This window comes from Salvia miltiorrhiza, chromosome 6, assembly GCF_028751815.1.
Source record: "Salvia miltiorrhiza cultivar Shanhuang (shh) chromosome 6, IMPLAD_Smil_shh, whole genome shotgun sequence".
NCBI classification, from domain to species: Eukaryota; Viridiplantae; Streptophyta; class Magnoliopsida; order Lamiales; family Lamiaceae; genus Salvia; species Salvia miltiorrhiza.
This window is the reverse complement of record NC_080392.1, coordinates 17,125,114-17,195,962: the sequence shown is the minus strand read 5'-3', so window position 1 is coordinate 17,195,962 and position 70,849 is coordinate 17,125,114. Positions and strand designations below refer to the sequence as shown.

General features: G+C 38.5%; 7 protein-coding genes across 7 annotated transcripts; 5 read left to right on the top strand and 2 right to left on the bottom strand.

Annotated features, from left to right (window-relative positions):
• The first annotated feature begins 13,819 nt into the window (after positions 1–13,819).
• On the top strand, positions 13,820–19,398 carry LOC130990246 (uncharacterized). Its single transcript, XM_057914476.1, has 5 exons — positions 13,820–14,593; positions 16,380–16,492; positions 16,901–17,248; positions 17,347–18,043; positions 18,796–19,398. The coding sequence occupies exons 1-5, from the start codon at positions 14,356–14,358 to the stop codon at positions 18,864–18,866; spliced, it is 1,467 nt and encodes a 488-aa protein (XP_057770459.1). The 5' UTR covers positions 13,820–14,355; the 3' UTR covers positions 18,867–19,398.
• Positions 19,399–24,728: 5,330 nt separating this feature from the next.
• On the top strand, positions 24,729–31,597 carry LOC130990245 (4-alpha-glucanotransferase DPE2). Its single transcript, XM_057914475.1, has 23 exons — positions 24,729–24,968; positions 25,507–25,879; positions 26,341–26,458; positions 26,535–26,590; positions 26,696–26,827; positions 26,995–27,117; positions 27,188–27,384; positions 27,508–27,586; positions 27,710–27,748; positions 27,943–28,062; positions 28,165–28,266; positions 28,335–28,418; positions 28,510–28,752; positions 28,843–28,968; positions 29,057–29,131; positions 29,220–29,291; positions 29,457–29,576; positions 29,695–29,792; positions 29,907–30,066; positions 30,173–30,271; positions 30,401–30,598; positions 30,837–30,930; positions 31,156–31,597. The coding sequence occupies exons 2-23, from the start codon at positions 25,526–25,528 to the stop codon at positions 31,371–31,373; spliced, it is 2,907 nt and encodes a 968-aa protein (XP_057770458.1). The 5' UTR covers positions 24,729–24,968; positions 25,507–25,525; the 3' UTR covers positions 31,374–31,597.
• Positions 31,598–31,968: 371 nt separating this feature from the next.
• On the top strand, positions 31,969–35,714 carry LOC130990244 (phosphatidylinositol 4-kinase gamma 8-like). Its single transcript, XM_057914474.1, has 5 exons — positions 31,969–32,318; positions 32,747–32,798; positions 33,518–33,582; positions 33,696–35,043; positions 35,118–35,714. Exons 4-5 carry the CDS (start codon positions 33,807–33,809, stop codon positions 35,309–35,311), a joined length of 1,431 nt encoding a protein of 476 aa, XP_057770457.1. The 5' UTR covers positions 31,969–32,318; positions 32,747–32,798; positions 33,518–33,582; positions 33,696–33,806; the 3' UTR covers positions 35,312–35,714.
• Positions 35,715–40,739: 5,025 nt separating this feature from the next.
• LOC130990585 (uncharacterized) lies at positions 40,740–41,907 on the bottom strand. The gene is made up of 2 exons (XM_057914807.1): positions 41,083–41,907; positions 40,740–40,826 (listed from the first exon to the last, which is right to left on the bottom strand). Exons 1-2 carry the CDS (start codon positions 41,905–41,907, stop codon positions 40,740–40,742), a joined length of 912 nt encoding a protein of 303 aa, XP_057770790.1.
• A 15,921-nt stretch (positions 41,908–57,828) lies between these two features.
• Positions 57,829–59,288, top strand: LOC130990584 (uncharacterized). The gene is made up of 2 exons (XM_057914806.1): positions 57,829–58,644; positions 58,734–59,288. The coding sequence occupies exons 1-2, from the start codon at positions 57,829–57,831 to the stop codon at positions 59,286–59,288; spliced, it is 1,371 nt and encodes a 456-aa protein (XP_057770789.1).
• A 4,027-nt stretch (positions 59,289–63,315) lies between these two features.
• On the top strand, positions 63,316–64,551 carry LOC130990243 (3'-5' exonuclease-like). Its single transcript, XM_057914473.1, has one exon. The coding sequence runs from the start codon at positions 63,508–63,510 to the stop codon at positions 64,360–64,362; it is 855 nt and encodes a 284-aa protein (XP_057770456.1). The 5' UTR covers positions 63,316–63,507; the 3' UTR covers positions 64,363–64,551.
• Positions 64,552–64,915: 364 nt separating this feature from the next.
• On the bottom strand, positions 64,916–67,726 carry LOC130990242 (cytochrome P450 98A2-like). The gene is made up of 3 exons (XM_057914471.1): positions 67,067–67,726; positions 65,743–66,143; positions 64,916–65,674 (listed from the first exon to the last, which is right to left on the bottom strand). The coding sequence occupies exons 1-3, from the start codon at positions 67,551–67,553 to the stop codon at positions 65,036–65,038; spliced, it is 1,527 nt and encodes a 508-aa protein (XP_057770454.1). The 5' UTR covers positions 67,554–67,726; the 3' UTR covers positions 64,916–65,035.
• Between the last annotated feature and the right edge of the window lie 3,123 nt (positions 67,727–70,849).

Sequence of the window (70,849 nt, the reverse complement as noted above, 5' to 3'; positions counted from 1 at the left end):
TACAAAAAGGATGGGTCTATCTATCTAACGTAGCAAAATTAGATAAGAACACACACAATAAAAGGATGAATGCAGAAACAGATGCAAAACCCAAAACATAGTTATGTACAAGAACTTAGACACCATCCAATAGTTGAATTTGTAACACATAAACACACAATAAAATTGAAAAGAAGCTGATGGCTCGACCTCAATCATTCGATATCGCGGGGTTATAATAAAATTGTGGCCCTCAATGTTGCCTAGTTTGTGAGCTCCAAACGATGTCACCATTTGCTTCCCTGAGAGCTTTGATGTGTCATCGCCAACTCGATGTCCTTGGGTTCAACACCAATCTCGTCTACAACTTCGTCATCTTGAATTACGGTTGCTGGCTCTGCCTTTGGTGCAGCTTGACAGATGTTGGGAGCCTTGAACTGCTCTGAAGTTGAAGGTAAAACAACTGAATCCCAGTTTGAAAGATAGAGGTATCGAATCTTAGATAGCAGAAAAGAACCAACTACGTGTTTATTGACCTTGATCTTACAACATATTCAATACGAATTTTCCAAATCATTAATATGCAAAATCAAGAACCAGAGAGCAGAGATATCCTAAATCTTCAAATAATGTCTACCATCATATATTCAAAGATGATAAGTTTCGATGAAAAGTATGGAAATGGAGATTCGTTTAAGACTCGAGGATGGACACATACCTTCAGCATCATCTTCATCTGCTTCGTCATTGTCATCATCATCCTCTACATCCTCAATTATAGGCCCGTCATTCTGCAACCATAATTGAATAATAAGAAACCAAATAATAGAATGTACTTATATCTACATATCATCATTTACATTTGAACAACCAAATCAATTGTATGTCATTCATATATCTCAAGTATGGAGATAGAGATGGCCATCACATACAAGAATCAGATTAATAGTCTTAATGTAAATATTAGTGGGAACCTTTATAAACTCAAGTATGAAGTGGAAACCCACCAATGTGAAGATAAACAGTCTCATCTATATCTACAAGAAGTCCTTGAAGTAAAGTCCACACTGAAATTTCAATAAACAACATGTTTCTGTTGAATTATCAAATTAAATCATATTCACAAGGGTTGCTATTCCAAAATCAAATATTCCAGCAATTTTTGAAAGCAACTGGATTGGAAGAATTGCATCACATATTCTAGAAACAAGATATCAGTTGTTTTAGAAGACTACGTAAATAAAATGTAATAGATGCTCGTCACTAAACTTTTGATACACTCACATCCTTAATGCCTAAAAATGGCTACAGTTGTGTTAGAAGAAAATGCAATTAATTTTAATTTTCCACACTTCTCATCTTGCTACTTTATTTTTTTAATCAAAAAAATAAGTGAAAATGTAAACTCCATATTCTTCGTTGTTATTTCCAATATCCTTAACTCATCTTAGAGCATCCGCAGCGCCGGACCTTCGCCCGATCTGACGCACGTTGATGGCGACACGTCCATGCTGGCGACTTGGGCGAGGTCGACGCCGGGTCTCCGCGGCGCACTGGGTCGATAGAGGAGGGTGTTTGGCGCCCTTTTTAAAAAAATGACTGTTAATTAATTTTTTTTATATAAAAAAATTCGACTGTTTGATTCAAACGGCTATTTTTAGGTTTTAATTTTTTTTCTCTTTCTTTCCCTTCTATAAATATCACACTTCCCCTACATCAAAATTCACTCATCTTCTTCTCTCAACTAAAATTTTCTTGCAATGGATCGCGAGTTCGATGAATATCTTCAACAACACACTGGAGGTTCGAGCATCCCTCTTAATGTTCCGATGATGGGGTTTGCTCTGTTCTCGCAAGCCTCAAATATATTGGCTACGGAAAATCTTTGAACGCCGGCGGCGCTCCCAACCGTCCAAGAAGAGTTGGAGGAGAAGCCGAAGTCCAAGACGACCCGCGCTCAATACTGCGTTGAAGAGACCGAGCTCGTAGCAATATTGTGGGCTGTAACAGCGCTGTCATCGACGAATTTAGGCCAGATCCGTTCTAATCTTTCGGTTTTGAAGGGTTGCATATTTTTAACCTCATCAACTTCTCCCCCTAGTCTGGTTAAAACAAGACAAAACTAGTGTTTTGGGCCTTTTGGCTAGACTATGAAAACTGAAGGTCATAGGGTGGTCGAATTCATTATAGCAGGGCTGTTACTTCTTGGACTTGTGTCTGGACTTGTTCTCAAATATACGGGATTCTCCATGAGGCGTGACTTTCGAAACTGCAGGGTTGAATTCTTCTGAACAACTCCAATAAGATTTTAAATTACTTTGTAGGGTTGCAGCCCTGCTCCTTTAAAGCAGTCTTCATGAAAATAGTCAAACCATGTTCTCCAACTTGTACGGGCCCTACCACGTCTGCGCGCGTTTAAACTGTTCGCTTGCCTCACTTGCCCCGTTCTTGTACTCGCCCTGATCGTACTCGTTGCTTGAGTTTTCTTGACCATTTATTTTGCTGCATTATACCTTAAAAGCAGTTTTTACTTCATTTTGAATTTTCACTTTCGTCCTCTTCGTCTTCGCCACTAACTGGCTAGTAAAAATTCTTTCGCTTAACTATACTCATTTTTCATTATCTTTCCGATCATATTTCGACGTCTCTCCGATTTGCAGTTGACAACACATACCTATTTCATTATGCCCCTTCGATTTCTCTTGCTGCGTATTATAATGGCTCCCAAAGAACCCGATTATAGCATGGATTGTGGAAATCTTCCCCTTTCAACTGTTAACCCAAAAGATCTCAAAGCTTATTAGCAAATTCTTCATTTCCCTATACATAATCTAGAATTACATGCGCATTCTCGTCAATTTGAAAAACCTGACGATGATGAACTTCCTCCTAGTGTAATTCATCTTTAGGAGGCCCAAATAAAGGCAGGGCTGCGTCTTCTTCCCCCCAAATTCCTTGTCGAAGTTAGTAATTATTTTAGGATTTCTTTCTTCCAAATAGTTCATTCTTCCATTCATCGCGCCTTAGCCATTCACACAGTTCTTACTTTTTTCGGCATAGAAAACACTTCTCGTATTTTCTATAAAACACAGATTTTGAAGAAGACAAACATATTCTACAACTTCTCGTCTGAACCCAAATATTGTATAAATTTCCTAAAGTGTTTTAACACTTACGATAGGGATTTCAAGTCTCAGTACTTTATTGTTGAGGTCCATGCCAGTGACTGGAGTCGTGCCTTTGATCTACAATCTAATTCGATAAAACACTCTCATCCTGGTCCTAGTACTGATCCTTCTCCCCGGTTCTGATTCTTTTTCATGAAATAAATAACCTTGACATGACGAAACCTTCTAATTTAAAGAGTCTGCCTCATAATGATTCTGCTCTGGCCACTACAGGGTTGTTCGACCATTTTTCTTCCTGTCTGATTGGTAATCTTTTATTATTATCTCTTATTTTGTTTTTGTAGGCTTGACCTTTTTTGTTTTGACCACTGAGGATTCTCCGTGCTTATCTTTTCCTTGAAAGATATAGGCTGGCAAAAGAGGACAAACTTGAGGCGTCAACAAGCCGGCTCGGCTGAAGAGGTTGCAGAGACGGGCTCAAAATCTACGCATTCAGAGTCCACTCCGCTTCTCCCATTTTAAGAATCAACCTTCAACCTTACCGATTCAAGAACATACGCTGAAGCTCTGCCAAACTCAAGACTCAGCTTATACTTAGCCAAAACACTTGAAATTGAATAAGAGAATTCTCATTGCCAAATATAAGTTCACCTGATATACATACATTCTATTAGAGCCTCTAGGCAAATGTTTAGTCCTATTTTGTGATGTTAATATGGGTGTTTAGGTGTGTTATGAGTTTATACTTTTGGTCTCGTTCACTCAATAATTGATTGATTTGAGCTTATGTGCTTATTTTGTTGTCTCAGGATTGAATGCTCTATTTGATTAATTTGTGGAAAAATATGGAGTTCGAATTTGGCTGGTTAGTCTTCACAAGAATTGTAGTTAGTCTCGATAAGAGTTCGTAGGCGAAAACTGATCCAAATTCCGACTTGTAACGAGGGAGAACGGACCAAAACAAAAACATCGCGCAGTGCAGTCCGCGCGTGAGGGAACCAGCGGGCGATGGGTTGGACCCCGCGGCCGATCGAGGGGCGCGTTTTTACTCGCCCGAGGCCTTCCCAGCTCGCCCGAGGGCCTTCCCACTCACCCGAGGCCTTCCGAGCTCGCCCGAGGGCCTTTCCACTCGCCCGAGGCCTTCCCAGCTCGCCCGAGAGCCTCCATTCCCTCACCCATGCATCATTTTCACTCGCCTGACCACCCCTTGCAACCCATCGCCCGAGTTCTCCATTTCAGCGGCCGAGGGCCGCTCATTTTCAATCGCCCGAGTGCGAATTCCAGCGGCCGAGGGCCGCTGACGAGCCCATTTTTCATTCTCTTTTTGTGTGTCTTTTAGGTCTAGATCGAGTCTTGTTTTCGTGTGTTTTGTGTCTTTTGTGTTTGGAAGGACACATTTTGGGCATAAGGACAGGTAGACAGGATTGTGGGCACAACAGGCTGCATTCCGCAAAAGAGGCACAGATTTGAGATCATTCTTGGGCACATCAGTTGTACCCTTGTGCCCAGACCTAGCACCGTGCGGGATCCAGTTGCGTTCAAAGGCACAGCGGCGAGACAGGAGCAAAATCTGGCATTCCAGGGCATAGCGGAAAAAGTTGGTGTTCACAGGCACAGCCGCAAGTCAGAGGTCGAATGAGAATTAAGCAGAATTGTGATGCTGACTTTGAGGCACAACCTGGCGTACAAGGGCACAACGCGCACTCATCAATATAATAAGAAAATAAAAAGGCGGATATTGACTTTCCATACATAGGAGGATCTGCCATGCTTTACTTACCAAAGTTATGGGATGCATATCTGATGCGGGCAAAGCAAATATGGAAAAAAAATCACAGCAACATGGCTGCGCCTAGAAATCCTAGCCGCCGTGCCCAAAAACCCTAGCTGTTGCACCCAGAAGCCCTAATCTACATGGACCTGGCCCAAGGCCCACTCCACTATCTATATAAGGATGCACACCCCTACGCCCAAAGGAGGAATTTTCAAGAGTCGGTTTTTTGAGTTTTAGAGGCTAGACACACTTATCACCATGTAGTCATAGAGTAGTCTGGGTAGCCATGGTTTAGTTTAGTTTGTAATTTTCTTGTTTTTATTTGCTCTGCCCAAAGTTGGTTTTGGGCAGAGATGCTTTCCCCTGTGACCGTTTTTCATTTATCCAAGTATTTTATTTTCTATCTTTTCCTTTGCCTTTGTTTATTTATTTATGCCTAGTTAATTTTTCCTTCCTGGTTTGGGCATATCGAATTAAGTTATGGGCATATGAAATCGTGAGGTCAAAACGGGCACAGGAGTTGTGTAGTCACATTCCCGAAGCATTTGGCCTATGCCAATACAACTTGGGCAAACCTGGAGCTTCATTAGGCCGATGACGTTTTGGGCACAACCAAGTTACAAGTAACAAGTGGAACCATTAATGGAGAAATCCAGCTCCACATAGTGCGGCAAATGTGGAAAATGTGATCGTATGTCCTCAGACATGCTTATGGGTCATTTGGGTCCGCCAGGCACAGGCCGTGGATGAGGATGGGGTAGGTTGCGCACGTGACAAGTAAAAAAAGAGGCTCAGCCTATTGACTACTGTCCATAACCAAAGATGTGAAAGCACAATGAAAATCCTTGAACCTATGAGCGATAACTGTGCCCAGACTTAATGAGATTGTGCCCAGACCAGATTATCTTTACTTTTGATGTTTTTTCTTTGTTTCGTTTCAGTTTCTCCTTTCCAGGCACAACCTTCTGTCCCCAACGCTCTGACCATAGTGATACCAGTGTGATTGTGACATCGTGACAAGAGAGAAGAATACACCAACTCCTCGTGGGATCGACCCTATACTTACCGCTAGTGGAACCTAGCTGTGGGCATAGGAAAACTATAAATTTATTTGCACGGAGAGTTCCACCGCACAACGACAAGGCAAAAGGAACACGCTCCGTCAGCCGTCTCTTTTCCTCTCGGCCGAGCTCCTCAAAAGCCCGCGGTCAAGCGCCATCCAAGCGGCCGAGCTCACTCTCTCCCATTCGCTTACTCATGATTTTGCTCCAATTAAAAAGCGCCACGTATCCCAGTTCAGTAATTAAAAGTCAAAGACATATTTTACATTCGGGAGTATAAAAAGAGCATACTTCTCATTCCCTAGGGCCAACTCTCATACTTGCACTTTTTCCCAGACGCAGTATTAGCCATCATTCCAGACAACAGTTTCTTAGTTAGGGTTTACTGCTTTCATTCTTAATTCCTACGCCTAGAATAATTCATATAGTTAGAGATTTATTTCCAGTTATCGCCATTGCTGTAAGTCCTTTTATTTGTTGCCTAGATAATTTCTGGATTTATGATTTTACAGTATTTCTTCATTATCATTTACGCTCTAGATAGATTTATTTTGCTTAATATTTTCGTTTGCTGTCTAGATAATTATTATTTTCATTGCGCGATTAGTTTAATGAATTACTACTTTTTCTCTAGAACCCTAGCATAGATTTAAATGCTATTTTATTTCTGCTTAATTGTTTTAGATTCCTATCTAGATAATTTTATATGCTTTATTTTAATTACGTGCTAGATAAAAAAAAAAGAGTCAGACCTAAAATCTTAATTAGAGTGTTTAGGTTTATTTTTTGTTATCTGTGTGCAACACGAGAGAACACCCTGTTTAGCCTTCCTTGAGAGACGACTTGGGTTAGCTTATTCCACTGCAATTGACCTCGTACGATTGCGAGTCAATTCAATAGGTGTTTTGAGTTGAGGCGGCAAATATTCCTTATCTTTAGCCTAGATTTTGATTATTCGAGAGCCTGTTTTCAGTAATCTTAAGTTGGAGATTTGAACCCTTTTCTACCAGAGTGAGAAGAGTGTTGAGATAGAGAGAGTTCGAGACGGTTGTCTAAACTCAGAGAATCTTAACCTCCGCAAGCTAGACGTGTATTATCTTAGCAATTGTGAGTTAAGAAGAAAAAAAGTCCAACCTAGTGTGTTGGCTCTGAAACGAGTGTTTCAGAAGCAAGGTTTGTTGTGCACCCGCAAGCACAAGCCCAGTAATTTGTCAGTGTGATCGACTGACCGTGGACGTAGGAAATTATTTTCCGAACCACGTAAAACTCTTTGTGTTCTTATTGCTTTCAGTATTTACTTTTATATATCTGTGCACAAACTCTTATTCATACTGAAACTGGTAAAAGTAAAAAGAGAAACCCTAAAATCAACAAAGTGATTCACTTAAAGGCTATTTCGTAAAATCGTTTCCGCTCCAAGTGTTATCAGTCTAACTAACAAATCTACAAATAGTTAGTAAGATTTCTAACACTTCTCTGTTTGTTTAAACTGATTAGATTGAAACCCTAAGTGAACTATCAATGTGTCGACAAGTTCTTCACACTGAAGTTAATATACTTAATCACTATCAGTATTAGTCTACGTCCTCTTTTAACTGATCTCATTTTACACTGATTACTTCAGTCAACTCTTTTCAGTATCAGTTTTGATATTAACTTCAGTTTACAAAAAAAGTTTCAAAAATAACCACTAGTGTATTCCCCCCATACACCAGTTCAGTAATCCTACGGGACCCAACATAGATGTAATGTTTCAATAGCATTAAGATAAAGGAAACCAATTTAGACAAATTACCCAAGAAACTGTAACACCCCGTACTTTTCCTTATTATTAATAGTGTCGAGACATTATTAAGAGTACTGCGATATCGACATACTAGATTTTGCTTATACTGGATGAGACAGAGTTTCTTAATAGATGGAGATGTGAGTATTTTAGAAGCGGATGATAGAACTAGTGAATGAATCGCTTTGATGGAATGAGTTGAGATGGAGATGCTGATTGAATTGAGAAGAGATTTTATTTTGTTTCCGATTAAGGAAGCATAGCTATCTTTGAGACTGATTTTCTTATTTAGTTTCTAAGGACACTCGTCTAGAAATAGAGTTGAGGTAAGTGAGTGAGAGTCCCTATAGAGAAGAGTCAAATTCGAGAGACGATTAGATTGACGATGAAATTTGATTATTTTTTATGTGACGTTTGTGTGAGATTATTTGATTGACCGATTATGTGACTTATTTGATACATGTGCATTTATGATTGAGTGATTATGCTTTTTCTTGAGGATAAGAGCAAAACGCATGAGCGAGAAGAGTGCAAGACGAGGACAACCCTCAAGAAAGGATCTAGCTCAGTAGAACTAGGTCAGAACAGCTTGTTCTTGCGAACAACCCGCTCTGATACCAATTATTGGGGTCTCGGAGGGTTGACTGAACAGGTGTATGAGGGGATACACCTGTAGGCTATTTTTCGCAAAACAAAACTAACTAACCAAATTTCAGTTAGAAAATTGGTCCAAGACAAATACTGAATTGACTATAGTAATTTGACATCAGTCGAGCATTGAGCTCAACTGATATCCAAGAAAAGATTCAGTCTAGAGTTTGTAAATAGAGTAGAGTTATTGATCTCACTGACTATCAGTTGAATGATTAGTTAGTCTAATAACTCATCAGCGGAATTCAAACTTAATGCGAGTAGCCTTTAGAAAAGGTTTGTCACTTAGAAAATCCTTAGTTACACTTTTCAGTTAATTCAGTTCAGTTGAAAACAGATTTAATACAGATAAAGGAATAACTGAAAGCAGATAAATAACACAAGGATTTTTACGTGGTTCGGAAACAACATTCCTACTACACAGCCAGATGATTAGTCTGACAAACACTCTGGGCTAATGCATATAGGTGCACAGCAAACCTACCAACACCCTTGGTATACCCGAAATACTCGATATTTTAAATTATTTAATTAAATTAAATATGAAACTTAAAAATTAAAATTAAAACTAAAGTCTAAAATATATAGAGGGTGTGCTTGGTATTGTGCATCGAATTTGTTAGAAAAACTGAATTTTTCTATACTTTTTGTTTTTTTTTTAAAAAAATCGGGTATTAGGGTACCCGAATACCCTATTAAGCCAATTCGGGTACCCTAATACCCGATTTACCCGAATTTACAATTTGACTTTGGAAATTGGCAATTTGATCGGGTAATTTAGGGTACCCGAATACCCGAGTCGGGTATTAGGGTACCCGATTTACAAATCGGGTTCGGGGTCGGGTATCGTTTTCGGACCTTATTCGGGGTCGGGTACCCGATTTTTTCGAGTAGGGTACCCGATGCCGACCCGATTCCCAGCCCTACTCCTCCATGCCTGGAGTATGGTCCTCTGTGAGTTTAGCTCTGACACAACCCTATTATTGGTGTTGGGGATATTTGGGATCTCAGGTCTATTTGGGGGCCGTAACTTCGAGTCCCGAATATCATCCTCATCAAGTGGTAATGTTGTTGTTGTTCTTAACAATTTGGGATTGTCTACTGTTGTGGATTCTCCTTTTCAATATATGTAAATAACATTATTTGTCTTAGTAAATGATACTCCTTCTGTCCCATTTCAAATGTCTTATTTTTCTTTTTGGGCTGTCATATTTTAAATATCTTATTTTCCTTTATGAAAAGTTAGTCACAAAAAGTAAAAATATTTGGGGCCCACGTAATCTTTTCAACTCTACACTACATCACTTAATAATCTAATTAACATTTTTCTTAAATAACCGTGTCGAAAAGAAACAAAACATTTGAAGTGGGATAGAAGGAGTATTATTCTAATACTACATCCGTCCACAAAAAATAATCCTAGTAAGAGACGACACAAGTTTTAATAAAAATAGTTATTGTATTGTGAGTGGAGAATAGGTCATACTTAAAAAGTAGTGTTTATAATGATAATTAATTGTATTGTGAGTGGAGAATAGAGCCCACCATGTGATTGATACCTTCCAAAAAAAGAGATTAATTTTTTTGTGAGCATCCCGAAATGACAAAAAAAGACTATTTTTTGTGGACGGAGAAAGTATATAAATGACATTTTCAATATATATAAATGACACCATTGTCTTAGTAAAATGATAGTATTTTTATGTGTAAATAACACATTCAATATATGTAAACTACACTATTTATCTTAGTAAAATGATACTATTTTTATATGTAAATGACATTTTCAATATATGTAAATGACACTATTTGTCTTAGTAAAATGATAATATTCTTATACGTAAATGACACTTTTACTCACAGTAAATGACATTTTTATTTATGGCAAATGATACTCAATATAATATTGACTTACTCCCTCCGTCCCACGAATCTTGACACGTATTTCTTTTTGGGCCGTCCCATGAATCTTGACACATTTCCAAATAAGGTAATAATTATTACCTCATCTCTCCTACTTTATCACTTTTATTACTCTCTCTCTTCTACTTTATCACTTTTATTATCTTATCGCTCCCACTTTACCACTTTTATACTTTATTAACTACACACTTAAAACACTAATCTACAACTCCTTAATTTCAATGCCGAAACCAAACGTGTCAAGATTCGTGGGACGGAGGGAGTATTTCTTAATTTAATTAACAATGAATACATTTATTTTTTCATATTATAAATGACATATTTAATGGATGTAAATGACACTTTTAATACATTACAAATGACACTTTTAATAATAGAAAATGATATTTTTAATATATGTAAATGATACTTTCTCCATCTCAATTCAATAGGCCACAAGATTTGGACACAGATGTTAAGAAATTATAATAACATATGAGAGAGAAAATAACGTTTTTTAATGATATATTTGTCCAAAAAGTAGGAGAGATGAATAAAGAAGAGATAATTATGTGTGGGATACAAGTGTAAATAATTAATTATGTGGGGATGCTTGTTCTGTATTGACTTTCCATTTAAAGAAATGACCTATTGAAATGAGACGTCCAAATAAGGAAACATGACCTATTGAATTGAAACGGAATGAGTATTTTTTTATAAAATCAAACTATACCTTTTATAAAAATAAATGGTAGTATGTTACAAATGTCCTTTTTAATGAAAGAAAATGATACTTTTAATCCGTGCGAATGATATTGTATATAAAAATAAATGTTATATTACAAATGACACTTTTAATGATAAAGTACAAATGACACTTTTAATGATATAAAATGATACTTTTAATGCATGCAAATGATACTTCGTAAATGATATTTTTTATAAAATCAAATGATACTTTGTACAAAAAAATGATAATATTACAAATGACACTTTTAGTGCATGCAAATGACACTTTAAATATATGCAAATGATACTTTTGAATGCGCCGAGAAGGGTCATGACAAAAGAAATTATAAAAAACTATAATTAAAAAAATTAATACTGAATCGGACGAACTGATTGGACCGAAAATATCGGCAAGAGAAGAATCGAACCTATTGTACATGGAAATGAGATTCGAACTCACGATCCAGCACTTGGACGCAGCGTTTCAATATATATATATATATATATATATATATATATATATATATATATATATATATATAGACACACACACACATACACACACGCATGATGAGCGTATCATATCAGGGAGAACATTCAAATGCGTCTCTTTTCACTAGAATCACATGCTATATATTCTCTCTGTCTCATTTTTAATGACCCAAAAAATTGGATACGAAAATTAGGAAATGTGTGATAAATGTGTAAAGTGATGGTAGGACAATTTAAAAATTAATATTAAATACCTAATTTTATTTTAAAATTTAAGTTAGATTATTTGAAGTGGGATAACCCAAAATATAAATTGAGTCATTTGAAGTGGGACGGCCGGAGTACATGTGATTGAATTTGACGAGGGAACTTTCCCTTCATTCTACATCCCGTGGAGGCTTTCACAGAAAGAAAAGGAAAAGAATTTTTTTAAAAGAAAAGCTATTGTTTTATTTATTTATTTATTTATTTATTTATTTTTTCCGAAAGGGAAAAGGGAAAGCTATTATTAATATTACAGATAAATAATATTGCTTTCGTTGAAATTCCATTCTATCCATTAGCCAGTATAGTACATTAGAGAATAAGAGGCATGTGCAAAATATTCCAAAATAATAAAAAGTAGGTGGTGCCTTTTTAATTACACAACATGAATATTATATTATATTTTTTGGTCGAAAATTGACATTTAGATATATGATGTGTTTGCTTTGGGATATAAGAAAGACATAAATTTTATGTATTATTTTATATTTTATTTGTTTCGATGTAATAAAAAGTTTGGACATATGACATAAATTTTTGGGCAACACTTTTTTCATAAGAAATGAATAATTTTATATGATATAATTTTATATCACCTTACGAGGAGTCGATAAATATATCATCATTTAAATTAAATTAAATATAAAAATTATAATCTTGTCTTTGAGTGATAAATTTATACCTCATTATACTATCTCTTCATATAAAAGGTAGAGACACCCGGAGTAAAAAAGAGATAAACTAGTATACCTTTTTAGAGGGATGAGCTGTAACAATATTACCTATATATATTTATATATTTCATTATACTCTTAAATAAAAACTTTGGGGTAGTTTAATGATTTAAATACGTTGCTCCAGAGAACGAATAGAAGCATTAAATGAGAATTTGTTGGGTTAGATAAACTCATAAAGATAAATTGTACTATATGTTTGTTTCTTTTTCTTTTTGTTATTTTGTGCAGCAAAACGACAAGATGACAAGTTAAGGGCATTGATTTACTACTCTCTAGTAGATATTGAATATGATCAAGGATTCTTAAAGGTAATTAATAAACTTTAGGTGAAAATAGATACTATGATCATCATTTATTGGTTCGGTTGTAAATTTATTATGAATTATTGTACTAAAATAAATATAACTTTATTTTTACATATATTTATATTTTATTACAACGAGATAATAGTTCGATTATAATAAATGAATGTGTTTAAATCATGACATTCTAATTATAAGTTATTTTTTGCGAGTAGATTTTGGGTGAGAACGGTCTCAACCAAAAGACGAGCCTGACCCGATCCGACCCCCAACGTGACAGGAAAGGAGTTGCCGAAGGCACATGCGCAGAATTAAGAGTGTGTCGGCGAGTGACTGACAGAGCAACGACATGAGCACAATGTAGGAGGCGAGCCGGTTGAAATGAGAGGCTTCACGGGACAGGGGTGCAACTATTGGAAGGAGAGGCAGCATGAGCGTGGTGTAAGGGTTTGGGAGTATTATTTTTTATTCACTAAATTGTATTTTTGCTTATTCAGAAACTGCATCTTTACTTAGACATGTCTCATATATGAGATCGGGTGTACAAATTTTTTCGCGGATAAATAAACTTTTCAGTTGCCAGTATTAGGTTGTCTAGTTGGTGAATAATAAATCTCATGTAATATTCGTCAACTCGCAAGCAAGTATTTTTTAATTACGACTAGAAATGTTTTCCTTAATCCATGCTACGTTCAACGAATAATAATATTATGTGTATAATTAGGTGCCAAAAATTACACACAAAGTGACTCGAACTACTATTTAAAGTATAATAAATGCCATTAACACTATATATTTACTTATAGATAGAGATGCATGATAAAGAATCAAATTCTTCACTAAACTAACAATCATGCTCGATTCTCTGTCCAATTAGCCGAAAAAGAAGACTAAGAGAAAAGAAAATGACTTCCACTTCGATGAAAACATTGCCATTAACAAAATCAAGAGGTTAAAAAGAATAAAACAAACTGAAGAAACACACACTATTCTCCACTTTATCACCACAACTAAAACATGGTTTCCAATTGTCCATAGTGGGAATCTTTTCCCAATTAAAAAACTTGTGATAAAATGTTAAAAATTCAAAATTTCGCAATTCTTTTTTTTTTTTTTTTTTTTTAATCCAAGAAAATTACTACTCCATTAACATTTAGTTGAAGCGATTCTAAAAAAAAAAACATTTAGTTGAAGCGAGAAACAAGAAGAGATAAAAGAAGAAAAAAAAAGACAGCACATTGACTTGTCTTTATCCTCACGACTAGGAAAGAAACAGTTGATCTGCTGAAGTTACGCCACAATCTTCCACTTCTTCCACCCCAAAACTTTCAAACCCTAAAGTAAAAATTATTCCTTTTCTCCAACCCATAACCACTCACCAAAATTTCATATCTATCTGTCTAAGCAGGAACAAGAAAAGGGGGGAAAGGGAGATAGAGAAGAGAATTGCAATCAATGGGGTTTTATTCACTAAAAAAGATTTCAGTAATGGAGTGTAGCTGAAGAACCCACAAGGAAAAGACCCACATTGCTGGAAATCTTTTTCTGCAATGGGAAAGGCAGATAATTTGCAGCCTTTGCACGGTACTGCATATGATGCTCAGGGTACAACCCCTGGTGCAGGAAGTACTAATGGGTGCTGCTTGAGCTGCAGTAGGGTTAGAAAGTTGGTGACTTTGAGATGTGTTCTTGCTCTGGTCCTTGGTTTTGGAGTGCTTTTGTCTGCTGTTTTTTGGCTGCCATTCTTCCGTTTTGGAGATCATCAAGATCTGGATCTGGATTATAAAGGTTGGTGGGCATTTTGTATGTTTAAATGTTATAATTTCTTTTAAAGTTGGGTTTTTTTTAGTGGGATAATGATTATTAGCATTATTTTGTAATGCAGATCTTTAATATGTTATAGCTTTTCTAGTTTTGGGATTTAGTTGCTTTTAGGTTTTAGGTGGTTTGAATTCTTGATTTTATCGTTGGAAGGGTGCATCTTGATGTATGGTTGGCTGTGATTTGAATTACTTCTTCTTTTGATTTACAGTTCTCAGTAAATACTAAAGATTTTTCCTTTTCTAGTTGAGGATTCCTTTTAAAGATCAAGGCTTGCTTTATAGTTTGCAAGAATCTCAATTTTTTCTATTGTTGTATCATTTATTGTGGTGGATGATTGTTTCCACTCTCGCACTTCTCATCCATCGGATTGTTCGTTTCTTGTGATTTTGGATCGTCGTCTTGCAACGTTTCGATCATTATTGTTGGGTCTTCTCATGTTGTATGTTGAATTTCGTTGAACGTTGAATTTCATTGTATGTCTCTTCCTGAGTCCAACTTATGATATAGTTTTCGGGTTTTTTGGATGGAGGGATAACCATAGTCAGATCTCGTGCCATAGTTTTAGCTCAATTGATATGCACTATCAAACTTTTTCAATTAACATTGTATCCTTAGAGTGATGCTTTTTGCTCTCCAGGAGTCATACAAACTTATTCCAGTAGTTCTGTTGTCTCAATGTGGTAGTTGTTTTGTCGTTTCCAACTCAGCCTTTGAGTTTTTCATTTTGGTGTTCTATGATGATGCATAGCCATGAGAGCTGTGGAACTCTGTGAGTAGAAGGTTAAGTTTCCTTTTGCAGTTTCCTAAATGGCAATGTAAAAAAAAAATTAGGTAATGCATGATATGCATCATTAGAGGTATGTAATATAATTGGGCTGCACCCTAAGAATGACACCTTTTGAAGAATGTAACGGTGGAAATAGATTTCACGCAGTAGGGCAGGCATGGGAATTGACATTTTGAATTAAAGCATGACTAATAGGCTTGGTCCACTTGGATAGTGTAATGAAATTGATTGCTTTGGTAGATTTTCAGTGTTTGGTTCCTATAGAAATAGACGAATAACTAAACCAGGATTATGTACAATTGAATGACTTTGCCAACTAATAAAAGAGATTTGTGAAGGATGTATCAATCTTGTAAGTTATATTCAGGCATTGTTCTTTTGAAAATTGGGATCAATTGTCGTTTGTAATATATACATTATAAAAATCTCTAGAGCTGCAATACAAAGGATAAGAAAGCCAATTTTACATTTTTCTTCACATCTTTGGCATTAATGATTTACATTAAGGAAAAGATCCTGTGTACTTTGGCCCCTGTAACGGTTGCTTTTCAGATGTTGCATTTTTATCTTCATCTTCATTTTTTACAGCTACTTGACAGACCAAACATTTTGGAACCGTAGAGAGAATAGACGTCTTATTTAAGCGATAGCTACTTTACCGAGGACTAAAAACCATTAGGGACTAGTGAAAGGATTTAGGGTGTAAATGGGGTTATTTTAGTCACTACGGCTAATGATAAAGTGGAAATCAAATACTGGCGGATGGGAGAGGTTTAGCTTAACCTTTAGTATGCTGGATGCAAATTTTAGAGGATGTTTATCTTCTTTTATTATATTATTTCATGAATAGTTTTCTTTATAATTTGTTCATGAAAGTGAAAGTGAGATTGCGTCTTAATTTGTTGTTTGATTTACTTTTCATGAATAGTATTCTTTGTAATTTGTTCGTTTAATATTCTCCAGGTCATGAAATTGTCGCAAGGTTTATGCTGAACAAGTCAGCTTCTTTTCTCTCAGACTGTAAGTTGCAACTTGAGAATGATATTTTTGATGAGATTCCTTTCTCCAGTACTAAGGTACTCCTCAACGCTCTTGGTTCACTTAATTTTGAATTTGCTGCTATGTTTCATTTTTCTAGATGGAACTATAAAATAGGAATCCACAGAGAAACAATCCAATCAACTAAAATAGACAATGATTACCGTATCCGTACATTTACTGCATTAGCTAAGTTGCACATAATCATGGCAGTTCAATGACGAGATCAACACAATACAAACTGCTAAAACGTTTACTTGTATAGTTGTATGTATGGTTTTGGGTTTAGATATGCTATAGTTATACTTGTATCTACAACTAGTCCATGCTGATGTTGTGTTGTGTGATGAGAGATGTATGTGATAAAACAGGCACCCTCATATTCCTATATGTTGTTCATATTCTTATTTTCTCTAAATCTTGATACAGTTTCTTTCTTGTGGCAGGTAGAAATAATAGATTTAAAACCAGCTGGGCCAAACACAACAAAGGTTGTGTTTGCGGTTGAATCCGATGCGATGACACTGAGTTTAATTAGAGAACATTTTGTGTATCTAATAACAAATCAATCAGCTCTTAGTTTGACCGCGCCTTTGTTCGGGGATCCCTTCTCATTCGACGTGCTTAAATTTAAAGGAGGGATTACTGCCAGTCCAGACCAGAAGGCATTCCTTTTGCAAGCTGTTCAAATTCCCTTCAACTTTACCTTGAACTCCTCCATTGACGGACTGCTCAACAATTTCGATGAGCTCACAAGTCAACTCAAAGTGGGCTTGCGCTTAACTCCGTACGAGGTCCATAGCTTTATTAATTTTATCGCTTCAATGAGAATGATGTCTTCATTAAATGTGTTTCAATAATCTCCTCTTTTGCTGTTCCTCTGATTATGCAGAATTTGTTTATTCGGCTCACTAATTTGAAGGGCTCCACAGTAGATCGACCTACAACAGTCCAGTCGCTAGTTGTGTTGGCCGTGGGCATGAATCCCTCAAGAGTAAAACAATTGGCTCAAACTATCTCAGGTTCACACTCTAAAAATCTTGGTCTGAACAACACTGAATTTGGACGGGTTAAGCAAGTTCGTCTTTCGTCAATCTTACAACACTCCCTCAGCAACGATGGAAGTAGTCCTTCGCCATCACCTTCTCCTTCTCAATCTCCTATGTCAAAACCCCACCACCACCATCACCACCACCACCACCATCATCATCATGCTGCTCCGGCTGTCTCACCTTCTCCGTCAACAGCGAGTGGTGGGTCTTTCAGCGGGAAAGGATCACCAGTATCTACACCTGCACCAGCTCCTGCAAAAGCAACGGAGCCTCCGTGTCCTTTTGGTTATAATAATCGGTATCCATGGAAGCACAAGCATCCTCAGATGGCACCTACTGCATCGCCAGTTTACGCACCATACGTTGCTCCATCACGACCAAGGCGAATGGATAAACCAACACCAAAAATTGCTCCAGCTACTGCAGAACGGCCATCTCCAAATGTAGCTCATGCTCATAACTGGGCTCCCTCACCAAGTGAATATCGTTCAAGGCCTCTGGACGTGATGTCAATAACATCACCCTCTCCATCTCCATGTGAGTATACGAATAAGTTACAAAAATCTTGAACTATATCCATTTTCATGATCTTGAATGTGGGTAGTACTGTTGACCAATAAGAGGGTGTTTGGTTGAGCTTATAAGCTGTTTAAGAGCTTATAAGCTCCACTTTGACAAAATAAGCTCCTAAACAAACAGCTTACAGACTGTAAAAATAAGCTCTAAGAGCTTATAAGCTCTCTAAAAAATAAGTCCCTCTACTCCAACTTATTTTCTCATTATCTTATAAGCCACACTCGTTTTACAAAAATAATTTAACTATGATTTTTTATTTTTATCATATATCATTCTAATTTCGTCTTTTTTTTATTTTCTCTTTCTAACAAAGCTTTTCTCTCTTTAACTAAAAATTCTCTCTCTAGCTTATAAGTTCAATTATCCAAACATTTTTAAAGATTCTCTCTCTAGCTTATAAGTTCAATTATCCAAACATTTTGACAACTTATAAGCTCTTAAGAAACTACATCTTATAAGCTCTTTAAAATAAGCTTAACCAAACACCCTCTAAATCTCCTCGAGGAACAGGATTAGTCAAGGATCCTAGACAACGACATTTCTAAAATCTTTTCTTTCAGAATTACGCGTACAATATGATAGTGAGAGTTGTGCTCTTGTGCTATGTTATGTCTTTGATGAAAACCATGTTCATATGCATACCACTCTAAATAAGTTTGACCGGACTATACTTGTCGACATGTTCTAATCCGAGTGTATTTTCTTTTCTGCAGCTTCTGCAAAGATGTTGTCCTCCAAACCATGGGTTCTGCTGCTGTTTACATTGCTTGGAATGGCTCTGTAGCTGCGGAAAACGAGGCAGTGTTTTGGTTAGCGCAGGTACTGCACGGAAACTTCCACAACTGCTTTTATCCAACGGAGCATTCCAAACTGGAGTTTTGCTGGTGAGAGCGATGCCCAAAGGGGCTTACCTCACTGTGAGTGCATATATGTTGTCTGGCACGTGTAAATATTCGAGTAAAAAAAAATCTCGGTGGCTAAACAGCATGAAGGTCAAAGTCTCAGAGGTGACAGGCTTCTCATGGTGTTGCAATGCCACTGATCTATGTATGATATCTCTTCTGCATAAATTTGAGGAGGGAAAACCAACAAATGTAAACAACACCCTTTTCTTTTCTTTTTGGTTTCTAGTCGCTTACAAGTAAGCCGCGATTTTCCACATACAATTTCCACAGTGGTCTGTAATTTATCAGCTGGGAGCTTTAGGAAGGTCTACGTTGAATTCGACGTGCTCTTTCTGTTGTTGCTCGTGTCTCTTGTTGAAGGATCTCACCATTTTAGCAGCTGAGGAAGCAATAAGAAATTGTTTCTTCTTTGTTATTAGTTATTACACCTTTTGTAATTGTGATTGAGGTTAGATGTGCGTTTGGCTGAGCTTATAAGCTCCTCAAAATAGCTTATAAGCTGTTTATAAGCTCCTTCAAAGTGTTTGGCAAAATAAGCTTCTAAACAGCTTATAAGCTCCAAGTGCTTATAAGCTCCCCAAAAAATAAATTCCTCTACCTAATTTATTTTTTTATAAACTCATATACAAAAATCATTTTACAAATATTTTTCAACTATAATTTATTATTTTAATCATATACTATCATTTAAGTTCATTTTTATTCGATTTTCTCTCTCTAAAAAAAATTCTCTTTCTCTAGCAAAAAAATGCTCTCTCTAGCTTATAAGCTCAATTATCCAAACAATTTGACAACTTATAAGCTCTTAAAAATTACTCCCTCCGTCCCGCCCAATATGCTACATATTCATTTTTGGGTCGTCTCAACGAAGATGCTACATTTTTATATTTGGCAAAAATAAGGAATTTTAAACACTTAATTAACACTAATTAAGTATTTCTTTATTACCTTCTCTCTCCTATTTTATCACTTTATTACCTTCTATTTCTTACTTTATCACTTTATTACTTTCTCTCTCTTACTTTATCACTTTATTATTACACACTTAAAACATTAATATACAACTTCTTAAATCCCGTGCCGAAAAGCAAATGTAGCGTCTTGGCCGGGACGGAGGGAGTATATCTTATAAGCTCTCGAAACATCTTATAAGCTCTAAAAACTTATAAACTCTTTAAAATAAGCTTAGTCAAACACACCCTTTTAGGCCCCTTGCATACCAAAACTTTTGCTTCATCAATTTGGTTAGTTGGAAACAACACTGTCCTAATCATATGCCACACGTGAAAACTTATCTCATGATTTATCCATTGCTGAATTTGGAAGGTTTTCACACAAATTCCGAGCTATTTCAGTTTCTTGATTTATAGGTGGGGTGTAGTAATTGCAGAAACTCATGAATTTTTATAGGGTAATCAAAATAGTATTTTGTGTCCATAACTTTAAGCTTTTTTATAAGTGGGGATGTCTCTAAATTTCGTTTTTGGTTCAAAACCTCCAAATTTTTAGCGTAAAAGATCCTCTTTTTATAGAATGCGTTTGTTTTTGTACGACCTTATATTTCTGAAGCTAGTTAGAATATTTTTATAACAATGCCACGTGTCCATAGTCATTTTAACGACTGGAAGGTCTGTTTTGTTGGGTCCCCTCAGTGTTCTGGGATTGGACTAGATGAGTTCCATATCTATGTCTTTTACCCAATTACACGGAGGTGATGAATTATTTCAATAAAGAGCCTTCCACATTGAAGTCACAGACAAATGAGTGTATGTAAAATGAATTTTTTTTAGAAAGATATTTGCTCACTTGTATCATTCAAAACATTTCTTGCTTCATCCGATAACCATTTGCAAGAAACGCCAGATTTTTTGCAATGTGGGGGTGGGGGACCCCAAGAGTTGCAATCATCTTTTTTCCATTTTCTTGCACTGTTGCATTGTTCATGTCCAAATGGTTGCGACAACAATACTTTAGTGTGAGAGCGAGAGAGTGTCATGAACTAGGACCATACAAACTCTTGATTTTTTTCTCTTTTCAATCTCACTTAACTTTAATCAAACCATCAAGTAATTATGCACGAAAAATCTAAAGAAATATGGCATTTTGCTGAAGGGAATCGGCGTATTACGGCAAGATGGTAGCTTTGATTTGAGAAAATTCTTCTGCAAAATCGAGGGACAAGGTCAAAAGGTCCGTGTAGACAATTAAATTTATCGTCGAATTAAATCGTGCCACGTGTAAATTCATGAATTAAATATTCAATTATATTTTCTATTTTTTTAAATGGGATTTTATTCCTAATTAAATAGATATATATGATTAATATTTAATAAAATGAATTAATGGGCTTATTGGCCACTTAAGGCCCTAAGGCCCATGCATGAAGGCCCAAAGCTCATAAAGCCCATGAAGCCCATCTCTAAAATCTATAAATAGAGGTGTTGGGGTGCTCATTATGACAACGTGAAGGAACGGAAGATCGAAGAGTATAAAGAATTCTCTCTAGTATCGCAAGTTGAAAGAGGCGAAGAATTGGAGAGTTCAAGTATTCTTCCAAGTATTCAAGTATCTTGAAGAATTCTATCTAGCGTTCAAGTCTTCTTCGAATCTTCAAGTATTTGAGCATTCAAATCTTCAAGTATCCTTCGAAATCTTCAAGCGTTCAAGTCTTCTTCGAATCTTCAAGTATTTGAGCATTCAAATCTTCAAGTATTCTTCAAGTATCTTCAAGTGATCAAACCTTCAAATCTTCAAGTGATCAAGGCGTTCTTACAAATTCCAAGAACGATCTTCCTCAAATCAAATCAACCAAGTCCCAAAGCTTCAAGGCGTTCTTACAAAATTCTAAGGACGTTCTTCTCAAATCAAATCAAGTTCAACGTTCAATCCAAAATCACGACTTAAGTCCCTTGGATTGGCGTCATCAAATCAAGTATTTCAAGAACCTTCGAGTTTGTTCAAGAATCAAATGGAAGAGAAGAATCAGAGGATTAACTAGAGATTGCAACCCGCATAAATCTATCTTCAAATCTATCAAATTATCTTTGTAACGCATTTTTGTATTTTATCAAATTGAAATACAAAAAATTGTGTTTACAAATTTTGGCACGCCCGGTGCGACTTCTTTACCTCTCATCTCTACTCTTCACCAAAAATCTTGAACAATGTCAATTCAACCAAATACAACTGCTCCAACTTCATCTAAAGATTCTTCGGAAGGCATCGGTATGATCACGCGAAGCAAAGCAAAGCAAAATTGATGCAAGAGGTGTCCAAGTCGACCTCCCGTCTTCCATCTATCCATGAAGAAGATGACAACTTTGAGAGACGTTTCACATTCCCCACTGAAAATTATCAACTCCATGCAAGTGTCATGATGACAAACACTTCCACCATGGAGGAACAACTCTTGAACTTGACAAAGATGGTTGAATCTCTAACCAAGCACATCCAAGAGCAAGATGCCCAGATTGCAAAGCTTAAAGGAGAAAAAGGAGATTCAAGCCACGCCAACAACGATAGGGAAGGCGAAGAAAGCGAAGAAGATGGAGAGAATAACGATGAAGAAATCTCCAAAGACAAATCAAAGAGTGATGGAAAAAGGCCTTCAGGAAAAGACATTCTCTTCTCGTCTGGTGGCCTCATTCCCATTGACCAACTCAAAGAGTTCATCGAAGCAACAATGAAGAATAACTCCGATGGAAGCTCCAAGTCATCGTTAACTTACTCCAAGCCATATACTCGGCGGATTGACAGTATGAGGATGCCTCTTGGCTATCAACCACCAAAATTTCAACAGTTTGATGGCAAAGGAAATCCAAGACAACATGTGGCTCATTTCATTGAAACATGCAACAACGCTGGTACTTATGGAGATCATTTGGTCAAACAGTTTGTTCGCTCATTGAAAGGTAATGCCTTTGATTGGTACACCGACTTAGAATCAAACTCAATTGATAGTTGGGAACAACTGAAGCATGAGTTCCTCAACCGCTTCTATAGCACTAGAAGAACTGTCAGCATGGTGGAGCTCACAAGTTCACGTCAATTCAAAGAAGAGCCAGTCATTGACTACATCAACCGATGGAGAAACCTTTGTCTCAACTGCAAGGATCGATTGTCTGAATCATCTGCCATCGAAATGTGTATTCAAGGGATGCATTGGGGCTTGCAATATATTCTGCGAGGAATCCAGCCAAGAACATTCGAGGAACTAGCCACTAGAGCTCATGATATGGAGTTGAGCATGATGGCAAGAGGGATCGAAGGACCACCAATCCAGGAGTCTAGCAAATTCAAGCCAGAATTCAAGAAAGGAGGAAAACCATATGACAAAGCACCAAAGAAGGAATCTATGGCAGTGAAAGCAACTTCTGTAAAATTTCTAAAGAAAGAAGTTAATCAGGAAGACAACCAGAATGCTCCACGAGACAATCAGAACTCTTCCCGAGACATGGGACAAAGAAGACTTACCTTGAAAGAAATGCAACAAAAGCAATACCCTTTCTTAGACTCTGATGTTTCAGGAATTTTTGATGACCTGCTCAAAGAAAAGCTTATCGAGTTGCCAGAAATGAAGCGACCAAATGAAGCAGGGAGGACAGACGATCCAAATTATTGCAAATACCATCGTCTGGTTGGGCACCCCATACATGATTGCTTCATCTTCAAAGACAGGGTCATGCGGTTAGCTCGAGAAGGGAAAAATTTTGGTAAACACAAATTTTTGTATTTCAATTTGATAAAATACAAAACGCGTTACAAAGATAATTTGATAGATATGAAGATAGATTGATTTATGCGGGTTGCAATCTCTAGTTAATCCTCTGATTCTTCTCTTCCATTTGATTCTTGAACAAGCTCGAAGGTTATTGAAATACTTGATTTGATGACGCCAATCCAAGGGACTTAAGTCGTGATTTTGGATTGAACGTTGAACTTGATTTGATTTGAGAAGAACGTCCTTAGAATTTTGTAAGAACGCCTTGAAGCTTTGGGACTTGGTTGATTTGATTTGAGGAAGATCGTTCTTGGAATTTGTAAGAACGCCTTGATCACTTGAAGATTTGAAGGTTTGATCACTTGAAGATACTTGAAGAATACTTGAAGATTTGAATGCTCAAATACTTGAAGATTCGAAGAAGACTTGAACGCTTGAAGATTTCGAAGGATACTTGAAGATTTGAATGCTCAAATACTTGAAGATTCGAAGAAGACTTGAACGCTAGATAGAATTCTTCAAGATACTTGAATACTTGGAAGAATACTTGAACTCTCCAATTCTTCGCCTCTTTCAACTTGCGATACTAGAGAGAATTCTTTATACTCTTCGATCTTCCGTTCCTTCACGTTGTCATAATGAGCACCCCAACACCTCTATTTATAGATTTTAGAGATGGGCTTCATGGGCTTTATGAGCTTTGGGCCTTCATGCATGGGCCTTAGGGCCTTAAGTGGCCAATAAGCCCATTAATTCATTTTATTAAATATTAATCATATATATCTATTTAATTAGGAATAAAATCCCATTTAAAAAAATAGAAAATATAATTGAATATTTAATTCATGAATTTACACGTGGCACGATTTAATTCGACGATAAATTTAATTGTCTACAGTCCGAGACAAGACGTAGATTTTCGCTGAGAAAAATGGGATGATTAAAATTTAAAAAGAATTAGATCTTGCATGTGCAGTCAGAGTCAGAGAAGTCCCTCACTCTCTCTCTCTCTCATTATCACACCTGTCAGCTTCTAACCTAGCGCAGCAATTTGAGGAGGGGGGTTTTCAATTCTTTTTTGCTTCACATGGCAAAATATCTCATCTTTTTTTATGTTCGTCACAACCCTATAAAAAATCTTCCAAAATAAATTCTTGACAAATAAATATAATGCTCGCTCTTTTCGCTATTGCAAGACCCACCGTCTGATTCTTCCTCCATTCTCTCCTCTCGTCTTCTTCAAGAGTTAGCAAGAAAAGAGGTGCGTTCTTGATTTATGAAAATATTGGAGCAAAAATCACCATGCTTGAATTCATTCTTGATTCATTATACTCTGCACATTTTGTATGTTTTTTCAGAAAACTGTGGTATATTCTGGAATCAATAAATTAATTTAGCATTTTGAGTGCTATGTAATGCCACTCTCACCAACTCTTTTTTCTTCAAGAACACTTTCCCACTTTTCTATTTTCTTGATCTTTTTAATCTAGATGCCAATACTCTGCTGTTGTCTATGGAAAAGTTGTCATTTCTCATAAAATTAGGAGTATTCAATTCGATACGAAAGAATAAATTTATGTGTTTCACAATTGGCCCTTTTCCATCTTACTATGTTACACTGTTCTTCCTCACAGAAGTAGTTTTCATTCTATGCTCTATTTAACATTGTATGATCCATTATACAACTCTTTGGATATTTGAACTGCCATTTCAAAGCTATATTGTGCGCTTTTATGATTGGACTCATAATTAGTTTGTAGGTTTTGCTACCAATTAATCCCATCTGCATCCTGTTTCAGTTGGAATCTTGGCAAGGAAATGTCAAACCTGAGTCTGTTTCTTGGGAGCAAGCCGTCAAATTCGGTGATTGTCAGCTTCAGAATACCATACTTCACCCACTGGGGGCAGCAGATACTGGTGTGTGGCTCTGAACGCGTCCTAGGCTCATGGGATGTGAAGAAAGGTCTTCTGTTGAGGCCTTCCCACCATGGGGACGAGCTGATATGGTGTGGTAGTCTTTCTGTCCCTGCTGGTTTTACTTGTGAGTACAGCTATTACGTAGTGGATGATAACAAGAACGTGATAAGATGGGAGGCGGGGAAGAAGAGAAAAATGTCACTTCCCGATAGTGCTCAACACGGGCAGTTGGTGGAGCTTCATGATCTATGGCAGGTGCCTAATTTGCCCATCTTTTCCTCTCACGACATAAATCTTGGATATCTTTCCTTGTGCTCGTATCTTCTCTACTATTCATGTGTTTTGGTTCTTTGTTTTGTTTGATTTAGCGGTCGATTGATGATATTTCATTTGGATTGTCGTGTAATCGTGGTATTAGCCTGTGACTCGAATTTGTCCCTTTTTTTAAGTGGATTGATTAGTTATACTAAACTCTGATCAGCTTGTCCTAATTAGACTTGTAGTTTGGATTGTCGTGTCATCATGGTATTAACCTGTGACTCAAATTTGTCCCTTTTCTAATTGGATTGTTTAGTATGCTAAACTATGATAAGCTTGTCCTAAATTAGACGTGTCATTCGGAGCAGCTGAAAATTTTGTAAATTATTTTTCATCGGCTGGTCATATTTTCCATGATCGGAAGCTGCTAACTGAAATATTCTGTATTCTAATTGCAGACTGGTTCTGATGATCTAGTTTTAAGAAGTGCATTTAAAAATGTCATATTTCGAACAAGTGCTAGTCTGAAAATCGAGAGGCCCCTTGAATCAGTTCAGAATGTGTTGGATAATGAAGGTAAAGTACTAAAGTGTATCTTTGAGTATAATTTCATCCTAGAGATACTAATTTTACATACAAATGTGATGAGCAGATTCAGTCGTCGTGCAATTCAGAATTTGCTGCCCAAATATTGAAGACGACACATCCGTGAGACTTTATTTTCCAAGTTACATTTAGGACTGAGCAATTTTAACATTGTGGAATTTGTCGGATCTCGAGTTTCGTTCATGTTTTTGGTATGAATGCTGGTAGGTTTATGTGATCGGTAGTACTTTGAAGCTAGGGCAGTGGAAGACTGAGGGTGCCCTTAAACTCAGTTATGCCGGCGAATCAGTTTGGGTGGCTGAATCTGTAATGAAGAAGGATGAGTTTCCTGTAAAATATCCTTCACGTTGCGTCTGCTGTAGGCACGAGGAATCGATCTATTAGATTCTCTTAACTACCTATATATATATGTATATGTGTGTGTGTCTTTATCTGTGAGGATGACCATCTCTGTGTAGAGGAAAACACCTCCGTACATCTCCGTCTCCTTAACAATGCTCACATATAGATATTGCAAATACGGCAAAGCTAAAAAACTTGCTCTGGAAATTGGTGCTAATCGAGAACTCTCTGTCGATTTCTCAGCCAGTCAACCCAAGTACATTATCCTTTCAGATGGCCAAATCCGAGTAAGCTATTCATGTTTTCTCGTTATTAATTTGAATCCTCAATGTCAAAGAAACTCGATGATTTTGTCAGGAGATGCCTTGGAGGGGTGCCGGAGTAGCTATCCCCATGTTCTCGTTGCGATCAGAGGCTGATTTGGGAGTTGGGGAGTTTCTCGATTTGAAGTTACTAGTCGACTGGTCAGTCGACTCGGGCTTCCATTTGGTTCAGCTATTGCCAATTAACGACACCTCTGTACACGGAATGTGGTGGGACTCATATCCCTACAGGTAATAAACAGGCAGTAGAATGTCACATTTCTATGTTATTCTATGTATAGAGAAATATTCTACAACTACATAGATCACGTTTTCAACCATTATAAATTAAGGCTCAACTCTTCTGGCTTGTAGCTCTCTCTCGGTATTTGCACTACATCCATTATACCTAAGAGTGCAGGCCCTTTCGGAAAATATTTCCGAGGATATCAAGGTAAGGTCTTTATTATGCTGTATATATATAATAAACTATTAAGTATCTCTGTGGTGCATGCTTTTCGTGGAGATAATGTAAAACTTCACCTTTGACCATGTTTTTTTTTCTCGCCTGACGCAGCAAGAGATAGAGCGGACGAGAAAAGACCTTGATAAAAAGGTACTACTATTTTTTTTACTCCTAATACTCATTTGCCTTACATGTTAACAAATGTATCTGTTTTTTCGCCATAATACGTGTCCTTCGTTGTTTGAGATGGCTAAGATAGATAAAGCTGGAATGAAATGATCATTGACTGGAGAAACATGAACTTACAACCCACGGTTTCAATTTTTTTATATTTGCTTTTGTAGGATGTGGATTACGATGCTACCATGGCTGCGAAACTTTCGATTGCTAAGAAGATTTATTCCAAGGAGAAGGGAACCGTACTTGGTTCGGCTGAATTCCAGAATTACTTTTCCGAGAATCAGGTTACTGACTATATCTTTGCTTGCACCGATTTATTAAGTCTACAGGTTAATACAATTCTCCGATTCTAATTAATTTTAAATTACAATTTTCTTGGATGATAGGAATGGTTGAAACCCTACGCGGCCTTCTGTTTCCTGAGGGACTTTTTTGAAACGTCAGATCACACTCAGTGGGGCCGTTTTTCGAACTTTTCGAAAGACAAGGTGATCGAATAATGAATTAGTTAACTCCATTTACTCAATTTTGCTAACAGTTTTTCTTTTATGTTCAGCTCGAGAAACTAGTCTCTAAAGAGAGCTTGCACTATGATGTAATTGGCTTTCATTACTACATCCAATTCCATTTACACAAACAAGTAAGTCTTTTATTTTAGCTTCGAAGCAGTTGTCTTCGAACTGAACTGCCAACGAGCAATTATGAATTTATGATTATGTTTGTGATAATAGTTATCCGAAGCTGCTGAATACGCAAGAAAGAAAGGAGTAGTATTAAAAGGAGATCTCCCAATTGGAGTTGACCGCAACAGCGTGGATACTTGGGTATATCCAACTCTCTTTCGCATGAACACCTCGACCGGGGCTCCACCAGACTATTTCGATAAAAATGGACAGAATTGGGGCTTCCCAACTTATAACTGGGAAGAAATGTCCAAGGACAATTATGGTTGGTGGCGTGGTCGTTTATCACAGGTCTCATGCTCAATTTTTTTCTATTCATACTGATCCTTCTTCATTTGTGGTCTGCATTTGTAATAGCACCTTTTGTGTCTTCGTTAGCAGATGGCTAAGTACTTCACAGCATACAGGATCGATCACATACTGGGCTTCTTCAGAATCTGGGAGCTTCCGGATCATTCCGTGACGGGTCTCTGTGGGAAGTTTCGACCTTCTATCCCTCTTAGCCAGGCATATATCTTAGATTTCGACCTTTGTTCTTAAATTCTTTTTGCCTATATGGCTTTACGTTCACACACTTCACCGATTCTTATTGTAGGAAGAACTCGAAAAGGAAGGAATATGGGACTTTAACCGTTTGAGCCGTCCATACATTACACAACCAATGCTACGGGTAGGATTCTCGTTCGGGCTTTGTAGCATACAGTTACTGATGCATTTTCATTTACGTATAATATTGCATTTACACGATTTGATTTCAGGAAAAGTTTGGAGCTTCGTGGACTGTAATCGCTTCCAACTTCTTAAATGAATATCAGAAGGACCATTATGAGGTGTGATTAGTAGTCAGGATCTCATACACATTTCTTGTCTTTTGATTACTCCTAAATAATGTATACTAAATAAATAAATAAACGAGATCAACTAGTGAAATATGAAAGGAAAAGCATAGCTATTTGTCTCAAGCTATTAATTTTTACTCCACATGATCAATGCAGTTCAAGGAGGACTGCAATACCGAAAAGAAAATTGCGGCCAAGCTGAAGTCGTGCTTAGAAAGATCAATCTTTTTGGAGAGTGAAGATAAGCTTCGGCGCAGCCTCTTTGATCTTATTCAGGCAAGTATATGAAACCTCTTTTTTCCCGATCCATGCTGAAAGTGAAGCAAACACTAGTATTAGCTCGAGAAGAAATGCTAATAGTATAATATCTTTGAGCACGCGTTCTCTATTGCAGAACGTCGTCCTTATCAGAGACCCTGAAGATCCCAAGATGTTTTATCCTCGTTTCAACCTTGAAGACACTTTGAACTTTACTGGTTTAGACCAGCACAGGTGGATACTGTATTACATTGTTTGTGCATAATGACTTTGGAAAAAAAATTGATGGTTTATTTTAATTTTCCATTCACTATCGCTAATCTCTGACTAGCTGCTACATTTTCTTAGCCAAAACGTGCTGAAAAGACTATATCACGATTACTATTTCCAGAGGCAAGAGAATCTGTGGCGTCAAAATGCACTGAAGACACTACCTGCTCTGTTGAACTCGTCCGATATGCTGGCTTGTGGCGAAGATCTTGGCTTGATTCCTTCTTGCGTTCACCCTGTATGATTTTGCATTGAATCTCTTTACAAAAATCTACCTTTTACATGTGCCAATGTTTTGCAATATGCTTAAAATCTTAAATTATGGTAGGACTACTTTGATGCAGGTGATGCAAGAATTAGGTTTGATAGGACTGCGCATACAACGCATGCCCAACGAGCCTGGTCTAGAATTCGGTGTCCCCTCACAATACAGTTATATGACGGTAACAACCCTTTCTAAATTGTATTTCCTCGTGCATAAGTTTGATATGAGTCGAACCATGGCAATCTCTGTGCCCTTGGAGACGAGTACTAATAGGATCTGAATGAAATGGTTTTCTGTTGCCATTTAGGTATGTGCTCCATCGTGCCACGACTGTTCGACTCTCCGTGCTTGGTGGGAAGAAGACGAAGAGCGAAGGCGCAAATTTTTCAAGGCCATGTTGGGCTCCGACATGCTCCCACCCGATAGGTGCACTCCGGAGATTGCACAGTTCGTTTTGCGCCAGCACGTTGAAGCTCCGTCGATGTGGGCGATTTTCCCACTTCAGGTATTTCAAAACCGTGTTCTTATTTCGGTGTTCTTGAAAAAGTTCTGGATCATGACATGATAAATTTTCCCATCTTTGATACGAGACATGATATTTGTTTTGGTGGGATTTGAACTCATGATCGTCGTTCATATGTTTTTTAAACGCACGAAATGATATTCATTTTGTTCAGGATTTATTTTCATGATTATCGTTCTTCTGTATTTCAAGCACACGACATGATACTCGTTTTGATCAGGACTTGCTCGCGCTGAAAGAAGAATACACGACACGCCCTGCTGTTGAGGAGACGATAAACGACCCCACGAATCCAAAACACTATTGGCGATTCAGTATGCCTTTCTCTCTCTCTCTCACACAATCTGAAACAATGGATGCTTATGAATTCACCTCTCTGAATACATTAGGTCTTATTTCTGAAATCTGAACAGCAATGAATGCTTATGAACTCATAAATACAATGATCTATAAATCTTCTTCTTCTTGATCAAGATTATCATATTTCTGCGTCAACTTCGCCATCCCTTTTCTTACTATCGGCTGTTTGTCTCGATCAGGAGTACATGTGACAGTAGAGTCCTTGCAGAAGGATAAAGAGCTCGTATCGGCCATCAAGGATCTCATCCGCAGCAGCGGCAGATCGTGCCCTCCTTCTCAGGGCGACGAGCCGCAGGCGGCGAAATTGGGCAAGGAGACGGTCAAGCAACAGCCTGCAAATGCTGCTGCTCAGTTGAAAGGATCAACTCTAAAAGAAGCAGCAGCAGTCAAAGCTTGATTATGCTCTTCATTTTTCTTCTTTTCTAGCAATGGATTCATAAGTAGCCCTTTGAAGCTATTATTCTTTTTTCTCTTTGTTACTATTTCTCAAGAAAAATGTATGCCATATTATACAAGAATGGCAACTATTAATAACTGATCAAAGTTGAGTATGTGTAGAAGCTCTTAATAATGTTGGGTAGAATAAACAGAAAATTATTAATTATTGTCTTATTGGACTTATGCATTATGTTCATTTATTATTTCTGAAATGCTACATATTATTGTATGGCAATAGACATCTTTAATCTTACTAGGTTTCAACAAGAAGTCTGTACAAATTATCTGTTTCTCTAGGTTCCTATTTTTGTAAATAGTTTATCTTCAGACGTTCCTTTTCGAAAAAAAGAAGATATCGCCATAACTGTAAATATTACCGTTGAGAAATGATTTATTAAAATAAAATAAACTTATTAAAATAATAATAACATATCGGATTAAATAAAAAACCTATACTTTTTTTTCGAGATTTTTTTTTATATAAAAAAAACAATTTAAATATTGCCCCCCCTCCTCTTCCTTACAAGTACTAAATAAAGTGAGATTAAAATTACATGACTCACAACTCAAAAAACAATTAAGTTGCATTGCATGACCAAGAATTTCGTGATTAATAATGTCGGAAAAAAAAACATTAAAATTAATGCAACGATGGAAATACGATGTTGTCCAAATAAAAACAGTTGCACCGTTTCTGCAGAAAGATCGGAACGTTGGGGGGGAAGAGAGAGAGAGAAAATAGAGAAACTTGACCCAATTTTAGAGAGAGAGAGTTGAGAGAAATAAAGGAAGGCATCAAGTTTCTATTGTTTTCTCCACGAGGATTTTTCAGTTGACGGAATAATCCGCTCCCGCGCTCTCCCGTTGCCGTTTCATCTTCCTGAACGCTTCGCCAGTGTTCAGAGTATCTCCCTCTCTCTCTCTCTCTCGAGATCTTACCACAATGCTCCTTCAACGTCATAATGTTTTTCATTAATTAGATTTTTGTGGAATTCATCAATTTTGCCTCAATTTTTCTATCATGTTGATGTATTATTTCCATATTTTTTTCCTAATTATTTTCAATTTTCGCACTCTTTCAGAAAAATGCAATAGTTCTTTGCATACATTCATATTCATGGTTTTTGTTGTTTTACAGCTCCTCTCTGATATTTTATATCCAATTAACCAATGAAAAACGTTATAATATGTCAAAATTTATATTAATATCAAATCTAAAAGAAAATTCCTAACATTCAAATGTGGATGATTTTGGTTTACTAGTTAGTAGGAGGAGCATTTTTGTTTTATAAATATTTAAATCTATTGCCTGCATTTATCTTTTCTCTGCAGTCAAATTTGGCGACTTTTAAGCGGAGGAGCAAGCGAGAGCTTTATTTCGACGGTAGGTATTGATGTTGCGAATCAATCTAATGCCTTTGTTTATTGATAATTAGTTCAAAATTTCTGTTGATTCTGAGCCATAGTTATAGATTAGTCGTTTCACGAAAACCTTAGATCACAATGTTTCATGATGTACGTTTCATTGTGTTCGAATGCCTTGTTCATTGATAATCATTTCAAAATTCTGTTGACTCTGAGCCACGGTAATAGATTAGTTGTTTTTAACTTTTACAAAAAAAACCTTAGATCATAATGATTAATGATGTATATTTCATTGTGTTTGAATGCCTTCTTTACTGTTGATTATGAGCCACAGTAATAGATTAGTTGTTTTGCAAAATACCTTAGATCATAATGTTTAATGATGTATGTTTTCATTGTGTTTGATTGCCTTGTTCATTGATAATCAGTTCAAATTTTGTGTTGATTCCGAGCCACGATAGTAGATTAGTCGTTTCACGAAAACCTTAGTTCATAATGTTTAATGATGTACGTTTCATTGTGTTTGAATGCCTTCTTTATTGATAATCAGTTCAAATTTCTTTTGATTCTGAGCCACAGTAATAGATTAGTTGTTTCACGAAAAAACTTAGATCATAATAATGATGTATGTTTCATTGTGTTTGAATGCTTGTTCATTCATAATCAGTTCAAATTTCTGTTGATTCTGAGCCACGGTAGTAGAATCATAATGATTAATGATGTGTGTTTCATTTGTAGGTCTACGGAGATTAGCACACATTTCTTGTTCTTGAATTCTTGCCTCCTTATTTCTGAAACCCTTGGTAAGTTTGATGCTTCCTCAGTTTCATACCGTTGCTGCACTGCACATTGTCTTTATTTTTTGTCCCTTTCTGTGTTGTCTAGACGATGAGACCTCCTCGTATATTTGTTGCAGAAATGTGATGTCTAATCTCCTAAGCAGACTAATCCTCTAGAGATAATTTTACAAAGCAAGAAAGAGTATGCGTAGTAGTGGTTATTCTTGCCTGCACGAGCCCCCTCCGAGATGGCTGCAGCCGTTAATCAAGTTCATGGATTCAAGCCGTTAGCCTGCCCTCTGCGATGCCATCCTCAGTCCGTCTCTCACCTTGATTGCAAAATGCTCGAGTTGAGTCAATCCAAGTTCAACTTCACTTGCATCCACAAAAGCTCCTCCACGCCATGCCTGTCGTATTCTCCCAAAGTAGAAGATGATTTCCCAATGACTCCGAGGATTGAGATCATTGTGGGGCATGCGCTACCCCAAGTGCACGCCCTTGTTGTTGAGGTTGCTGTGGCAATGGCCACCGGTGTTGATCTTGAGCGAGCTCCGAGTGGCCTTGGGGGTGCCTACTTTTTACATGCCCGGAATGGTGACACTATAGCTGTTGCAAAGCCGATTGACGAGGAGCCTCTAGCGTTGAACAATCCCAAAGGCTTTGGTGGTCGGATGTTAGGGCAACCGGGCATGAAAAGTTCCATCAGGATCGGTGAAACAGGTGCTCGTGAATCGGCTGCTTATCTCCTCGACCATGGTGGTTTCTCCGGTGTCCCTCCAACTGCATTAGTTAAACTTTCGCATTTCAACTTCGATCTGCTCAAGTCGGGTTCAGATGCAGGTTCAACTTCAAACCCGAGTTACAAGATTGCATCCCTCCAACGCTTCGTGAATCACGATTCTGACGCGGGAGACTTGGGCCCTTCTAGCTTCTCAGTCACTTGTGTGCACCACATAGGCATACTAGATGTAAGGTTGATGAATCTCGACAGGCACGCAGGGAACCTTCTCGTGAGGCAAGAGAACGAGAGTTATGGCCTTGGAAAAGCTGAGCTTGTCCCCATAGATCATGGCTTTTGCTTGCCAGAGTGCCTTGATAATCCTTATTTCGAGTGGCAGCACTGGCCTCAAGCTTCCTTACCTTTCTCAGAGGCCGAGGCTGATTACATCTCCAGGCTCGACCCCTTTAAAGACGCTGAGCTGATAAGGACCCAAGTCCCATCAATTAGGGAGTCTTCCATTCGGGTTCTTGTCCTCTGCACTATATTCTTGAAGCAAGCAGCGGCCTATGGTTTATGCCTTGTCGACATAGGTGAGATGATGACCCGAGAATTCCTTGGTGGGAAGGAACATTGTAGCTCTTTGGAGAACTTATGTGTAACTGCTAAGGCTAGCTTGAACATGGGACTAAACGACGATGATGATCACATCCAAGAAGCTGATGAAATGCTCGTCCCTCGTCTTTTCAAGAACCGCCACAAAGCAGGTAGCAAACTCATCAAAAATTCCCATTTCCTAATATTTTGAAATGAATATATGTATGTATGTATGTATATATAGGTGGTTTGATGAGGAGTCTGAGCTCCCCTACACCATACAACCCCAACAGCAAAAGCATTTCCTTCGGGGACATGGGCAGCGAGGAGTGGCATTCATTCCTGGAGACGTTCCAACAGCTCCTGCCCGAGGCCTTCAAGGAGAGAACATCCACGGGCTTGGCCAAACACAGGTTAAGAACTTCTTGTGCTTTCTAAGAATGTAAACAACTATAAAAAAGAGAGTGTAAAAACACCGCCGCCCCACCCTGTAAGTAGCATCGGATAACTGTGTATACGGCGTACTAACACCATAGATGACATTGCAATTGCATAAAATGTAGATAAAGCAAAAGTGGTAGTGTTTGTGAGGGAAAAGGGATAGGGCAAGATTGCCATCCTTTCTGTTTAGAGCTTGTCTTAGCTGTTTGTTTTCTTCCTTGTTTCTGCTGTCATTCTCGTACGATTGATCGCTGTGTTTAGTATCCAAGGTTTTTCTCTTACAAAAGCCTTTGTAATAAGTCAGTTAGATCAATCTTCAGACATAGATTGTTGCTTTGCTATTATTGAAGTTTGGTTTTGATGGAGTGTGATATGAATAAAATTAGTTCATGTTTATCAAGAGACTCAAATTTTGCAGATGGTGTTAAGGGAGCTAGGTGTCTGAGACTATTGATCATCCAATTGAACTCTTGCTTCATATCAATGTATTACCTAATTTTGAATTTTTAACATTTTTTCTCATGTTTTATTAGGGTTGACGATCGAAATTATCTCCGTCTTTTCCACTCATATCAATTTGATCATCGAAAATTTATCTCCCACAACTCAATAAATTCTACCATTAATCCTTGTTTATTGGTAGTCTTTTTATCTTGCTTTTTTGGCTACTTTTCCACCTTTTTTTTTACATACTCAGTATAAATTTTCTATATCGGATGCTACACATCTCTTTGAGTCTTATTATATAAAAAAAATAGTTTCGTGATATTTAAGGCGTTCTATTTGGGTTCAACTAGTGACAATTACTGTGGTTTTTGTTTTTGCTTCACCCATAACTTCTGATTGTGAGTGGCAAAAAGAAAAATAGTTTATCTCGTGATGGCTCAAACCTGGGTGGATACTGACGAAATTTTCCCTATCATCTTTTGCTAACTAATTCAAACTAATAAAATTAAGGGAAATTTGCGTCAAAATACACCAACTATGAAAAAAATTCATTTTTAACAGCAACTTAGAAAAGTCCAATAAAATACATGAACTTAGAAGTTTGTCCATTTTTGACACGTCAATTTTTCTTTAATTAGAAACATACCCCTCTTTTAAATAAAATATCACAAATACCCCCTAATGTTTCTTTCTTCAAACAAAGTAATCCTTATGAGCTTCTTAAAATTATAAGGTCAAAATAAAATCAAATTATCAGGCCCAACATGCTTCCGTATCACTTCAAAATTAATCTAAACATAATCCAACTTTATACCTTTAGTCGAATGGTCTTCTTCGTGAGTCAGTTCCTGTTGCGTTTTACGGACTGTTTGCCCCAAGGCTTCGTCCAACCACGCGCTCGCAAGGGATGGTTGCAACCTTCCTCCTTCACTAAGTTCCGACGTATAATATTTTGTTGGAAAATGAAAGAAAACTTTTACTAAATCGGAAAGTTGAGCAAAAGAAAGCGTTTAAAGAGGAATTATAAAATATTTAATTTATTTCATAATATCTTCCTAAGGGAGGAGACAAACTTGTTTAGCTACTCATTAGTAGCTAATACTAGTATACATAAAATAAAAAGAAACTAAAACTAGAACTGAAAACTTTGAAAATAGAAATTTAAGATTACAAAGATAAATTTCTAGAGAGAGAGTGTGTTGTGTGAAAGTGTTGTGAATTTTCGGATGCTCTCTCCCTCTCCAGAGCTTCGTTTATATAGAGGTCTGATACCCTTTATAATGGCTTGGTAGTTGGCATCGGATTCCTTTCCTTGTGGCCAGCTAACTTGGATGGTGACTGCCACCTTCTTTTGTCGGCAATAATTGCCAACACCAGCTGTGCCTTCACATGTATCCGTGGTTCCTCACTCCATTATTCAACTGATAATGCTGTGGAAGGGGCCTGCTGCTTTTTTACCCCACTTTGTCTTCTTTTGGTGAGTGGATCTTCTGTGGAATTACCCATTTTCGTCTACTTGTGGATAATTAGTCTGCATCCAACCACTTTTGTCGTTTTTCATTTAGTGGGTGGTCCTCCTGTCTCGAGCCACATGACTCTATTTTCCTTGTCGAGCATCTTACTTTTTTGGTGCCCAAGGTACTCGTCCTCGTGGAGTCCTGTGCTCCTTATATTCGTCGGACCGAATTTCTTCTTGTTAGGCTTCGGGAGGAAACCTTTTCCGAACTCCGGTTCCTTCTGCGTGGGACACTCTGCGCAGATGTGATCGACCCAATGACCTAGATGAGCCATATTGCGAAACTTGCGATGGGTCTCTTTACTCCCTGCAATCTTGTTGCGCCAGAGTGTTTGCATTTTCTCTTCAAAGGCTTTCTTGGCAAAACTTGTGGTTGTTCCTGTCATGGTATTCAACAAGAACGATCCAAGTCCTGAATTATGAGAGAACTTGAACCTATACTTGACTTCGTCCATCTCCGCGAGACAGACCCATAATCCTCATGCATGCCTTGTGGAGATTTGATCTTCTGGGAAAGTGGCGACAATAGAGACTAGATGATCTGGTATCTTAATCCGATTTAAGGCCTCCGTATCGGGTCTCCGAAGCTTGATGAAATGAAAAGCTTCGTGGTTACCCTTTCCTGCTGGTTCTGGTGCTGCACTAAGAAAATACAGTTCCAAAACGTCTCCCCTATTAAGGGACGGGTTGTTCGACCAAGCATCATAAACGTCTCTTGGATCCACCTTGGTAGACCCTTGATTTCGCTGAAAGCTGGCGATATAGTATAAACTGAAGCTAGCGCCCCAATTTCATACCACTCTTTGACCTCCTGAGGATTGGCTCCGGTGGTCATCCAAACACGAGGATATTTTCCTCCAACATCAACCCGGCTATATCCCGGATTAATGCCCTTTCTGGTATTGAGTTTCTCCCATCTAGACTGGTACAACTGACAAGCAGGAGATATTTCAATAGTGTTAGTATCAATCTTAGATTTGCCCGTCAGTGGCCTAAGATCTATCTCTCACTCTTTTACCCCAGAGGTGGAGGGTTGACATGTTGGTTCGGGCGGTGAAGCCTTAGCAACATCTTTTTCTTGAGGATCCGGTCTTGACACCTTAGCCTCAGAACTTGTGCTAGGGGTACTTGATCCCGCGCAAGAGCGGCTTGTGGATTGCCTCATGAAGATTTATCATCTTCTTAAGACACTCTTGTATGCGATCAGACACTTTGGCTTCATCAGCTGATTGTATCCTTCCAGCTTGTTTGGCATAGAGTACACACTCTTGCCATTCCTGTTGTAGCATCTCCATGTTATCCTGGAGTTGCCTCTGGTTTAAAATGATGGCGTCAACCTTAATTGGCTCCATCTCTTTTTAGGAAATCTGCAAGAACATTATCATCAAATTTCAAAGTGACAATATCAAAATCATAATATTGACATTCAGCCTGCCATCTTAGTAATCTAGCCTTTTCAGGTTCAGATTCAATTTTCTTAGTTAAGAAAGCCTTAACGTTAGTGTTATCGACTTTCAAAATGAATTTCTTTGCAAGTAAAAATAGCGGCCATTTCTTGAACGCCTTTCTGACTGCATAGAACTCCTTCTCGTTGATGTACCATCGCACAACCTCACTGTCAGAAAAGAGACCACTACAGTATCTGCATGGTTCCTCTCCATAAGGGGTGATTTTAGTGAGCACGGTTGCCCACCAAAAATCACTTGCGTCGGTGTATAGGACTAGTTCGTCCTCGTCTTGTGGTATTGAAAGCTTTGGGAGATTTTTGCAAATCTCTTTTAGCTTTTTCATACCCTCGCGATGCTCCTCCTTCCATATGAATGGAACATCTTTCTTCAGTAGTGGACTGAAGATTTTCCTATGCTCTGCAAGGTTTTTGATGAACATCCTTGCAAAGTTAACAACTCCAAGAAAGCTTTGAAGCTGCTTCTTTTCCTTGAGATCCTCTGGAAATTTCTGGACCTTTTCCACAATATGATCTTGTAGAATTATCCTAGACTCATCGATCTCGATTCTCAGAAACTACATCTTCTGGGTTGCCACGACTGCCTTCTTTTCAGACAGCACCAATCCTTGTTGACAAACCTCCGCAAAGTTTTTCAGATGCCTGACATGTTCATGAAGGTCTTTTGATGCAATAAGAATATCATCAATATAAACAAACATGAATGAAGAATAATCCTTAAAAAGATTATCCATCTTCCTTTGGAATATCTGAGGCGCGTTGGCTAGCCCCATTGGCATGGCATTCCAGACATAGTGTCCTTGTGGAGTTGAGAATGCTGTAAACTTCTTACTCCCTTCCTCCATGCGCATCTGGTATAATCCAGATTTGCAGTCAAACTTTGAGAATATCTTTGCACTTCTGATGCAGTTGATAAGGTGTTCTCTACTTGGGATAAAATATCCATCGAACTTAAGAATGTCATTAATTCCTTTGTAATTAATGACCAATCTTGGCTTTCCTCGTTTGATCTCCCCATGATTTCTCACCAGAAATCCAGGACTGCTGTAAGGCGAGTTCCCGGGTTCGATCAACTTCTAATCAAGGTGTTCCTTGATTATGCTCCTCATATCCTACTAATCTTGATTGTTCATCAGGATAGGTATGAACCTTATGAACTCATGCTCTTTTTCAGTTTTAACTTTCAATGTAGCTTTGAGCTGGTTCTTGTTCCACCATGCCAAGGGATCCTCGTGATAACACTTTTGGATTCTCCTCTTGACATCGGCTATGGACACTTGTTCTTCTTTCCTAATATCTTTGTGTGATATCAAGAAAACATTAAGGATTTGTGTTTCTTCCTCGGAGAGATCTGGAAATCCCTCGGCTTTGCATTTGAGCAGAACATCTCTCAATGTCCATTGATCCTTCATTTGTGGTCTCCGGAGTCTGCCATCATCATCACCACGCTTGATGCAGAATTTGACTGGCATTGATCGATTAAAAGCTCATTTGAACCTTTGCACAATGATTTTGTGGTCACAATTGGTTGTGAACACAAGCCTTCTGGCTTCATTGTCCTGTGTATACCTTTTGAAGGTTTGCAGAAAATTATTTTCGAACAAGATATCTGCTCCTGTATCATGGAAATAGATGGGTGGAGTTTGAACCTTGTACCAAGGTGTTTGTCCTGCTCCGCCGATCAATATTTTCGTCTGTTTTACTCCTTTTGATAAGAGCAAAATATTCTTTGAGAAGTCCCTTCCCGCAATTCGAGGCAGTCTTCTTCAACTTCTGTTGGAAAGACTCCTTGTTTTGCTGTACAGATTTCTGCTCCTGAATCAATATAAGCAGCAAAATATTCTGCTTTGAACTTCTCGTATAACATCCCCACAGAGATGTAGATCGAGAATGGATTCGTCATTGGATCAGCAACCTCTTTTCGCCGATTGTGATCTCCACCCTACTTGCTTTCCTTGACCATGGTTGATAATTGTCAAGGAAATTTCGTCCTAAGATCAGGACGCCAACTTCTTGTCCGGCTTTGCCCTCGACTTGGATTTCAAAGCCTCCAATCTCCAGAATTTTGATATATCGATTGCTTTCTGAATTTGCCAAATAGTACAACGTATTGCAAGGAAACTGATTTTTCCTTTCGGTTGTATCAAACTTTGTGGAAACACTTCTCCATCCTTCGGGGCATTTGAGTTTCACTCTTATACCTTGTGCTGGTGTTTCCTGGATCGCCTTTCTCTAGTAGGAATGAGAGAAACTTCTTTCTAAAGGCCTTGAGATCAGCCTATCTCCTTGGAACGATAGCCTTGGTGCTCCCAATCTGAGACTTTGATTATGTTTCAACACCTGCTTATCTCCAACTTGGATGTCAATTTCCCTTATTTTGGGAATTTCAACCCGGTCAGGGTTAATTGCCTTGGCTACTTCTTTGAATACTTCTGGGACTTCAATAAAATTATTCCCCAGAAATAAATCTGTGTGGTGGGAATTTGATAGGGCATATGATACTTGATATGTAATCGAGTATGACCTATTTCCTCCAGTCAATAGATCCTTCCTCTTGTAGTCCCGGTAGAGTGTCAGGGCTCGACTGAAGGCTGAATCTTGAAGATTATAAGCGATCTGTGGGTACAATTCGGTTACAATCTTCTTGGCGTAGAGATTGCCTGAGAAGGCTCCCAACACTGCATCTCTTGGATTTGTAATCCTCTTGTCACAAATTGCAACATCAATTGGTGTATCTGTCCCTGGTGAAAGTGAGGACTTGATCACCAACTGGATTGCTCCAATATGAATCCATTTTATCGTTCTAGCGACTTCTGGCTTCATTTTTAAGAGATCCCTCCGCACATCTTCGGCTGGAATTAATTGGATCTCTACTTGGTTGTTCGTTATTTCTATTAGAAGCGCCAACTCCCGATTCATTGTACCGAAGAAGACATGATGCTTCCTTTTGAATGGACTCAATCTTTGTAGAACTTGATCCAATCTTCCTCTTAAAAACCCTTGGAATGTTTGTATATCCATGGTTTTGTTCTTGAGTTTTGTCACGAGTTTTTCCACCACCTTTTCTTGCGGGATCAGGGAATGGCTTGTATATCCCTCATGATCCTCCTTTTGAAAGTGGATAACCTCGTCCTCCTTAGTCTGACTCGTCTCCGGATGATCCATCAGTCATATTCGAATCTTCAGAACTAAAGACTTCTTCCTGCTCGTATATACTCTCATCGGAGGATATATCTTCGAACTGATATACCGGTATCAGTTCTTGGTTGTAGAGGGCGTCTTCGATATCCAGAGTGGATTCGCATTTCCTTATCCCTCTTTTCTCGTTGTCCGGGCAATTGGTGGAAATATGCCCTTTTGCACCGCACGTCCAGCAGTTGCAATCTTTGAAACTCTCATTTGTTTTGGCTTGGGTACGCCTGAAAGTTTTCCTCGCCGTGATTCGCTTTTGAGATAAAAACCGGCTTCTTGATGGTCCGCTCCGTTGACCTGATTTGTAGGAACGAGCCTTCTGTCTGGTCCACATAGTTCTTTGCTTCCAAGAACTCCGCCTTGTTCTTAGTTTTCTTTTATAGGGTTGATACTTATGTTTCTTCTTTCTCCTCTGTTGATACAGCAACTCAGCCCCAATCTCTGTTGGAAGGTCAAGATTGTTGCACATCAATGGAGATTCTTTATTGAGCCTCCTCAATTTCTTGAGATTTCTCTGGTCCGCCGCCTTCTGGCACTATTCAGACAGCTTCTTGTGAACATATGACATCCTTCTTGATGCACTATCAAGTGGATATTGTCCTAGTGATACGTATTCGTTGATGAGCATTTCCCCTTGTTCTTAGTTTTCTTTCATAGGGTTGATACCTATGTTTCTTCTTTCTCCTCTGTTGATACAGCAACTCAGCCCCAATCTTTGTTGGAAGGTCAAGATTGTTGCACATCAATGGAGATTCTTTATTGAGCCTCCTCAATTTCTTGAGATTTCTCTAGTCCGCCGCCTTCTGGCACTATTTGGACAGCTTCTTGTGAACATATGACATCCTTCTTGATGCACTATCAAGTGGATATTCTCCTGGTGATACGTATTCGTTGATGAGCATTTCCCTCCATGGACTCGAAAACTTTGTGAAAAAGAGGTCCCTGGCTGTCTGATCATCAACTAACCCCATATGGACATATAGGGCATATAGGCGCAAAAATTCATCAAGAGCTTTTGGCTCCAGCACTACCAATCTTAGATTGTAAAGTGTTTGTCGATATTTTTTGCGCTTCTCTTCTCCTGATGCTTCAAAGAAACCCATTCCAAGAAAATGGGTTTTAATCTGGTGGCGACATTTTCAAGGATTTCCAGAGCTGATTCTTTGGTGAACAACTCATTCTTGGCCTCCGTTGATGCCTTATCCCAAAATTGTTTTGTCATTCCAGCAAAACTTGCCTCGAAGATTTTGATAAATTCATTTCTATCATATTCTATCGTGGAAATCACGACCTTTATAGCTGAAGCCCAGTCATCGATGAGAACTTCCCAATCTTTAAAGCTGGCTTAATCGAGGTTGAGAATCAATCCATATGGGTGGATTGGTACAAGTGTGGCCTTCCCTACAGGAGTTTCCTGCATCTTGGGCCGGCTTCTGGTTCGTTGATAATGGCTCGATTCTTCCCCCACCTCTCCTGGATGATTCCTCTTGTGGGTGCTCTGTTTTGGGCACCTCACCCCCATGGTTCATCTTTATATCAACCATATTTAGGTTATCAAATGATTCTGCTAACTCTTATAGATCCTCTAATCCGATTCGATCAGGGTTATTCATGGTTTTTCCCTTTCACGATTCTGATTATGTCCTCCGGCTGCAGTTCCTTGGGCGCTGCATTAAGTGGTAGCAGATAGGTTGGGTCTTTGGACCATGTATTCCGATTTTTTCCGGAACATGGTTTCCGCCGTTCAATATCCTCCACCTTTTTCTGAATATCACACAAGAGTTTTAAGATTTCCTCTTGCTTGAGTGATATTTGGCTCATCTCCATCGGTAGATCATATAACTTGTTGCCATAATATTCCACTGTTCTCTGAATCTCCCGCAAGTTGACATTGTTGGAAGAGTTTGACTCGATCTTTTGATAAGCTGGATAGGCTGTTCCAGCTTTGTCCTTCTGCTCCATTAGTTGTGTGACCGATGGGCGTCATCTTTTGTTCGTTCAATCGCCGTTCTGGTCTCGGCGATTTCTATAAGGTGTTCATGGTAGAACTGAATACTCGTGATGATATCACGAATAATCTCTCCATCTTCTCCTCGACGAATATTTGTTACGAGGGCTCGATTGTTCCAGTTGAGCTCGTCTGGTGGACGTCGCCAACCACCAAAATAATTCCTGCAAAATTACCAAAATAAATTAATACAATGGCAAGCAGGGTCGATCCCACAGAGAGCAGTTAAAAATCATTCAAATCCCTAAATCTATAAAAACGGTGATGCCACCACGCCTTAAATAAAATAATTAAATAATTAAATAAAATATGCTTGAACGCAGAAATAATTAAATAATAAAATAATCAAATCCCTAAATTTATTAAGAGGAGTTAATTAAACTAAGAACGCAGAAATAATTAAATAAAATATGCTTGAAGTAAATCAATAAAAAGGGTAATTCAGCTCAAATAAATCCACTATAATTCAACTCTGATCCTCGACGCAATAATTAATCAATCCCTATCAACCAACCAGTTATAGGATACCGTGAAACGCAACGGACGTACCCCAATTCCTACTTACTGGGTCGATAAACAGCTGGAGACGCCAGACCTGCTTATTTCTCTTATTAAAATATAACCTAGCTGGAGACGCCAGACCTAGATTTAATATTCTAATAGCATTAAGATGAAGGAACCCAATTTATATCAATTATCCTAGAGACGCTAGTAATAATTAATATACCAATTAATTCCCCCTACGAACACGGTAGTTGTATCACTAATTAGTCTAATTCCAACAATTACGGATTGGCAGGAACTAATTGACTGTAATCCAATTAAACTTAAGTTGATCAGGCTTAAATAAAATCAGAATTATCTTGGAACCTAGGAATTAATCAGAATCAATAGGAATCAATTTTAAACCAATTAGGTCTCACAGATTATTAAATTAGAGTTTCATTATTATCGCCGAATTAAAGATTTAGCTACTCATGCTTAAAATAAAAACAATCAAATAAATAAAAATAAACATACTGAAATATGCGAATAAAGCTGAGAAAATAAATTGCAAGAAATAAATCAAACTTGAATTAACCCAATACTCGACTGCTTCCTTTGTTTCCAATCCAGCCGCTATCTAATAATCTTTCGTCCCCACATGCGGCTAGGTCTAATGCTAATAAAATAAGAGTCCTAATCTCATAAGAGCCCTAATCTCATAAAATACTATATGCGGCGCTTATGGAAACAACAGTAGGGAATTAAAATTCCCTTAAGCTACCGCCTACCATATCTAAACGGGCTTCGGCCCTTAACAAAAATCAAACCCAAGAATACTTAATTAAAAATGAGTTTTGGACTTAATTAAATTTGGAACAATTATCTTCAAGCCCAATCTCTAAAATTCCTCCACCTTCCATGCAATTCTTCATAAATTCTTGAATTTCCACCATCTCTTCCATCCACGAACCTCGACTCTCCTCCATGCAAGTCCTACATCAAAAGTGCACACAACGGGTAATATCCGAGCTAAAACAACGTAAAAACAACACGGCAAAAGATAACTAATTCACACCATCAAATCCCCTCACACTTGAATCATACTTGCCCTCAAGTATGAAGTGAAGAAAAGACTCAAAAGTGGAAATAGCTATCTAGACAAGACCTCCCCCCTCGACACGACATTAAAAACTCACAAGAAAAGAACAAAACAACGGAAGCAACAACTAACGGAAAGAAAACAGAAAAGAACAAGGACACTAAACAACGACAAACTTAACTAAAAACAACAACCAAGTAATCATCAAAACACCAGTAACAGAACATACTGCCAAGTCAAACTATGCAACTCACAATCAACTCTCAACTCTCGAATTCAAGAAAAGGAGAATGTCAAACAAGTGTTTTCATTGTCAATTTAGTCCAAATCAAGCAACAACGAACTACTCTCAAGGCTCATTCTTCTCTCAAGAATTCATTTGGAAATTCACACGCAAGAAGAAAAATTCACTTAGTCGTGATATGTCATGGTCACACAGTAACTCAAAAAGGTCTTTTCTCATTGGTTGTAATGGGGCTAAGGACCATTCATGATGTTGGTAAGATCCTAGGGGTCCTAAGCTCATGCAGTGAAACTCAAAGTGCGCACGTCTAATCCAAACCATCATCCACAATTCAAGTTCATGGAGAAAGAAAGAAAGCAACTGAACTCGGGGAAAAAAAACTCCAATAATAACAATGATACTACATGCTCAACTCAAACTGGTGCAACATCTTTTTTTATACTCCATCCGTCCCACGAAGCATGACACAATTTCCTTTTTGGTCTGTCCCACGAAGCATGACACGTTTCTAAAAATGGCAAAAAAATTACTCTTTATTCACATTTTCACTTTTCACCTACCACATTTAACACACAAAATATCAATTTCTTAATTCCCGTGCCGAAAAGAAGTGTGTCATGCTTCATGGGACGGATGGAGTATTTTTTTTTCTTCTTTTTTTTTTTCTTTTTTTTTCTTTTTTTTTCTTTTCTTTTCTTTGTTTTTTTCTTCTTCTTTTTTTCGATTTTTTTTTCTTTTCTTTTCTTTTTTTTCATTTTTTTTTAAAACTGAAACATAACAAAAAAATTAAAATTAAGGAAGTGAAACTAAGAAACTGAAAGGAAAACTTAACGAAACAAAAATAAAGGAAGAGAAAGGCAAAACAGGAAAATAAAAGGGAAAGAAAATCGGGTTGCCTCCCGATAAGCGCCATTATTTAAAGTCTTTGGCTAGACTATTGATGCAATCAGAATCTCGTCTGAGGTGACAATGGAATTTCTTCCACTGTTGTCATGTGAGATGCATCGCAATATGGCTCCAACTTGTGATAGTTGACTACGAACGTCTTTGCCGTAGCCAAACTCTTAATCTCCACTGGTCCGCCTGGTCAAACAGACTGTATCTCAAAAGGACCTATCCATTGCCTTCCAAGCATGAATCGGACCTTTTCACCGACTTCAAATGTTCTCCAGAATCGATGCTTGTGATAAGCTATCGCTGTTAGATCTGCATACCCCATGTTGGTATTATAGGCTTCCAAACGGAGCTCCTCATCACACTTATCTTTTAAGTCGAGTGGTTCCACATTAAAATGCAGAGTTCTATAACGTGGCTTTCGTCTGGGCAAACGAACCGTATGTCCAGAACCTGTGAATTTCGGGTCATCATGAAGAATTTTGTCCTGTTTGGGCAAACAGAACGTATTTCCAGAATCTGCCAATTTCGGGTGGGCATGAAGAGACTTGGTAGATTCTTTGACTTCTTCATTGTTCATCCCACGAGCATCAAGACCAGTTGCTCTTTTGATCAAGGTCGGTTCCAACTTGTCCTGCACAGATTTAGTCTCAAGATGTTCTTGGACAGAAGGGTCAGTAATGTTAGTGGCACAAACAGTTTTAACAACAAGGGGACTTTTCATGGTATCATCAATGTTGAAAGTAAACTTTTCTCCATGATAATCCAAACAAATGGTACCACTATAAACATCAATGACTGCCCTAGTGGTCCTTAAGAAAGGACGACCTAACAGAACACCGGCTGACTCTTTCGACTGCATACCACTCATTTTCACCACATAAAAGTCAGCAGGATAAACAAAATCATGCACCTTTACAAGAACATTCTCTAGAAGACCCTCAGGATGAACACATGACCCATCAGCCAACTGAATCACCACCTTAGTAGCCACCAACTTCACACCAATTAGGTTATTATAAACAGCTAAGGGCATGACATTAATAGAAGCTCCTAGATCACACATAGCATGCTCAATCTTAGTATCACCGATGAAACATGGCAGAGAAAACATACCTGGATCCTTGCATTTGGGCGGCAACTCTTTTCGTATCACTGCTGACACGTTCTCGCCCATCACAATCTTTCCAGATTTCTTAGACTTTCCATCGATGAAGTCCTTCAAAAACTTGCTCAGATGAGGGAGTTTGAGTGCTTGGATGAAAGGAAGATTAATCTCCAACTTTCCAAATATCTTCATGAAGTCATTGATCTCTTCCTCAGGCTTCTTCCTTGCTAACCTTCTTGGGAAAGGTACTGATGGCACAAACTTAGGATCGCGGAGGCTCAGTATTGGTTCCTCCTTGGTCGAATCATCTTCAACACTTTCTCGTTCTGCCTCCCTTCCTTTCTGCACAGCTTCGGTCTCACCGTCCTGTTTGGGCAAACGAGACGTATTTCCAGATTGACCTCCAGTGAGCACTAGTTCTTCAGAATCGTTCTGTTTGGGCAAACAGTTGCTCTCGCCAGATTCGCCTTCTCGAGCTTTTTCCACTTTCTTGATTGGCGGTTCATCCAATTCTTTGCCACTTCTCAAGGTGATCAAGTTCACACTTTCCTGAGGATTCACTTGGACTTGCGATGGCAATTTGCCTTGATGGTCCTTGAGTTGATTCACGGAAGTTGCGAGTTGAGACACTTGACGAGCCAACCCCTCAATCTGCACCTTCTGCTCGGCTTGAGATTGTTGAAGCTGTTGCACATTATTTTGCAGAAATTGTTGGTTGCCGATCAAATCCGCCATCATCTCCTCAAGTGACTTGCCTTGCTTCTCGGGAGGATGTTGCTGAGCTTGATACCCCGTCCTTTGATGTGGAGGACGGTAGTTTTGCTGCTGTGGTTGCTGCATCGCTGGTGGCTGCTTCGGCTCGGGATCTCTCCATCGAAAATTGGGATGGTTTCGCCATGGAGCATTGTGATTGTTCGCGTACTGGTCCTGTTTGGGCAAATGGGGCAGTGGCGCGTCGCAGCTGTAAAAATTGTGGGAAGAGTTTGCATGGGCTTGATACTCTTCCTCATCCCCTGTGCATTGCAAACTCGTGTGGCCTGAATTACCGCATGCTCCACATGGCTTTTCTGTCGGTTGTCCAGCGGTTGCAACCTTCTCCACCACAGTACTCAACATTCTCTCCAATTTCCCCATCCTTGCTTCGAACTTCTCCTCAAAATCTGATGAACTAGCTTGAGCAGCTTTCTTGAGCAATTGGATGCGCGGCTCCTAATATTCCCTCGTAGCTTCCACCAAGTGTTGAATTAATCTTTTGGCTTCACTCACCGTGTTTTGGGAAAATCCCCCTCCACTTGCTGAGTTCACCAAATTCTTAGTGTCAACGGTCATCCCTTGGTAGAAATACTGCAACAAGTCACCCTCAGAAAACTTGTGGTTTGGGCAACTATCCACCAATCTCCTAAATCTGGTCCAGTAGGCGCTTAACGATTCATCATACTCCTGCTTTGCACCACTGATCTCCTTCTTTAGTGCGTTTGTCTTGGTGGGAGGGAAAAAATGCTCCAGGAATAGCCTTTTCATCTCCGCCCATGTAGTGATAGAATACGGTGGGAGACTCGCGAACCAAGAGTCCGCCTCTGCTGTCATGGTGAAGGGAAAAGCAGCTAATCTGAAGTGTTCCTCCGTTACATCAGTGGGGCGCTTCTGTACCTTGCAGATCTTGATGAATTCGCTCAGGAAATTATATGGATCTTCTCATTTCTTCCCGTAGTACTTAGGAAGAACATTAAGCAACCCAAGCTTAATTTCTATAGCAGTAGCAGCCGCCAGCATCCGGATCGGAGTTGGGGGGTCATCAGCTTCGTGGCTGGAGAGATCGCACAGTCTCGGATCGTCAGCCATGTCACTCTCAGTACTTGCAATCGAAATTGAGTCAGTTTCTTCTTCAAAGTCTGATTCTGTCTCTGAGTCGTGGTCTGTTTGGGCAAACAGAACCTCTTCAGCAGCGACAGAACCGGGTTTCTCCTCGACGAACTGTTCTGGTCGAATGGGAAGGTCAGCCTGCGAATCCAGCAGATCCAGTAGCTTCCTCGCCTTCGCCTCCTTCTTTAGCTTCTTCGCGGTCTTCTCAATTTCACCATCGAAGAGGAGGTTTGGCTTGGACGATATGCTCATAAACAAAGAAAAAAAAAATAGACAAAGGGAAAAGAATTAATTAACACCGCTCCCCGGCAACGGCGCCAATTTGGTGGACGTCGCCAACCACCAAAATAATTCATGCGGAATTACCAAAATAAATTAATACAATGGCAAGCAGGGTCGATCCCACAAAGAGCAGTTAAAAATCATTCAAATCCCTAAATCTATAAAAACGGTGATGCCACCACGCCTTAAATTTAAGAGGAGTTAATTAAACTAAGAACGCATAAATAATTAAATAAAATATGCTTGAAGTAAATCAATAAAAAGGGTAATTCGGCTCAAATAAATCCACTCTAATTCAACTCTGATCCTCGACGCAATAATTAATCAATCCCTATCAACCAACCAGTTATAGGATACCGTGAAACGCAACGGACGTACCCCAATTCCTACTTACTGGGTCGATAAACAGCTGGAGACGCCAGACCTGCTTATTTATCTTATTAAAATATAACCTAGCTGGAGACGCCAGACCTAGATTTAATATTCTAATAGCATTAAGATGAAGGAACCCAATTTATATCAATTATCCTAGAGAAGCTAGTAATAATTAATATACCACGGTAGTTGTATCACTAATTAGTTCAATTCCAACAATTACGGATTGGCAGGAACTAATTGACTGTAATCCAATTAAACTTAAGTTGATCAGGCTTAAATAAAATCAGAATTATCTTGGAACCTAGGAATTAATCAGAATCAATAGGAATCAATTTTAAACCAATTAGGTCTCACAGATTATTAAATTAGAGTTTCATTATTATCGCCGAATTAAAGATTTAGCTACTCATGCTTAAAATAAAAACAATCAAATAAATAAAAATAAACATACTGAAATATGCGAATAAAGCTGAGAAAATAAATTGCAAGAAATAAATCAAACTTGAATTAACCCAATACTCGACTGCTTCCTTTGTTTCCAATCCAGCCGCTATCTAATAATCCTTCGTCCCCACATGCGGCTAGGTCTAATGCTAATAAAATAAGAGTCCTAATCTCATAAAATACTATATGCGGCGCTTATGGAAACAACAGTAGGGAATTAAAATTCCCTTAAGCTACCGCCTACCATATCTAAACGGGCTTCGGCCCTTAACAAAAATCAAACCCAAGAATACTTAATTAAAAATGAGTTTTGGACTTAATTAAATTTGGAACAATTATCTTCAAGCCCAATCTCTAAAATTCCTCCATCTTCCATGCAATTCTTCATAAATTCTTGAATTTCCACCATCTCTTCCATCCACGAACCTCGACTCTCCTCCATGCAATTCCTATATCAAAAGTGCACACAACGGGTAATATCCGAGCTAAAACAACGTAAAAACAACACGGCAAAAGATAATTAATTCACACCCATCATCGTCTAACAGACGAGTAGTTTCTCTCTCCAAATTTTAAAGAGAATTCATGTATACAATACATCTCGGACACTCGTCCGGATCCATAAATTTTTAATGGAGTCTCCTCCCACATAGGTTAATTATAAAATAAATTAAATATAATGTAATTCCTCCATAAAAACCCGCTCTGATACCATTTCTGGCGCGGATCTATAATTAAAAAAAAAACATCATAAGGAAATAAGATTCTTTGGGTTCTAATGTCTCAAATTAAAACATAAGTGGGTCTTTGTGGAATTAGTTTCAAAAGGGGTTGTTTTTGAATTTTTCAAGAACTGAGCGTGTTAAATTTGGACAGCAATGAAAGTTGGTGTATTAAATTGGAAAATCCTAAGTTCGCGTTAAATTTGAATTCTGATCAAAGTTGGTGTTTTTTCATGCAATTATCCCTAAAAAATTTATACTCCGAATAGTTATTAAGCTACTCATTTCTTATTTATACACCCTAAATAGTTATCTAAATAGTTATTTAAATAGTTATTTGGAGTATTTCTTATTTTGTTATAAGCTACTAATTTCTTAATATTCGTACTCAAATCTTAAAACCTATTAAAATGATACAGGAAAAAAAAATAGTATATTTGTAATTTTGTTGGTACTACGAAACTTGACATGTAACTCTAACTCCTTCCAAAACAAAATTAAAATTATAATATGATAAATTCTCCAAATAAGAATATTATTTCTTAAATGCATTTAGGACCGCCTCAAAAAAAAGGATTCAATTAAAAAACATACTCCCTCATAGTATATAGGATAATTGAATTTTACACAAAGATTTAAAAAGTTATTGGAAAATAAAATTATATAATTAAATTCCTTATATATTTATATTTATTCTTTAATATTTGAGTTAATCAAAAAATTAGACAGAAGCATATTAATAAAATTTTGAAATGTATAATCTTTTATAAAAACCAACTTATATAATTGGGATGGATGGTATTTTTTCTGAATTGAAGTAACTAAACTAAAATCTTAGTATTTTTTAAGAAATAATATTTTCTTTTTCTATAATATGTTCAATGCATGAACCATAATATATTTTATTATTTTTAAAATTTAATTTATGTAAAAATATAAAAATTATCATTATTTGTGAGTTAGATTAATTGGTGACAAGAAAATTTATGTTAATTTAAATATTACTCCATGCTCCCATCTTTTAATATCAATCTTTCCATTTTAGTCTGTCATACATTTTGATATATATTTCTATTTTTTTTTAATTATTACACCCAAAGAAAGGAAAAATACACTCACACTCTAGCTTTCTAGGTAACTCAAACCTCCGACCTATTGGTTGGAAGAGAAGCGTTTTACCAATAGACTGCATTTCAACGTCATATATATTTTTATTTATAGTAAAAGTAGGTTGTGACTCTTACTCCATTTTAATCACTTTAACACTTTCATAAAAGTGAGCCTATTATTCCACTAACAACACACTCAACCACTTTATTAAAATACGTGTTATTTTAAAATGAATACTAAAAGTTGGGATTGGAGAGTAATATTTTATTTGAAATAGCGTATAATAACAATATTATCAATTCAATGAGTATAATAATTAAATAATCATATAATAATTATATTTATAAATTATTAAGCAAATAATTTAAGTCAATCTCATTTTAAGCAATACTAAATTATTAATGCTAAACAACCACATTGTGGCTGCCCACAATTTACTTAAGTAGAAAATAATTTAATTTATTTAACTTATTTTTTAAAATAAAAATAAGATTTAGTCATTTTATCATATTCTCTACATTATAGTAATTTTTTTTCAATTTTTTGGTAACTTTTTTATTTTTATTAAAAAATAAATTAAAAATAAAAAATGCAAAAAAAATTTAAAAAAATAAGTACAATATAGAGAATATAATAAAATAACTAAATCCTATTTTTATTTAAAAAAATAAATTAAATAAATCAATATTATCCTTATTATATTAGTGTGTGGGTGGCCACAATGTGGCTGCATAGATTTATTGATTATTAATAGCCCACAATTAATATAACAATTTTGGACTCTTAAAATTTTAAATTGTTAGCCCCGAGACGAGTATGTTCTAGTGTATGAATAGAGGGAGAAGGGAATACACCATATAACAACTTTGCTTGTTTTTTTAGAGTATTGGACATCTTAGTTGATAATGAGTCAGCTACAAAAATACATGTCAACTTGCTGAAAGTTATCTTACATATACTTCAAATATACTTATTCACAGCAGGTATACAGACAGTGAGGTTTCTGTTCAAACAAAAATGTGGAATTTGGTGGTTAGCTAAACTCGCTTTAATGAAAATCTTTGATGCACAATTATGCACTGTTGAGCTCAATTGTGACTTTGTACATGATTGATTTTGTTCAACCGTGTATAATTATACACGATTGATTTTGTTCACTGTCTCAATGTGGAACACAACTATGTACATAAGAACACAGTTGAGCTCAACGGTGCACAATATGTACATGGTTGATTGACTTTGTACACGGTTAATTTTGTTCAACCGTGCACAAACTCAAACAATCTTATACATATTGTGCACGATTGATTTTGTACACAATTTTTATGTTATAAAAAACAACTAATCATGATGGTGATTTTAAGATATTTTTAATTGTGTTATTTATGAACACAATTGGGTACCGCATGTAGATTGGCTACAACATCTACTGCTCTTAAAAAATCATTAATTTTTTTTTTATATAATTGATACATCGACTATGAATTTAATATACATACTTAATACAATCAAAACACCTAAAGAGTTATGATCGACCTAAGCTTTTTCATGTGAAGAAGAAATAAACATTTCAGTTCACCAACCTCCCTTACATTAATACTTATTATCCATTAATGTAACTGTACGATTAATCAGAGAGAAGTGGCACCAACCTGCGGAAGAACGAAAAAAAAAAAAAAAACGAGGAAGAAGACAGATGGATGTTGAAGAGAGAGGGAAGAGAAAATGATTTTGACTAACTTTGACGCTTAATTGTCTTAACTGTGCACATCTAAATTTCATCAATTGTGCACATCTAAGAGTAACTTATTCTTATATAGAATTTTGGCTATTAAACTAATATTTTGATCATTGTAACTATATAAGAAACAATAAATTATATTAAAATGACTACTTATGTCTACTACTCCCTCCGTCCCAATATTCATGGCCATTTATTTTCGGCACGGTTATTAAAGAAAATTAAATTACGAGAAAAGTTTCATGGCCCCATGTTTAATGTTATTGTTAATTGATCTTAAATAATGTTAATAAAAGAAAATCTCAATTTCCTCCAAACTTCTGCTGCCGGAGCCACTCTCAACTCCAACGAGGCCAGCGCCGACACCTTCCATTCGCCTCATTTGTCCTTGTTGTGTCCCTCCACTCCTTATATACACACCATCATTTAAACAACCAATACTTATTGGACGCTACTCCAAACTAAAAACAACAAAGCAATTGATTCCTAATTTATAGGCTAAAAAACAAGAAGGAGACGGTGGGAAGAGAGGCACCTGTGGGAAAAGAGAGAGGAGTCGGGAGGGTGGAAAGAGCCGAATCTAAAGGTCGCTGCGTCGGCGAGAGTGTGGAAAGAGGCGGGAGGGTCAAGAGAGTCGGGAGACGGCCGCTGCATCGGCAAGCGGTCGTCGCCCCCCACCTAGTCTCTCCTTCCCAGATCTGATGAGGAAAGAGCCACGTCGCCGTGCCCTCGCCTTCATATCTTCGCTGACAGCCAAAGCTCCTCGTTGGAGGTGCTACGAGTGAAGCAATTTGTGACATGAGAGAGAGAGAGATGAGGAAATCTGAAGGCGCTGCATCAGCGGTGGAGGATGGAGGCGGTACAGGCGGTACAAGTAGGGATGGCAATCGGGTACGACGAGCACGAATAGTAACTATCCATACTCATACCCGCGAACTAAATGGATAGTAAATTTTAACCATAAAACTATCTGTGGATATCAAATGCTACCCAAACCCGCCACCCGCGGATACCCGCTACCCGTCAGGTATCCGCCAACCCGCTACCCATCAGATACCCGCCACCTGCTATCCGTCGGATACTCGTTACCCGCTATCCATTGGATACCCACCACCCGCTATCTGTCGGATACACACCACCTGCTATTCAACGGATACCCACGAAACATAATTTGAATATAAATTTATAACAAATTTAATACAAAAAAATAATAATAATAATCACCACAAATTAGGGAAATTAGGGTTTAGGTAGTGTTTGGGCCTAAGAGTTTAGGTTGTGTTTGAGCCTTTTTTTAGATATGATATGTTGGCTCATATCTGAAATGTATATTCAAAGCCCATAGTTTTAGGATATTCTGTGGGTATTTCACGGGTAATTGGTGAGTATTTTCGCAGATATTTTTCGGGGTAAACGGGTTTCGTTGGTATGGATAGTAAGTATCCAAACTCATACCCACGAACTAAATGAATAGTGAATTGCAACCACGAAACTATCCGTGTATATCAAATGCCTCTCAAACCCACCCTATTAGGGTCAGATTTTTGCGGATATCTGTTAACTGCGGGTAAATTGCCATCCCTAGGTACAAGCGGTGGAGGCGGAGATGAGCGAGAGAAATGGGACCGAAAGAGAGGAGCGAGAGAAATTAGGAGGATGGAAGAAAGAATTAGAGTTTGTTAATTTAATTAAAAAAAATCAATTATATGTTAATTATAGCTCAAAAGGGAAATAAGCCATAAATATTAGGACAACCCAAAAAGAAAACATGCCATGAATATTGGGACAAAGTGAGTATCACTTATTAAAATATATGTTGATCTTCAAATGATACTCTTTTTTAATTAAAATATTTATGGGTTAATTCCGTTAAAACTCATGAACTTTGGGCTGATTTATAACTTTTCCATTAACTTTATTTTTTGTCTGCGATTCCATCAATTTAATGACTCGTTCATTTTTTCACACTTTAAATTCCAGTGAAATACCGAGCTGACGTGGCACCTACGTAATAGTACTGAGATTGGTAGGCAATTTAACATAACCCTAATCTAACTGTAAAAAATGTAAAAAATTCATTTAATATCATCCTTTTCTTTTAGCCCACCACTGTTTTCAATTTCCAAAGCCTGACGTTTGGGTTTGATTGGATAATACTTGTCCTCTTCTCCGACGGTGACGATGACGTGCTAGTGGCGAAGAAGCGCCACCGCGGGCCGTCTCACTCCCTCGATTATGCTCTTTCTTAACGGACACACACTGACACACGAAGGCATCGACACACACACTCGTCTCACCACCTTCGTCCCTCTTCGGCGAAACAGCCACGACCATTGCCACCACACCTGCTCTCACCTCTCAACCTCTCGTCTCGCTCTTTCTTCTCAAACTGACAGAACACACACACACATTGAGAACTCACACACCCAGACGCCAATGTCTTTCTCAAACGTCCGACTTACAACAGTGGCTGGGCCGCCGCCGTCGCCCCTCATCCGTCTCTCTCTCTCTCTATATATATATATATATATATATCTCTATCTCTCCATTCCAAATCAACCATTTACCATTTATGCATTGATCGGAATAGAGCTGAACCCTTATACTCAGATCCCCAAATTTCGGCCTCCAACCTCCACCCTAATGCGATAATACTGAAATCAAACTTGAGAATTTTGATAGGAATTTAGAAAATTTTGGAAAGAATTGGACCGTTTAATTATGTTGGGAAGAATTTTGGGAAGAAAAAACTGGGAAAATTTTGATAGAAAATTTTGCTGAAAATCGTTTAATTGGGTTTCTAAGATGACTTTTAACGACATCTTTTTCATCACCGTCCGACGTGCTCATGTCATTTATCAAGTAACATATAAATTGTCATATCAGCTTGTAATTTGGGGATTTAAGAAAAATATATATATAAAAGATTGAACGAATTATTAAATTAGTGAAATTGCAGATAAAAAATACTCCCTCCGTCCCGTTATTAATGGCACGTTTCTTTTCGGCACGGAGATTAAGGAGAAGGAATTAAGTACTCCCTCCGTCCACCAAAAAGAGTCCCATTTGGGGTTCGGCACGGGTTTTAAGAAAGTTGTTAAAGTAGGTGTAAGTGGAGAGAGAAGTAAATTTATAGGGGTAGTGCTAATATGACTTTTAAAGTTCTTTAATCCTTAATTAACTTTTGATGGCAATAATTTAACTTTAATTAAAAACTTGAATTAATTACATAAATTAATTCATTTTAAATTGATTACTGAAATTAATTTAACTTTTTAATTTGTTTACTGAAATCGCAACAAATGAAGAGCAAATGGAACGAAATAAAATTAGGCTGAACAAAACTGAAAGGGCACAGATTCCAATGCCACTAATTTCATTTCCCTCTAAAATTTCAGATTAACTTCACAAATTGGAGCCAAATTCGCGTCAGCAATTTTCCTCCACTAACATCTATAAATACAAGAGCTGCTCCAACAATTCACAAAAGCTGAAACCTAAACTAAATAGACACAATGGCAGACAAGCGAAAAAAGGCAAACTTGACAGAAATTGAAAGAAACAACATTGCACAATGGCTTCTCCAAAACAGCAAGGACTTCAAGCTTCGGTACGGCGCGAAGAAAGAGGCAGCAGCTATGTTCAACATCGATGTGAGGACGGTTTGGCGACTGTGGACAGCAGCACGCGCACAAAAAATGATGGGAAGACCTGTACAACTCGTTTCAATGAAGAAAGGATCAACACATAGCGATAAAAAGGTAATCGACGTGGAAAAAGTAAAGCAATTATCCGTTCTAGAGAGATCAACTATAAGGAAAATGGCAAACAAGCTTGAAGTTAGTAAAAGCTTGGTTGGTGTTTGGATAAAGGAGAAAAAGATTAGAGCACATACCAATGCAATTAAACCTCTTCTAACACAGCAAAATAGATTAAGTAGGCTCACTTGGAGCCTTAGTCAATTAAGTGCAATTAGTGCAAATGGAAGAATCAAATTTCAGCCTATGTATAACACAATACACATAGATGAAAAATGGTTTTATTTAACCAAAACATCGGATAGGTACTACCTGCTGCCAGATGAGATAGAGCCTTATAGAGCATGCAAATCTAAGAGATTTATTGAGAAAATCATGTTCATAGCTGTGGTTTCAAGGCCACAATATGACAATGAAGGTAAAATGATTTTTGATGGTAAGTTTGGGATATTCCCATTCACTACGGTGGTACCGGCAGTTAGGAACAGCAAAAACAGAATGAGAGGCACGTTGGAAACAAAGGCGATCCAAGCAATCACAAAGGAAGTGAGCAAAGATGTTTTCATCAACCAAGTGAGTTTTTAGACTATGCTTTTAACTATCAGAATGCATTACTTGCTTCATCATTTAGCATATTCAGTTACTTACCATTCAATTTTCAGATTATTCCAACAATTAAGGCCAAGTGGCCTCGTGGTGCAAGTAGGCATATAATTATACAACAAGACAATGCGAAGCCCCACATTAAGGGTTCAGACCCTGACTTTGTAGCTGCTGCCACATCAGATGGATTTAACATCCAACTGATATGCCAACCACCGAACTCGCCGGATACAAATGTGAATGATCTAGGGTTTTTCAGAGCAATTCAGTCCCTACAAGATGACAAGTTGGCTAATTGTGTAGATGATTTGCTCAAGAACGTGAAAGATGCATTTGAAGAGCTTGAGCCACACAAGTTAAACAACGTTTTCCTCACACTACAGGGTTGCTACCATGAAATCATTAAATGCAGGGGCAACAACAACTACAAGATTCCACATATCAATAAGGAAAGACTCTCAAGACTTGGAGTTCTCCCAGAATGTTTGGAGGTAGAAGAACAGCTTGTAAGAGACTGTTTGGAAGAGTTAAGACAACAACAAACTGAACAAGGCACAATCTACAACCTTGATCAACTAGTCGAGGGACTGCAGCAGGTTGTTTTAAATGATTAGCAAGTAATGTTGACAATTTTTTGTTGGTAGAATGTTTACAAAGTCAAACTCTGCATATATGTTTGTAAACACTTTTGTAATGTCTCAGCTTTTGAAAACATGATTTTTTTGCATCATCGACATTAATTCAGCCCTGAATTCAACCTCCAAAACTAGGAAATTCATAGTGGTGGCTAGAACTACAGGAGCTGCACCCTCAGACATTATGAAATTAAATTCATCACAGGGTAATTTTTTTCCACCAACATATGCCAACATAACAACAGAGGGGAACCTCCTAAACTAGGGAAAACCTAGTGGTGGCTACAACCTCCTAATGCTTCATCATTTAGAAAGTTTTCAGCTGCATATATGTTTACAAAGTCAGGCAGGCAAGGCATCAAAAGCAAACTGGCAGACAAGAAATAATGAATGCAAGGCATCACCAGCCACCAAACACCACCATATAGGGAATCAGAGGCATCACCAGCCATCAAACACCAACAAACACCAACAAATAAGGCATGCAAGGCATCACCAGCCACCACCAACCCAAAAGCAAATTAGAACAGAATCACCTGATTAGATTAGGTCTAAGGCCGCCGGGCAGTACCGAGAAAGCAATCGAAGGTACCAAATCCTTCTTTCATTGCTCCAGCCCCTCCAATTATCAAAAGGTTCCGGCTCCACCGCATCAAAGGCCCGACCTTCTTCATCCTGGATGAAGCCATCCACGGCCCGATCTTGGGGTGTTTCCGGCACTACCGCATCAAAGGGCCGGCCTTCTTCATCTTGGATGAGGCCATCGACGGGCAGATCTTGGGGTGTTTCCGGCACCACCGTATCAAAGGGCCAGCCTTCTTCATCTTGGATGAAGCCATCGACGGGCAGATCTTGGGGCGTTTCCGGCACCACCGTATCAAAGAGCCGGCCTTCTTCATCCTGGATGAAGCCATCGACGGGCAGATCTTGGGGTGGCTCCGACGCCTCCATTAAGACCGTTTCCGGCACCACAGTGTCCGGCTCCAAAGCCCAAGACGGAAAGGACAAAGCTTCAAAGTGGGTCGCCGTCAAAACGTCTGAAAACGTCGGAGAAGACTCCGTCATTGGCGCCGTATCACCGAAAACCAAAGGGGGGAACAACAAATCGGGTGATTCTTCAGTAGAATCACCGGTGGTTCCGAGATCCATCGGAGATGGTAACAGATCCGGTGATTCTTCGGTAGAATCACCGGCTGAATAGAGAGAAGTGAGAATCTGTTCTTGATCCATAAATCAGGGGTGGGGCGACGAGAAATTGGAGGCCGAAGGGGAAATCGGCGAGGAAACAACAAATCGACTGACGCCGAAGGAGAAATCGGCGAGGAAACAACAAATCGGCGAGAACAAAACTAAGGGTTTTCAGGGAGAGAAATGATGCGGCGCTCATGAACTTAGGGTTTGAAGGTGAATGGATTTTTAACATAAGTGGCAGAATACAATATTGGGGGGTGGGATGATTTAATTTTCGTTCAGGCTCCATTAATATTGGGGGGGGGGGTTGGTTTTAATTTGACACATTTTTAGAGGTTAATTAAGAGTGTTTAATTAGGTATGACTTTATAATTAAAGGAGTTTAAATTAGACTTGTGGTGGGCCCAACAATGGCAATTAAAGGGAATTGTGATGCAACATAAGGGTAAATTGGTCAAAATAGTGAAACATGACTCTTTTTCATGGAAAAAAAAAAGAGGGGAATCAGGACTCTTTTTCGTGGACGGAGGGAGTAGAATAAAGAGTGTGGTCCACATGTTTAAGTTTGTGATTAAGGGATATTTCTATTTTATCAATATAAATAAAGACTTTATTTTATTCTTTATTAATTTTTCTGACTTTATTTTTTTTATTAATTTGATTTTTAATAAGCATTAATTAAATGAATGTACTTTTTTTTAATTGATCTCAAAAATGGAAAAGGCAAACCAAACTAGTGGCGCCATAAAGTGGACAAATTCCAGAATAATTCCAGTAACCAAAATTTCAAAGTGGCGCCATAAAGAGGACAAATTTCAAAATCTACACTATCTCATTAAAATTTTCAGAATTTTTCAAATCTCCCTCACTTTTTAAAAAGGGCAGAAAGTTAAGCCCTTTATAAATAGGGCATACATTTCAGATCATCAAACAACAGCTAACTCCTAAAATCAAAAGAAAAACTTCAATGGCTAGAAGAAAGGATCTTTATTCCTTTGAGAGGGCAGCCATCACCCAGAAAAAAGTCAGGAAGCAGGGTTTTTAACATCCGCAACTGGCCATCACCCATTTCCCTGTGTTGCCAATTTTCCTCACACAGAAAAAAGGAATCGGGGTAAGCATCACAATTAGCGGGAGAAGATGATACATGCAGTTCATCGGAGACCATAGGAGTAATGATAGGGCCTTTACCTTGTTGGGCTAAAGCCAAGCTACCCCGTTCTCTGATTCGATCTTCAATCACCTTGACCTCGATCCATGTCTGTAAAGAAGCCATGCATTCCCAATCATATGAATCTCCGTAGTCTTTCGACATCCTTCGGTTAGATCCCTCAGATTTTGAAGGCAGACTCACAGAGAAAAGCGACGACAGGCAGAAGACGAAGAGAGAGACAGATCTGATTTTGGTAAGGGTTTACATCATTGGGATTTTTCAATCGGGGACGATGGTAGAGGCCAAATTGGTGAGAGACCAATTCAGAGGGGGCGGCGGCTTACAGCCTAACAAGGCGACGAGAGGCGACAGGCGCGAGATGGAGATTTCAGGCGAAGAAAAAGATTAGAGTTTCAGACTCGAGAGAGAGAGAGAGAGAGCGGAGAACATGAGCAGAAATTAAATGGAATGGAGTGAACAGGAGACGGTTCCAATTCAGATGAGAGAGAGAGACGCGTGCCCTTTTTTTTGTTTTAAAGTTGTTTAGTTAGGCTTTTAATTAGGGATTTCATTAACATTAAACACTCCCTTATTTTTTCTAAAAAAGGAAACGTGCCATTAATAACGGGACAACCCAAAAAGGAAAACGTGCCATTAATAACGGGACGGAGGGAGTAAAATTTATGAAAAATTGAATATCAATTCAAAGTTCATAAATTTTAATATAATTACCCCCGGTATAAATATTGATATTGATGGCGAGGAAAGAAACCACTAGGGGACTCAGGACAAGGGATGTCAAAAAAGTCCGAAACCGACGGGTCGACCCGAATAGAACGATAAAAAATGAGGGTTAGGGTTGAAAATTTTTAGCCCGAATTTTTTTTAGCCTGAATGGCTCGAACCAGAAATAGCTCGAGCCTGATAGGGTTGGCCCAAAAATCGAGTGGGTTGGCCCGATTAACCGAACATTTTCTTAATAATTGATTTTTAAATTTTAATACTTACTTTTTAATTCGATAATAACATTTTGATGTGTAAAATATGTTTAACATTTTCTTAATGATGGATTTTTATACTTTAATACTTTATTTTATAATTCGATAATAACATGTAGATTATGTTTTGATTTTTTCCAACGGTTAATAACGAACATCTATGATATAAAAGTCAATGAAAGATAGTCATTTATGTTAAATCTATATGCAATTTTTATCGGAAACAAAGTTAAAGGTAGATATTATGTAAATTTACATTAAAATAAGAGTAATTTTTGTATCTAAAACAAATCGAAATATATTGATTTAAAAAATACGATATACTCCCTCCGTCCGCCAAAAGTATTCCACAATTACTATATTTGGCGTCCGCAAAAAGTATTCCACTTTCCTTTTTAAGCCATGGTCCCACCATCCACCTTTATATTTTATCCTTGCAAACACTTTTTATTTACAAAAAACCCACCCCAAATTCAATCTCAACCACACATCTCATAAAGTGGTGGGGCCCTTTCTCCACTACATCAACATCATCACACATTTTATTAAACTCCGTGTCCGGCCAAAGTGGAATACTTTTGGCGGACGAAGGGAGTATTTTTATTACAAGAATATGATTATCTAAAAAATTAAACATATAAAAAAATCGTAAATTTACAGGCAGAAAGCCGAGTGAATTAGGATTAGGATAAAATAAAATTAACTCAAAAAATAAAAATCGACTAATCCAAATCAAAAGAAATCTGAAACCGACCCGACCCAAAATCGAGTGGTCTAACCCGATTGACATCATCCCTACTCGCGATCCAGAGTCCACTCCCCATAAACTTTTGTGACGATCGGTGTCCACGCGCCAATGAGCAGCGCGCGTTGCAGAGAGATTTTCCCTCAAACGGTACATAGATTCCTTTTCCTTTCCACTTCTCATCAGTCTCCCCGAGCGCTCTCTCTCTCCCTCTCTCTTTTCTCCATCAATTCCACAGACGGAGCAGCGGCGGAGATGGCGTACCATCACTCGACACCGCCGTCGATCACCATCGTCGACCACGAGCTTCCCTACGACACGCACAACACCTACGACGTCATCTTCTTCGGCGAATCCGTCTTCACCACCCTTACCTGCGACCCGACCATCGCCTCGCAGTGGATCTCTGAGGTCGAGGCCGTCCATCGCCGCGGCATTGACCAAATCATCGTCGGCCTCGACGTCGAGTGGCGCCCGTCCTTCAACCGCTACGTCCACAACCCCGCCGCCACCCTCCAGCTCTGCGTCGGCCACCGCTGCCTCATCTTCCAACTCATCCACAGCCCCTTCGTGCCGCCGTCGCTCGTCGCCTTCCTCGCGAACCCTAGATACACGTTCGTCGGGATCGGCATCGCCGCGGATCTGGAGAAGCTGGAGGAGGACTACGAGTTCGGATTCAACACGAACACGGTGGATCTGAGGGAGCTGGCGGCGGCGAGGTACGAGCGGCGCGATCTGAAGAATTCAGGCTTGAAGAGCCTGGCAGCGCTAGTGCTGGGTAAGGATGTGCAGAAGCCGAAGAGCATCACGATGAGCCGCTGGGACAACCAGTGGCTCACGCCGACGCAGGTGCGCTACGCGTGTGTTGATGCTTTCGTATGCTTTGAGATCGGTAGGGTTTTGAATGCTTCTTCTCCTCCCGCCGCTGCGGCTGCACCTCCACCTCGGGCTTCGGCTTTAGGTTGACTTTTAATTAGGTTTTGTCGATAATTTGGCATTTGAAAAAACAAAAATCGGATTGAATTACTCCTATTTCTATTTTGTGAATAGATGATTTGCAGCTTCGGCTTTGGGTGTTGGCACTTAATTAAAAATTGTGGATGATGATTAGTGGAGTATTTGAAGAAAAAATAAAAGTGGATTGAATGTTTTTTATTTTGCGTGTGGTAATTTGAAACACATTACGGTTCATTTTCTTTCTTTTTTAATTCTTTCCTGACTTTTTGTTTATGTTTCCTTGATTTTTAATATCATAGCATGTGGTCATGATTCTTCTGGCTTTTAGTTTCTTGTGTTGAGAATGCTAAATTTATTTGGAAATTGAATGTTCTTAATAATAGTTGAGCGAGGAATTTATGTTGTCGAATTTCTTTCTTCTGTTTGGCCTTTTATTTTACTTTTAACGTTTAATCAGTCCACATTTTAATATTTTGGTGAACATATTGCTTGTTGATGATTTGGTCGTATCTTTTAAAAAAATGAAAAGATATATTTGGCCGGATAGAATAAACTTAGAAAATTCAGCCAATTTGTAGACCAATCAGATTATGGAAAAGGAATATTGTTACAACATATACATATCACACGTAAAAAGTTGAAGTTGAATTAATTCTTTGAAGAGGAATAAGAAGCCAAAGATTCAAACATTTCCGACGGCCACACGCTTGTAGAGCTCGGCGGGGAGCCTCGGGGTGGGAATGACCTCGAGAGGCTTGCTCATATAAGTAACGGTCCCGGGTTGCTCCATCATGTCGATATCTTCGGCCGAAGGTGGTGACCACGCGAAGTGGTGCAACATGTGACCCAACACCGAGGTCACCAGATTTATGGCAAGCTGTGCTCCGGGGCAGATCCGCCTCCCGGAGCCAAACGGCAGCAGCCGGTAGTCGGTGCCCTTCATGTCGACGTCCTCCTCTTGGAAGCGCTCCGGCCTGAACTCGAGAGGGTCCTTCCACACGGCCGGATCCCGACCAATGGCCCACACGTTCACGCTCACCGTGGTGCCCTTTGGGACGTCGTAGCCCCCGATCTTGACGTCCGTGCTGGCCTTGTGGGGGAGCATCAGCGGCGTCGGGGGGTGCATCCTGTAGCACTCCTTGGTCACGCACTGCAGGTACGGCATGCTGGCGATGTCCGCCTCGGTCATCACGCGATCCCGTCCCACCACGCGGTCGAGCTCCTCCTGCACCTTCCGCTGCACCCTCGGGTTCCGGACCAGCTCGGCCACCGCCCACTCCGCCGTGATGGTGGCCGTGTCCATGCCCGCGGAGATCATATCCTGCCAACAACACATACCGCATTCAGAACTCGTGATCTCTGACCACGAACTCACACAAAACCACTCACCCAAAGGAGGCCGGTGACGGTATCGTCGCTGAGCTGGTACTCCTCCTGCAGCGTCAGCAGAGCATCGACGAAGTGGTTCTTCGTGTTGCCCGTCTTCTGGCGGGCGAGCGTGTGCTCCTCCATGATCCTCTTAGTGAAGCTATTGGCGCGGGCGTCGTGGGCGGCCAGGGCGTCGTTCTGCTCCTTGAACAAGAAGCTGAACCAAGGGAGGAACTCTGCGAAGGCCGATTTCTTGGTGCCCAAAGTGATTGCATTGTTGAGAATGTACTTCAGTTCTTGGCCCTGCTCATCAATCACACCATTTGAGTCTATGAAACGTTTCCCAAAAGTTAATCTTGTTATGTGCAGGAACGCCATCATGCCCAGGTAGTCACGCAGCACCACAGCTTTACCCTTGTTTTCTGCCATCGCACCAACAAGTTTAGTAACTATAGATTCTTGAACAGAGTCGAATGAAATTTTATAACAGATGGCTTTCTTCTTCTTGACTAAATTGGGTTTTTATCTACAACTGCACATGATTGAATTAGTGCTTCATTCCTATTCTAGGATTGTGAAATAATCTCCTACCTTATGCTGCATATGACAGTACATTATGTACATATGCATGTACTCGAATCCATTAATTGTTTCTAACATAGCAGTTGGATCCACCATTTTTAACAACTTTTCTCATTTTCCATGAATAGGTTGAACCATGGTGTAAAAAAATATATTGATGAAAGGCTAGCTCAAGCGACAAAGTTGAGCCACCAAAATCTCTCTTGCAAGAGATCATTGGTTCAATTCTCATTGACATGTTTCTTGGTTATTAGTTTGTATGTGGTCTAGTTTGTACCACATTGATTAAGTCATTGCAACATATATTCAATTTTATGATATATATGCACCGTATCTTGTATCTAAAAAAAGTTTAGAAAGAAAAAGAAGATGGCTAATATTCCGAAATATAGGAATTAACATCCATTTCTATTACCATTGAATCTGTATTCTATTTCATGAGTGCACGTCCAAAATTTAAATTCCTATTTCACTTTACAATACAAATTTCCAAGAAATTCAAATAAAGTTTATCCTACATAACCACTGATTATTTCCCTGAGAATAGATAAACAAGACAAGACAGCATGTTCCAACTCACATCGCTTACCATAAACATAAACTACATAGATATATACATAAGTACTAGAGTTGAGTTTGAGTAAAAAAAAAATCGAGTCTCGGTAAAAACCAACCTTATTTGTTAGTAATTGTGAACAAAAACATTATTTTATGAAATGGTAATTCAAATAAAATGTAGAGATTAGATAGTTGGCAGAATTACCAGGCTTAGTGCAGTGGTCGAAAATGGAGGCAACCATGGCGGTGACCTCGTCTTCCCGGATGGGGCGGAGGGCGTCGAGGCGCTTGATGGAGAAGAGCTCGAGGGTGCAGAGCTTGCGCACCTTGACATAGTGGGGGCCGTAGTCGGCCCAGATCAAATCGGAGCCGTTCTTGCTGAACTTGTTGATCTGCCGCGTGCGGTTGCGGTACGCCAGCTGCACGTCGTTGTCCTTGAGCACCTCCTTGGCCAGCGCCGCCGAGTTCACCACCACGCTCAGCTGGGACCCCAGGTACACCGAGAAGATGGGCCCGTACGTCTCCGACCACTCCGTGAAGCACCGCACCAGCACCGGCTTTATGTTGTACAGGTTCCCCACGATCGGCAGCGCCCGCGGCCCCGGCGGCACCTTGTACCGGAGCCGCCTCGACACCTTGTACGCGGCCAAGACGGCGGCGACGGCGGCCAGGAGGATGAGGGGGAGGGCCATTTTGCCTTGGGGTGATCATGCCGAGTATAATATATATAGTGCAGGAGTGGAATGTTAGTGGCGTGGTTGGTGAAGAGAGAGAGAGATAGTTGGTATGAATTGGATGTATGATTGTACAAACTCAATGATCGTCAACTTAGGTGATTCTCTTTTTCTCTTATATTATATGATTGGAATCTATTGTATTTCCAGTAGGTATAGTTTTATACTACATGTTAATGAGAAGAAATTAATGTGAGGATAGCTCTCCTCTAGTTCATATAAGCATTTTTTTTTATATATTTATTGTAATTTCAATAATATTTTTCACATAATTAATTGGGTAAATAACGGTTTTTGGTCCATCGTTTCAGCGTTTTCTCAAAAATATCTCACCTTAAGCATAATTACAAAATTATACTTATCGTTTCATTTTTTTTTCTCAAATGCCATGTGGGTGGGTATAGTACATAACGTATTTTAAGATACACAACTCTCTAGCTTAGGATGAGATATTTTTGAGAAAACGGCCAAACAATGGACCAAAACTGATATTTACCCTAATTAATTTTATACTACGTAGAATTTAAAGCTTAATTCGTTCATTATTTATATAATTTCGAATAAATGAATAAAAGAATAAACAAAGGTTTGATTTTTATGTAATTTATAAAAGGGTTAGTGGCATGTAAATTACGAAACTATTTTCAAATTATGGTATAAATTCTGAACTTAAAAGGGTATAATGTAAATATAGCTGAACTATTAATTTAATCTAATTTTGTAACTCCGGTAATTTGCCGACTGAAAATTAGTGACGTGGACGACTGGAAATCCTACTTGGATTCACCGGACAAACATTTAAACACAGTCGTTTAAATTAATGTCTATACGTCGTCGTTTGGGCTAAAGACTCAATTTTTTATAAATTAGAACCCTAAACCTAATTCCACATTTCCACACTTCTTGCCCTAAATTAATTCGACGCCACCATGAGCAAATGGTGGAATAGCGAGACTGGAGAATCCTTTTCGAGCTCAAGCTCGTCTAAGTTGGGGTTCAACTCACCATACAATTCGCATTCGGGTAGCTCCGCTGGGCTGCCCAAACTCTGCAAACACGACATTGCATCGTTGAGAACTTCTCATACCCCTCTCAACCCTATGCGGCTTATCTACTGCTGCAGTCGTCGAGGGGTTAGTTGAAGTTAACTCTTTATTTAATTCCTTTCATATAATGATGTAAGTAAATGTTTCGATTTTGTTTTTGTGAATGTAGTCTGCCGAAGATTGTGGGTTATGGGAGTGGGTTGATCTGGAATTGAATGACCACTACAAAGAGTGCATATCTAAACTTCGGAATGATATGGCTAGAGCTGAGGAGTTGCGGGATCAAGCGACAATGGCGGCTACTTTGAGCAGTCAAAGGTTGGAATCAAGATTGGCTGTAATGAATTCAGCTATCGTTGAGCTTGATCTACTGAAGGCAAGGAATTAGACACTGGAAGGAATTGTACGTGGTCAGTTGTTCAAGATTCGAACAACCAAATGGTTTCTTTGCGTTGTGGCCTTGTTGTTTGCTATGTTGTGGGTTCTGAAGTAAGGTAGTTCAGTTGGTGTAGGTTTTAGTTAGATAGATAGGTTGAAGAGAATTATGTTCTCTTCTTTTTGCAATATATAGACCTATCTATATTATGTACTTGGTTGGTAATGAAGACATATAATGTCTTCCTTTTGGTTTGTTAATGTAAGTAAGTAATGTATCTATTTCATGTTTAGTAACGAGTAATTCATTTTTAGCTGTAAACCTATTTGTATTGACATACATACAGAACTCACAATATAAACAAGCAAGGAAAGAATAAGAATGGAGAACTCAGAATATAAATCTGGAATAGTTATCATATCATAGCATATTGTTTGATACACTGCCATACACCAAAATATACATTAAATAGTAGCCAAATTATCCCTAAAATGATCTTCAAAAGAGCTCAACATCAATGAGCAAAGCACAAATGCTGACAAGTATTTTCAGTTTACAAAAAAAAGATTACAAAAAGGTAACAACTTCTTTTCAATTAATCTTCAAAGGTCCTGTGTTGTAGGTCCTCCATCATCCCTACTCTCATGTGTAGGGATTTCAGTGGTACTAGGCTGACCCTTCTGGGAAGATGATACACCTTCACCAACTCTTCTTGGTTTTTTGTATTTGTGCAGTTGGGTTGCCTTCTTGCTTGTACTAGAACCCTACATGAAAGTTTAATGATTTTAGCCAACAGAAAGACATACATGTTTGCACTTGCTGACAGAAAGACATACATGATAGAATGAGTTTCTTGTTTCTTCATTCATGTAGACACCAATCCCCTTGAGGGCAGTCCCTCGTCCCTTGTAATGGCTTGACTTCCCCTTGGATTGGCTTGACTGCCCTTTGTTGCTTTCATTACCTTTTTTCTTGCTTGACTTCTCTTTGTTTCTAGTCGATTGTGTTGAAACAGGTGGGTTGTTAGTGTTTGGTCCCCCTCCTTGTTTGGATGGCCTACCTCTCATCCTCTAAGACATATGCAAATGAAGATTCATATTCAATCATGTAATTGGAAAGCCATTAACTATTTACCTTTTCTCCTTCTGGGATTATGACTGCCTCATTCTTGCATCGACGTTTGTTGTGGCCATGTTGTTTGCACTTGCTGCAAGTCATCATCACTCCATGCTTGGTCATTCGGCCTTCATTCTCTTGTGGTGCTCACACTCTATTTTTCTTTGGTCTGTCCGGCATCTTTGTTTTAGGGGGTGGTTTGACAATAGGACCTTCAACTTGTGGCCACATCTTCGGCCCATGAGTTGGTTTTATACCATGCTCGTAACCAGACAAATAATTTTGCACGGTGAAACACTCAGACACAAAATTAGTCGGGTCAAGCTCCATGTACTATATAGCGGACAATGCATGCTTACAAGGGATCCCTGTGAGATCCCACTCTCTACAAGAACACTTGTTCTCCCCACTTGTTCCAATTTTTACATGAACAATAACTGTGTCACCTTCATATTGCACTTGAAATGAATCATGCAAGGCAGGAAGTGCAATGCAATAAGCACTTGACATGCGATTATTCTCCAACAATTTAGCTATGTTCGGAGTCAACCTACCCTTCACAGAACTCATGTTTTTTAATTTTTCTACCTGCCTTACCATCAACGAAGACCTTATCTCTTCTAACATGTGAATAACATGCTTACCCCTAGCATTTAATATGTAACCATTGAAGCACTAACTAATGTTATTATCTACACTATCACTCTTGGGGTGTG

Coding starts and splice junctions, on each gene's coding strand:
- LOC130990246 (XM_057914476.1), top strand. CDS start 14,356: ATGGGAAAGGCAGATAATTTGCAGCCTTTGCACGGTACTGCATATGAT. Junction 16,493..16,900: donor TTCCTTTCTCCAGTACTAAG/GTACTCCTCAAC, acceptor TTCTTGTGGCAG/GTAGAAATAATAGATTTAAA. Junction 18,044..18,795: donor ATCACCCTCTCCATCTCCAT/GTGAGTATACGA, acceptor TCTTTTCTGCAG/CTTCTGCAAAGATGTTGTCC.
- LOC130990245 (XM_057914475.1), top strand. CDS start 25,526: ATGTCAAACCTGAGTCTGTTTCTTGGGAGCAAGCCGTCAAATTCGGTG. Junction 28,419..28,509: donor AATTCCATTTACACAAACAA/GTAAGTCTTTTA, acceptor TTGTGATAATAG/TTATCCGAAGCTGCTGAATA. Junction 28,753..28,842: donor GGCGTGGTCGTTTATCACAG/GTCTCATGCTCA, acceptor CTTCGTTAGCAG/ATGGCTAAGTACTTCACAGC.
- LOC130990244 (XM_057914474.1), top strand. CDS start 33,807: ATGGCTGCAGCCGTTAATCAAGTTCATGGATTCAAGCCGTTAGCCTGC. Junction 35,044..35,117: donor CAAGAACCGCCACAAAGCAG/GTAGCAAACTCA, acceptor ATGTATATATAG/GTGGTTTGATGAGGAGTCTG.
- LOC130990585 (XM_057914807.1), bottom strand. CDS start 41,907: ATGGATCATCCGGAGACGAGTCAGACTAAGGAGGACGAGGTTATCCAC. Junction 40,827..41,082: donor TCCAAGTTGGAGATAAGCAG/GTGTTGAAACAT, acceptor TGGCAAATTCAG/AAAGCAATCGATATATCAAA.
- LOC130990584 (XM_057914806.1), top strand. CDS start 57,829: ATGGCAGACAAGCGAAAAAAGGCAAACTTGACAGAAATTGAAAGAAAC. Junction 58,645..58,733: donor AAGATGTTTTCATCAACCAA/GTGAGTTTTTAG, acceptor TTCAATTTTCAG/ATTATTCCAACAATTAAGGC.
- LOC130990243 (XM_057914473.1), top strand. CDS start 63,508: ATGAGCAGCGCGCGTTGCAGAGAGATTTTCCCTCAAACGGTACATAGA.
- LOC130990242 (XM_057914471.1), bottom strand. CDS start 67,553: ATGGCCCTCCCCCTCATCCTCCTGGCCGCCGTCGCCGCCGTCTTGGCC. Junction 66,144..67,066: donor CGACCACTGCACTAAGCCTG/GTAATTCTGCCA, acceptor GTGCGATGGCAG/AAAACAAGGGTAAAGCTGTG. Junction 65,675..65,742: donor CCGTCACCGGCCTCCTTTGG/GTGAGTGGTTTT, acceptor TGTTGTTGGCAG/GATATGATCTCCGCGGGCAT.